Source organism: Hevea brasiliensis, chromosome 1 (assembly GCF_030052815.1).
Source record: "Hevea brasiliensis isolate MT/VB/25A 57/8 chromosome 1, ASM3005281v1, whole genome shotgun sequence".
Taxonomy (NCBI): Eukaryota; Viridiplantae; Streptophyta; class Magnoliopsida; order Malpighiales; family Euphorbiaceae; genus Hevea; species Hevea brasiliensis.
In genome coordinates this window covers 44,816,919-44,889,007 of record NC_079493.1, presented here as the reverse complement: position 1 = coordinate 44,889,007, position 72,089 = coordinate 44,816,919, and the positions used below count along the sequence as shown (strand labels likewise).

General features: G+C 36.5%; 1 protein-coding gene across 1 annotated transcript; it reads left to right on the top strand.

Annotated features, from left to right (window-relative positions):
* Positions 1-14,701: 14,701 nt before the first annotated feature.
* Positions 14,702-50,554, top strand: LOC110656515 (E3 ubiquitin ligase BIG BROTHER-related). The gene is made up of 7 exons (XM_021813345.2): positions 14,702-15,112; positions 15,377-15,722; positions 15,844-15,884; positions 48,424-48,465; positions 48,547-48,668; positions 48,740-48,848; positions 50,118-50,554. The coding sequence occupies exons 1-7, from the start codon at positions 14,879-14,881 to the stop codon at positions 50,163-50,165; spliced, it is 942 nt and encodes a 313-aa protein (XP_021669037.1). The 5' UTR covers positions 14,702-14,878; the 3' UTR covers positions 50,166-50,554.
* Positions 50,555-72,089: the final 21,535 nt, after the last annotated feature.

Sequence of the window (72,089 nt, the reverse complement as noted above, 5' to 3'; positions counted from 1 at the left end):
AATCTCATTTAACCAAAAGTCACACTTGGATAACTTAGCATACAGCTTCTTTTCCCTCAGGGTTTACAGAACGATCCTCAAATGTTCATCATGTTCTTCCCTGGTCTTGGAATACACCAAAATATCATCAATAAAGACCACTACGAATCGATCTAAGTGTGGATGGAAGATACGGTTCATAAGGTCCATGAATGCCGCTGGTGCATTTGTTAGGCCAAAGGGCATCACTAGAAACTCAAAATGCCCATATCGAGTCCTGAATGCAGTCTTTGGCACATCTGCATCCTTCACCCTCAACTGATGATACCCTGATCTGAGATCAATTTTAGAAAATACTCCTGCTCCCTTCAACTGATCAAACAGATCATCAATTCTAGGCAACGGATATTTGTTCTTCACAGTCACTTTATTCAACTGCCGGTAATCGATGCATAGCCTCAAAGTCCCATCCTTTTTCTTTACAAACAGCACTGGAGCTCCCCATGGTGACACACTGGGGCGTATGAACCCCTTATCAAGCAACTCTTGCAACTGAGTTTTCAACTCCCTCAATTCCATGGGTGCCATCCTATAAGGAGCAATGGAAATGGGTGCTATACCCGGTAGTGTCTCAATAACAAAATTCAACTTCCCTTTCTGGTGGCAAACCAGGCAATTCTTCAGGAAACACCTCTGGGAAGTCTCTTACTGTGGGTATATCACTCAGGTTTGGCTTAGCCTGCCTAGTATCCACCACATGTGCTAGGTAGGCTTCACAGCCTTTCCTCATCATTCTTCTTGCAACTGTAGCTGAGATAACATTGGACAAGAAATCTGTCCTTTCCCCCACAACTGTGATCTCATTACCCCCAGGAGTTTTCAAAGAGATTCTCTTCAGTTTGCAATCAACTATTGCTTGATGACGTGACAACCAGTCCATTCCCAAAATCACGTCAAACTCGTGGAAGGGCAACTCAATCAGGTCTGCCAAGAATTCATACCCCTGAATCCTTAATGGGCAACCCTTGTACACTTTGTTCACTACTACACTGTGGCCCAATGGATTAGTGACCAGAATGTCTTGGTCACTCTCCCCTACTAGTATCCCCCTTTCTACGGGTAGGTTGATGCAGATGTATGAATGAGTGGATCCTGGATCCACCAATGCATGCACAGATGTATTGTAGAGGGAGAACGTACCCCTGATGACATCCGGGGCATCTTGCTCCTCCTGAGCTCTCATGGCATAAGCTCTGGCAGGTGGTCTGTTATTTGGCCTCTCTGCTGGCTCAGATGCAGGCCTCTGTGATGGTCCCACTGCGTCAGATTTGCCAGATTTCCTACCCCTCTGTGGTGCAGGAGCAGGTCTGTCTGCTTGTGTTGGAGCAGCTGTAGTAGTTCTGCGTGGACAGTTCTTCAACTGATGCTCTATTGACCCACACCTTAAGCAGGCACTAGTCACTCTCCAACACTCCCCCTTATGCCATTTCAAATAGTGTGGACATGCAGAAGATGCTGGGGCTGGTCCCCTGAACCCCATCCCTGGAGAGCTGCCCACTGATGGTGTGGACTGACCTCTCCTAGGGGTAAAGCGTGGCTGGGCCCCGAGGTGACCACGACCTTTTGGTTGACCTGAACTCTGTGCAGGTGGACCCTTGAACTTCTTCCCAAATGCAGGAGATGAACTAGACTGACCCGGGCCCCTCTTCTGTTGTCTCTCTCTTCTGGTCTGCTCACTTATTCTAACCTTTTCAACCTTTATTGTAGCTTCCACTAACTTGGTAAATTCTGTGATTCCCAGGGCAGTGAGCTGGATCTTTATGTTGTCATTTAGTCCCTCTTCAAATCTCTTACACCTTTCGGCCTCATTAGGGACTATCTCCCTTCCATAGCGGCTCAATCTGACAAATTCCTTCTCATACTCTGCCACTGACAGCTGCCTCTGCCTCAGGTTAATGAACTCTCTTCTTCTCTCTTCCAGGTATACACTACCCACATATTTCTTCTTAAATTCGGAGAGAAAGAAGTCTCAAGTTACTATTTCTGACTGTACTTCACTGGACACAGTATCCCACCATTCATATGCATCATCTTGTAATAGGGATATGGCAGCTTCCAAGTTTTGCTCTGGAGTGCAGTGGAGTTGTTTTAAAACTCTGCCTGTTCTGTTCAACCAATTCTTGGCTGCAACAGAATCATCTTCTCTCTTGTCAAAGAAGTCCACTGCTCCAAACTTTCTCAAATTTTCAAGGTGTGATTTTGGTTGTGGAGGTGGTGGTAGTGGTGCTGGCATTAGCCCGGCCATTTGTCTGAAGAATTCGGCCATTTGCTGAAACATGGCCTGTGGAGGCCGAAAGGTGCTCGCTTGAGTAGTGAGCGAGTTCTCCCATACCCCAGTCTCGATTCTGCAGTGGAGCATGACTCTCCACTTTCTCTTCAACTGCCCTCTGAGATGTAGGGTCCATATCCTATTCAAAATAAGAAAGACAAACAGATCTGCATTAGTGTCACCTCGACTCTTACAAATGCAATGCATGGTATGGACTCAATCTAGGCCCAGAAACGCCTAAACCAGGCTCTGATACCACTAAATGTGACACCCATTTCCCGTGTACAGTATACCCGAGTAAGCAATGTCACACGGTGTACCGGCACACTCTAATATACCTTAATTAATTTTTATCATGCTTTTGAATATAACTTGTGAAATATAATGTATTTGGGCCATTTATCGAAATTATAATTTATTTGAGGTTCCGAAAATTTTAAAGAAAATCCGGCAGAGTACCGGCTAAAAATGGAGAAAACAGTTCTTTAGAACCTGTGAAAAACACTTCCAATAACCATATTCAATCATCTCAAACTCCAATATCATTACAAACTCAATATTTTTCAATTTCAGTTCTCAATCATCATTTCTCAGGGTACTCATATATAAACAACAATTAAATACTCAAATTACTTCCATACATAACCATAAATCTTCATTATTTACATGAACCTCAAAATACATTACATAAGTTCATTTACATATGAGAAAATAGAAATTTAGTTACAAAATACCAAAATGACACCTAGTGTCCTACCAATGCACTGCAGAAGTTGAGGTGACACGGACACTATGCAGAGTTGCAGGATGGACTCACCCAGCCTGTGGTCTACTGGGCTCTCGATCAGTATCTCCAGAACCTACGCGTGGCAAAAGCAACGCGCTAAGCAATAATGCTTAGTGGTGCAATAATAAAATAAAAGGAAATAACAAAAAATAAATATGCATTGAATGTATAAGTCTTATTTGTTTTGTATTTGTATATCCATTTATTTCGTTAACTTTGTCCACTTTCATTCATTTGGTTGCCCAAGTAACCTATACTAAATGACTGGACTGGATAAACGTAACCGCACCGGGTATCTAGTACTCGGCCGTCACACCACCATCGGTCACATATGCATCTCCGGCAGGCAATGTAATAATAAGCTGTAATAACAATAGGCACAAGGCCAAATATCAATACAAGGTCAGAATGGCTAAAAGCCATAAAATCACAGAATGGCATAATGCCATGTGCAGTACTACTAACTGAACCCTATTGGCATGCCAAACTATCCAAACCAATCATGTTAGGTATACTAGGGCATTTGATACTTTTTAATTCTTCAATTTTTGAATTTCAAGTTTTGGTGTCACTATTCACCTCATTGGTCAACAAAAATGTTGACTTTTGGATAGAAAATAGGTACATTGGTTTTAACACCCCCAATGTACCACATTTTGCATTCAAAACTTGTTGGAATTAATCACCAATACCATTTTTAAGCTTAGAACTAAGGGAGCAGAATTTTCAGTTTTTGTACCCCAATTTTACTGTTCCATTTGTGACTGTTACAGTGGGAATTTGAGGAAATGGTAAACATGAAAGTTGTTCCTTATTTTGTCTAGTTGAATTTCTTTTTTTGAATCACTCCATTTGGAGTTTTGTAGCTCCAGATATGGTCCAAAAACCATAGCTGGCCGAATTGCAAAACTGCAGAATTGACCATATCTACAGTGCAGTGAACAGTGACTGTCACTACCTTGTTGGATAGGTTCTGGTCATAATTTAGGGTAGGGTTCTTCATGAAAGTTGTTTGTCTATATCTTATCTTGTTGCTGTAAATATTTCAGGTCAATTGGGCCATTCTACAGTGAGTTATACTATTCATTTGGTCATTCTGCAGAATCTGATTTCAGGGTATCCGGATTGGGGCCAATTTTTGGTCCACTTGCTTTGGTCTTTTGGGCATGGTTTCTTCAGCAAAATTGTGCCATTTTATGTCTAGTTTCATGTCCAATTGGACAAATGCCAATTGAACCTACACAGCCAAAGTTATGGCTATCCAAGTGGGCTGGAATCACAGCCTCACCTGCTGCCCTCACTAGGCAGCCAAATCAACCTCAAATCCCACAACCCAATTCACTTCATTTCTGATTCAAACCAAACCAAATGGTCATTAATTGACCATTAAAACCTACTTCCATCATCACAAGATCAAATCTCATTCTTCAACCCAAACCCTAACTCAACAATTCAAAACCATGCATAATCATTTCATTTATCAATTCACTTATAAGTTACACTTTAAGGGCAGCCATACTTGCATATTAGATTCCCAAAAATTATCACCATATCACCTTAACCTTGGCTGCCCAAAATTTAGGGTTAGCATACCAATGTCTTTTATCAAAATTTCTTTGTCATTTAATCACTTACCTCTTAAACATGAAATTGAAGTGAGATTTAAAGTTTAGGGCACTAACCTTATTAAAGCTCCCACTTGAGCTTGTCAATCTTTAAAATTTCTCCCTCTAATGGCTGTCTAAATATGATTTAGGGTGTGAGGATAAATTTTAGTGAAGTGAGGATGAGGTTTTATGGTGTAAAGGGTGAGGTTTTAGCAAGAAAAAGAGAAAGTTTTAATGGAGATTGTGAGGGAAATAGGGGCTGCCGGAAATGGAAGAAGATGTGCAGAAAAATTTTTCAAGTTTTAACTCCTCTTTGACCTTTTTAATTGGTTTAAGAGTGCTTGTTAAAATGTGATTGGTGGAGGCCTTTTTGATGACATCATTATGATGTCATAATTCAAGTTTTCATTCAATTTCTTTTCTTTTCTTTCCTATCCATTTTCAATTCAATTTTTAATAATATTTATTCATATTTTAGATTATAATAATTATTTACTTAACTGGACAAGTCGGCCAAAAATCGCCTCTAAAGGCGAAATGACCAAAATGCCCTCCGTTTGGCTTAACGGGTCAGAATTGTCTGTACCGATTGAAAAATTTTTCTAAATATTTTCTTGGCATTCTAATGCCATAGGAACCTCAATGACCCTTCTCTGGAGTCCCAAAAATTATTTTATGAATTTTTTCCCCGGGTCTAGGGCTCCTACTTGCGAGAACAGCAACTTCTCTCTGGGTTACCCATCGCTTGGGCACCGGCTCATTTAACTTGGTTGTATTTTATTTCTAAAATTTTTACTAAATTTTTCTTATTAATATTTGAGTTAATTATGGTTCCTGACTTTAGTTTAAATATTTTTCCGGACGTTCTAGCTGTCCGGACCGACACCGGTCACCGGAACAGTAGAATGTACGGAGTTGCTACAGGGAGGGTGTTACACGGACAGACATTGGTTACCGGAACAGTAGAACGCACTACCGAATATAGGGGTATTACAGAAGAGATCACTAATATGAATTTAATAAGACTTAATATGAGATAAATGACCAGAAAAGATCCTGATAAGTTTAATTGCTCCCAAAGTCAATAACATGTAAATGATTAAAAATTTACAGAACTTACATTTCCTTATAAAATTATACATAGAATAATTTTCTTTAATTATTTAGTTTATTTCTCTTTTAATTTATGCACCACTAAGCGTTATGTTTAGCGCGTTGATTTTTCCATTGCGTAGATATTGGTGAGCAGGACCAATCCAGATAGTGAGTGGAGCAGGTTTGCAGTAGCGGGACATGTCACCTCAGCAGTCCATTTTTTTTTTATAGGGCCCATGTATATTTAGCTTTTGTATTTTGATCATTGTACATGAATGGGATGTAATTCATTTTGGGATAGTAAATAAATTGTAAATTATTGTATATGAATTTTATATGAATAAAATAAAGTATTTATTTTATTTGAAATAATTATGAATAATGATGTGACGAGAATTATGATGACATGATATGACAAATGGAAATGTGAAATGGATATGAATTATTTTAACAGGTAAATAATGGAACTCGCCATACGCTAATATAACAGAGGAAACTCTGTCTGGGTTTCCATAAAAATAAGATGTGATAAAAAATCTTTTTTTTTTCAACATATGGGATAATACAAATACATGGAATTTAAATTAATACTGTATAAGACGAGACAAGATAGGGTGCTCCGGTACTGAATGTGGTACACTATACTTGGCTACACTGTATACGGGTAAGGGACGTCACATTGTGAGTTCTTATAGCAGTTATATATGCATGGATGTGATTTTCTAATTGTCTCACTAGTCCTAAAATAGGTCTTTTAAACTTGTCGAGGTAAAATCCTAACATACACTTAATAAATAGATGATTTAGGTATTCTTTGATTTAAGCCTTATTATAGCCTTAGCCACCCATAGTTAAAATTATCACTTGCAGCGAACTTAAGTCTATGAACAATCAAATGCCAACACTTTCATAACATTCCTTCTATTAAAAACTTTTGAGACACATTTTTCTTTCTCTTTATTTAGTTTCATCAAATCCAACTCCTTCCTTATGTTTCATAAAAATTTTCCCTGCCCTTTGCATCTTCTGTAGCTCCATGTTTTTAATCTCCACCAAAATTTTCTCCTTCAAAAGTTCAATTATCAGTTCCTTAGTCCATTTAGGAGACTCATAATCAAGCCATTAAAAGAACCCATAATTCTTATTATTCACATAAGGCAATAACGAAATGGAAACAAAAATTCACTTTCGAAAAAGTCCAACTTAAGGCCTTTATCCAAAATAGGTTATGAAAAATTACTCTTACACTATAATTAGCAAAACTATAAATTCTCCGGCTTATATTTGATTCTTTCCAAGATGTCCCAATCCTTACTTTAATTTGGCAATAATAGTACATAACACCTATATTTTTAATCATTTATCTCTTATGATAGAATTAAGTTGTGCAGCTATTGTCAATCATGTCAATGATGTAGTCATATCCCTAATTAATGCAAAACTTCTTCACACTACCATAGGTTCAAAGCTTCAAAATACATAAAAAAGAGTGAGAAAGTAGAGAGTTTAGCTTTTAGGTTATTGTGACACCCCTTACCCGTGTCCAATATACCCGAGTAAGTAATGTCACACGGTGTACTGGCACACTCTAATATACCTTACTTAATTTGTATCATGCTTTTAAAGCTAATTTATGAAATATGATTTATTTAAGCCATTTATCGAAATTATTATTTATTTGAGGTTCCGAAAATTTTAAAGAAAATCCAGTGGAGTACCGGCTAAAAATGGAGAAAACAGTTCTTCGGAACCTGTTAAAAACACTTCCAAATAATTACCAAACATTCCCAACTTCAATTTATCAGCAAAATCTCAATATTAAGATCTCAACAACATTTCAATTCCAGTTCTCAATCATCCATCACATGTGATGATCACATATAAATCACAAGTAAACATTTACTTTTCCATTCACAAGTACAATTTTCATAATTTACATAAACATCAATATACATTACACAAGTTTAATTACATAGGAGAAAAACAAAGTTAAGTTACAAAATGTCAAAATGACACCTAATGTCCTACCAATGCACCGCAAGTTGAGGTGACACGGACATTGTGCGAGTGCGAGGATGGACTCACCCGATCAGTGGTCTCACGGGTTCACGATCTATATCTCCAGTACCTACGCGTGGCAAAAGCAACGCGCTAAGCAATAATGCTTAGTGGTGCAATAATATAATAAAAGAAAATAGCAAGAAATTAAATGTGTAGTGAATGTGTACGTTTTATTTGTTTGGTATTTGTATATCATTTACTTTGTCCACTTTTATTCATTTGGTTGCCCCAAGTAACCTACACTAGACGACTGGACTGGATAATGGGTAAACTGGCACTGGGTATCTAGTACCTCGGGCCATCACACCATCGGTCACATATGCATCTCCCGGTGTGCAATGTAGCGACTAATAAGTCAGAATAATATTAGGCACGAGGCCAAGTCTCAATATAATGTCAAAATGGCTAAAAGCCATAAAATCACGGAATGGCATATTGCCATGTGCGATCGCTAATCGAACCCTATTGTCATGCCAAACTATCCAAACCAATCTTGTTAGGTATACTAGGGCATTCGATACTTTAAAATTCTTCAATCTTTGAATTTCAAGTTTCGGTGTTACTATTCACCTCTATGGTCAACTAAAATGTTGACTTTTAGGTAGAAATTAGGTACATTACATACCACATTTTGTATTTAAAACTTGTTGGCATTGAGCGTTAATACCATTTCTAAGCATTAAACAAAAGGAGCAGATTTTTCAGATTTTGTACCATAACTTTACTGTTCCATTTGGAATCTATTCTGATGGAAATTTGAAGAAATGGCAAACATGAAAGTTGTTCCTTATTTTGTCTAGTTGAATTTCCTTTTTGAATCACTCCATTTGGAGTTTTGTAGCTCAGATATGGTTCAAAAACCACAGTGGATTTCCATTCTCTGAAATTGCCATATCTCTGATAACATGAGCAGTGGATCACACTGCCATTTAGGTTAGGTTCTGGCCATAATTTGGGGTAGGTTTCTTCATGAAAGTTGTTTGTCTATGTCTTAACTTGTTTCTGTAAAAATTTCAGGTCAATTTACCAAATCTACACTGTTCATTTGGTCAATTCTGCAGGGGCTGTTGCAGTGTGTACGGATTGGGGCCAAGTTTTGGTCCTCTTGATTTGGTCTTTTGGGCATGGTTTCTTCAGCAAAAATGTGCCATTATAAGCCTAGTTTCATGTCCAATTGGCCAAACACCAATTGAACCAACACAGCCCAAGTTATGACAGTGCAAGTGGACTGAATTTTCAGTCCCTCTACTGCTGTCCTAGGGTAGCCCGCAACTTCACTTTGCAATCCTATTTTTCAGTCCATTTTATGGTCAACTTATCTAAAATGGTCACTAATTGACCATTAAAATGTTCTCTAATAATTTCCTAAACCAAGTTTACATTTTGCTCACAAAACCCTAATTCAAATTCATGTTTTATACAATTTACCTTAGTTAGCTTTTAATTCATTATTCTTGTGTTTATAAACTTCCAATATGATTCTAGTTCACTTCAAGCTCATCAAAAACACTCTCTCCCATTCCATAGCTAGGGCAGCTGAAATTTATATACTCATACACGTGAGTTTTTGTTCATTCAAATTACAATTCCTACTAAGTTTCAAGTCACAAATCATGAAATTAATGAGTTTTATGTATATAGTTGCACTAACCTTGAATAGGACAGATTTTTCCCTTCCTCAAAGTCTTGGTTTCCTTTTCTTTTTGCTCCCACAATAATCACCAAGATGATAGAATGAATTTTTGTGTTGGTAGTTAGGGTTTTTAGTGGAAGAAAGCTAAGAAAGATGAAGGATGAAAGGTTGTTAATGGTGGAATGGGTAAGGGTGAGTGGACGGCATGAAGAAGAAGAGAGGGAGCTGATTTTGGGTTTTTAGAATTTTGCTTCATTTAACCATTTTTATTTCATTTTAATGGACTTGCTAAAATTTGATTGGCCAATACACTTTTAATTACCTAAGCATGACATCATAATTCCCAATTTAGATCCTTTTTCTTTCTTTTCTTTTCTATCAAATTTCCATTTAATTTCTAGTAATGTTTATTCATATTTTATGTCATATTAATTATTTACTCAACTGGACAAGTCGGCCAAAAATCACCTCTGAAGGCGAAATGACCAAAATGCCCTCCGTTTGGCTTAACGGGTCAAAATTGTCTGTACCGATTGAAAAATTTTTCTAAATATTTTCTTGGCATTCTAATGCCATAGGAACCCCAATGACCCTTCTCTGGAGTCCCAAAAATTATTTTATAATTTTTCCCCCGGGTCTAGGGCTCCTCGTTGCGAGAACCGCAACTTCCCTCTGGGTTACCCCTCGCTAGGGCACCGGCTCGTTTAACTTGGTTGTATTTTATTTCTAAAATTTTTACTACATTTTTCTTATTAATATTTGAGTTAATTATGGTTCCTTACTTTAGTTTAAATATTTTTAGGACGTTCTAGGTATGGGACCGACACCGATCACCGGAACAGTAGAATGTACGGAGTTACTACCGGGAGGGTGTTACAACTCTTCCCCTCTAATTTAAATTTCGTCCTCAAAATTTACCTGATGCAAACAGTTGAGGAAACTGTTGCCTCATCATCTCTTCACTTTCCCAAGTTGCCTCCTCGGTGTTGTGGTGCCTCCAAAGCACTTTCACCAGTGGAATCTGCTTGTTCCTCAACTCTTTTACTTCCCGAGCCAGGATCCGTAGAGGTTCTTCTTCATATGTCAAATCCGGTTGTATTTCAATTTCTTCTCTGGAGATGACACGTGAAGGATCTGAGCGGTATCTTCTGAGTATAGACACGTGGAACACATTGTGGATCTTGTCCAGCTCTGGTGGTAAAGCTAGCCTATAGGCCACTGGACCCACACGTTCAATGACTTCATATGGGCCAATGAACCTAGGGCTTAACTTACCTTTCCTTCCAAACCTCAATACTTTCTTCCATGGTGACACCTTGAGGAACACTTTGTCGCCAACCACATATTCTATTTCTTTTCTCTTCAGGTCGGCATAAGATTTACATGCATGCGAGGCAACTTTTAAGTTGGCTTTGATTGATTTTACCTTCTCCTCACTGTTTCACAGTGCAGCCCTACCATTTGTCTTCGCCCAATTCGATCCGGCCTGCTGAGTTCTACATTTTCTCCCATACGATTGCTTCATATGGGGCCATTTGGATGCTAGCTTGGTAGCTATTGTTGTATGCAAATTACGCGATTGGGAGGTATCTATCCCAACTTCCCTCAAACTCAATGACACAACTCCTCAGCATATCCTCAAGGACCTGACAAGTATTTCACGTTATTGTTATCATTTTAATTCAATATTTGTATCAATTTCATTGGTTTCAATTGTTTTCCTGGATTACTCTTTCTGATTGCCCATCCGTCTAAGGATGGAAAGCTGTACTGAAATGAAGTTGTGTACCCAAGGACTCATGCAACTTCTTCCAAAATCTCGATGTAAACCTTGGGTCTCGATAAGATATGATGGAAAGTGGAATCCCATGCAGTCTAACTATCTCACTGATATACAATTCTGCTAACTTCTCCAGTGAGTAGTCAGTCCTAACTGGCAGAAAATGAGCTGACTTTGTCAATCTATCAACTATCACCCATGCTGCATCATGTTTCTTCCGGGTGAGAGGTAGCCCACTTACAAAATCTATGGTGACCCGATCCCACTTCCATTCAGGTATGCGTATAGGCTGTAGCAAACCCGATGGAACTTGATGTTCTGCCTTGACTTGCTGACATGTCAAGCATTTAGTCACATAGTCAGCTATGTCCCTCTTCATACCAGGCCACCAATACTGAAGCTTCAGGTCATGATACATCTTTGTACTTCCTGGGTGCATAGCATATACACTGGTATGTGCCTCTTTCAGAATACTGGCAGATGTATGAGTGAGTGGATCCTGGATCCACCAAGGCATGCACAGGAGTATTGTAGAGAGAAAACGTACCCCTGATGACGTTCGGGGCATTTTGCTCCTCCTGAGCTCTCAGGGCATAATTTACGGCGGTGGTCCATTATCCGCCTCTCTGGCGGCTCAGATGCAGCCTCTGTGATGGTCCAACGACCTCGATTTGCAGTTTTCTACCTCTTTGTGGTGCGAGGCAGTGCATGCGCTTGTGTTGGAGCAAATTGTAGTAGTTCTGCGTGGACAGTTTCTTAGCTGATGCTCTGTCGACCCACATCTTAAGCAGGCACCAGTTACTCTCCAACATTCCCCCTTGTGCCATTTCAGGCAATGCGGACATGCAGAAGATGTTGGGGCTGGTCCCCTGAACCCCATCCCTGGAGAGCTGCCCACTGATGGTATGGACTGACCTCTCCTAGGGGTGAACTGTGGCCTTGGCCCCTGAGACTGACCCTGACCTTGTGGCTGAGCTGAACTCTATGCAGGAGGACCCTTGAACTTCTTCCCAAATGCAAGAGCTGAACTAGACTGACCCGGGCCCCTCTTCTGCTGTCTATCCCTTCTGGTCTGCTCACTGATTCTTACTTTTTCTACCTTTATTGCAGCTTCCAATAACTTGGTAAATTCTGTGATTCCCAGGGCAGTGAGCTGGATCTTGATGTTGTCATTTAGTCCCTCTTCAAATCTCTTACATCTTTTAGCTTCATTAGGGACTATCTCCCTTCCATAGCGGCTTAATCGGACGAATTCCTTCTCATACTCAGCCACTGACAGCTGTCTCTGTCTCAGGTTAATGAATTCCCTTCTTCTCTCTTCTAGGTATACAGTACCCACATATTCCTTCTTGAATTCGGAGAGAAAGAAGTCCCAAGTTATAGCTTCTGGCTGCACTTCACTGGACACCGTGTCCCACCACTCATAAGCATCATCTTGCAACAGAGATATGGCAGCCTCTAAATTTTGCTCTGGGGTGCAGTGGAGTTGTTTTAGAACTCTGCCTGTTCTGTTCAACCAATTCTCGGCTGCCACAGAATCATCTTCTCTCTTGCCATAGAAATCCACTACCCCAAACTTTCTTAACCTTTTCAGGTGTGATTTCTGCTGTGGAGCTGGTGGTGGTGGTGGTGCTGGCATTACCCCGGCCATTTGTCTAAAGAAGTCGGCCATTTGCTGAAACATGGCCTGTGGAGGTGGCGAGCTCTGCACGAGCTGGTGGAGCGAGTTCTCCCATGCCCCAGTCTCACCGCTGCAGTGGAGCATGACTCTCCACTTCCTCCTCAACAGCTCTCTGAGATGAAGGGTCCATATCCTATTCAAAATAACAAAGACAAACAGATCTGCATTAGTGTCAGCTCGACTCTTACAAATACAATGCATGGTATGGACTCAATCTAGGCCCAGAAATGCTTAAACCGTGCTCTGATACCACTAAATGTGACACCCCTTACCCGTGTACAGTATACCCGAGTAAGTAATGCCACACGGTGTACTGACACACTCTAATATACCTTACTTAATTTGTATCATGCTTTTGAAGCTAATTTATGAAATATGATTTATTTAAGCCATTTATCGAAATTATTATTTATTTGAGGTTCCGAAAATTTTAAAGAAAATCCGGCGGAGTACCGGCTAAAAATGGAGAAAACAGTTCTTCGGAACCTGTTAAAAACACTTCCAAATAATTACCAAACATTCCCAACTTCAATTTATCAGCAAAATCTCAATATTAAGATCTCAACAACATTTCAATTCCAGTTCTCAATCATCCATCACATGTGATGATCACATATAAATCACAAGTAAACATTTACTTTTCCATTCACAAGTACAATTTTCATAATTTACATAAACATCAATATACATTACACAAGTTTAATTACATAGGAGAAAAACAAAGTTAAGTTACAAAATATCAAAATGACACCTAATGTCCTACCAATGCAATCGCAGAAGTTGAGGTGACACGGACATCGTGCGGAGTCTGCAGGATGGACTCACCCGATCTGTGGTCTACGGGCTCACGATCTGTATCTCCGCATCACGCATGGCAAAAGTAACGCGCTAAGCAATAATGCTTAGTGGTGCAATAATATAATAAAAGAAAATAGCAAGAAATTAAATGTGTAGTGAATGTGTACGTTTTATTTGTTTGGTATTTGTATATCATTTACTTTGTCCACTTTTATTCATTTGGTTGCCCCAAGTAACCTACACTAGACGCATCGGATGGATAACGGGTAACCGCACTGGGTATCTAGTACTCGGCCACACCATCGGTCACATATGCATCTCGGTTCCAGGCAAATGCAATGTAACAAGTGTAAATAATATTAGGCACGAGGCCAAGTCTCAATATAATGTCAAAATGGCTAAAAGCCATAAAATCACTAATGGCATATTGCCATGTGCGATCGTTAACTGAACCCTATTGGCATGCCAAACTATCCAAACCAATCTTGTTAGGTATACTAGGGCATTCGATACTTTAAAATTCTTCAATCTTTGAATTTCAAGTTTCGGTGTTACTATTCACCTCTATGGTCAACTAAAATATTGACTTTTAGGTAGAAATTAGGTACATTGGTTTTGGCACTCTCAACATACCACATTTTGTATTTAAAACTTGTTAGCATTGAGCGTTAATACCATTTCTAAGCATTAAAAAAAGGAGCAGATTTTTCAGATTTTGTATCATAATTTTACTGTTCCATTTGGAACTGTTACAGTTATATAATAGAAAACTAAATGTACTAGATCATGTGTGAATTCCGTAATAGAGATTAGGCTTCTTTGATCTAAATTTTTGAAGCTTTGAAGTTATTAAATAGTTCTTAAATCATTGGGGTAAATGGGTTAATTGAATTGATAAGTACTTATTTGAGCTAAAAGTAACTATGAGGGCTTAAAAAGCACTTTTTCCCTAAAATTTACAAATCTGTCATTTTAAGTCGAAATTTTCCTCCCTCTTTCTCTCTAACATCTTTTTGATTCCTGAATCATTCTGTATTCCATCAAACGCGAAAGAAAAATCGATCCATTTCAAAAGCTTGTAAACCCAAGAGCGTCTTCGAATCACCACCAAAACCCACACAATACTATATGGAGAACAATGTCAAATTGGGTTCAGGAGAAGCAAAGAGTATCGCTAACAACAATGGCAGCAGCAGGGAACAAGAACAAGAGCGGGAACACAACCTTAATTTAGGTTTTGCAAATGATAATGGAGACCAAGAGGAACCCCAGCCTCCTCGTCACTCTTCCAGAAGAACTCCCTTCACTAATCTCAGTCAGGTCGATGCTGACCTTGCTCTTGCCCGAACCCTTCAAGAACAGGTCTCTCTCTCTCTTTCTCTCTCTCTTTCTCTCTCTCTCGACACTATTTTTGTAGGTGATTGATTGTTTAGTTCTCTGTTATTTTTATGGCCTGTTGAATCTTAATTTCATTTATGTTTTTATGAACCTCAATTTTAATTTTTCATTTTTTTAATGTTTTACTTAGTTTGTTGACACCCAATGTTGGGTTAAACGATCTTCTCCTAGTTTTCGATTTAGTTATTTTTAGCTTTTTAATTGACGTGCTTTTAAATTATGGAGCAGGAAAGAGCATACATGATGTTGAGACTGAACAATGACGGAAGTGATTATGGAAGTTGGGAAGCTGGAAGCTACTTGCATGATGATGAGGATGATTTTGGTGATCCTACTGATGACAATGAAGGAGTGGAGGAAGATGAGGATGAGGATGATGATGGCACGGATGCAGATGATGGCATGGATGCATTTGATGTACATGCTCATGCTGATGCTGGAGCTGATAATGTTCCTGGCGTTGATCTTGACCCTTCTATGTTTTCTAGTGATGAGGCCTATGCTAGAGCATTACAGGATGCTGAAGAAAGAGAAATGGCGGCTAGACTGTTAGCTCTTGCTGGAATAGATGACCGTGAGTGTTAATAACTAATAAGGGACCTTTGTTTTCTCCCTTGCCTCTTGTGCATCTGCATTTGTGTTTGTGTTTTTGTCTTTGTAAGAGAGCTATCAAACTTACTGGTTTCTTTTTACAGGAGAAGTTGAGGACACTGAGGATCATGGTGGTAACTCTCAGGTACCAAATCTTGTATCTCTGTATTGGATTCTCCCTTTTCCTTTACTCTTGTTGAGGGATGATCTTAATTTGACAATTTGTCTTATCATATGGCATTTTATAAGAATCTTCAACTGTTGTATGCCGCATTTTTTTATATTGATTGTCAACATTTTAATTTTGGTGATAAAAGGTATAGATGATAAAAATGTTCAACTGTTGTATGCCTGCGGTTCCATGATTCTAGCATTAGTGAGTTGACAACACAGTCAAAAAGTGAACTTAAGTAGATGTTAGTGTCATAAACATCACACTTTAACCTTTGTGCTTTTATCATCATGTCTAGATTAGAAAAGAAGGTTTTTTTTTTTTCCCCCCCTCTCCCCCTTTTAAAAAAAAAGGAGGGTTGAAAAGGGAGAGAGAGAGAGAGAGAGAGAGAGAGAAAGAAAGAAAGGGATAATTAGTTAATGTTAGGACTTGTTTCTTGTAAGTTAGAAGTATTAATCAAGAGGTTGATTGAAGCCTTGTGGTACTTTCAGAATGGGTGTCAGTGTATTAATTAATTAGTAGAGGAACAGTTGTCTTCTTTCGGTAGATGCTACATGCTAGTGTTGTGACCCTTTTTGATGAGTGGTTAATTACAGCTTCTTATGAAATTCTATGCTGAGGCAGCTAGGTGAGATTTTATTCACTATTTGAATCCCAAACTTTTTGTTTGCTTCTAGATGCTACATCACATATATGTGGTTGGAATTTATTTCGTAGTTATTAACTGCCTAACCCTTGCTACAATTTCTCCAACAACCTCTAACAGAAAGCTACAACAATTTCAACTACCATCACAACTAATTAGTCAATTCACTTATTCTTATACTTCCTTCTTCTATATGTGACACACACTTGTCTATTTTTTTGGAGATTGTAGTGGTAGTCTAATCAGTAAATAGATGGATGTAACTGATATTTTGGTTGACATATATGAGCAGCCAACCTAGGTTTGTTACTCATTATTTTGGGTAACAACAATCTTTACAATGCTTCAATCTAGATATTGACTTCAGAACTTTTACAAATTTCAGGTGTTAAGACCATATTTGTAAAGAAAATCAAAAGTACCTGTTCTCTTGTTTTGCAAAACTGTCCGTAATGGTAATCTCTTAATGGTTAATTAAGATTTCATTGCACTACTTGTGGAAGTGGTTATTTTAGGACTTTTCCCCCTTTTAGGAAATGGTCAGAATGCATGTATTGAGTACTTAGCAAATTTGAAGTAAATCGAAATGGATAGTAGATCTATTTGCAACTTAGGTAGCCTGTAGAAAAGAAATGTGAATTCTGCTTAGATAGTCATAGATAGTTTTGACACTTGATTGATGCAGTACTTCATGCATAATGGGCATTGGAAGGATATTTTATAGTGGCATGAAGGATGGTTCCTATGAGGAATGACGCTATAGAAGCAAGTAGAAATACAATAAATTTCTAGTAACTTTCCAGCAATTGTGTTTGTTTGGGTTTTGTGATATAATTTAACCCTAGAACTGATCCCTAATCATTCTCTTTTTGCAAACCCTAATTTTCATATAACACCACTTTTTCTAGCTATAAAGCCAACCTTAAAAGAGCTTTAACCAGTAATTTGTAAGTTCTGCATCAGCTTATCACAAAATCCTTGAGTTATTTTTGCTCCAAGAGTGAAGAAGAAAGGAGATGAAATAATAGAAGAAACTGGAATGAGAAATAGAGAGAGAATAGATGAGGAATATTTTCTTTATTGATCATAACTGCCTCTTTTTGCAGATTACATTTCTATTTATGGACAACCTCTCAACTGTTACAACTAAGTCTGACTTCCCTAACAACTTCAGTTATTTCCTTCCATTTACAACTGCCCATAATAGCTCACACCCTACTTATACAATATATTCTCATATACATTCTCACAACTCCTATTCTTCTTATTATCATAATATTCCCCACTCCGTGAAAATCATTCTTGTCCTCAAGAATGAAGGAAATGCTGGAAATTAAAATAAATTATAGGTGCTTCCTTCTCATCAGCTGAAAGAATGGGAGAATCCCACATAGCATCTTCTGCTGGCCAGTTAACGCTCTCAATTTTGGAATATTAAATGTTAACTTCCATCATATGCTTCAATGATATTGTTAGGATTGAAACCCTAACAGAGAAGAATTAGAAGAATTTAGGAAGGAAGAGGAAGAAGTAGGGAGAGAGAAATAGAATCAGAAAAGAGAGAGAATTGTTATATTTTGAGGAAACATTAGAATGCCTTTACAATGAGCTACAACAGAGTTTATAACTATTTGACCGCAATTTGACAACCATTCTCCTGCCAATTACAACTCATACAACTAGCTACTTGACAACTATTTTCCTGCCAATTACAACTCATATAACTAGCCCTTATTCTGCCTTAGTCTTTTCCTCTGGTATGTAACAATACCTCCCCCATTAGGACTTTCTTGTCTCCAAGAAAGTTCAGCTTCTGGAGCTGGTTCACAATAAAAGAATAGCCTTCCCAAGTTGCATCTTTTATAGGAAGGTTCAACCACTTGATTAACCCCAGAAAACATGCTGTTGATAATGATTCTGATTTGAAGAACCTTTTCTGGAAGCTACTGTCACAATATCTTCATGCACTATGGGTAACTTAGAAAGGGGAACAATATTGCTGCCTATCTTCTTCTTTAACATGGATATATGAAATACAGGATGGATCATGGTTTCAAATTGCGGTTGTGGTCGCGGGTAACGGAAACAAGACTATAACGGTCGTAATGTAACGGCAACGGCCTAGTGCTACGCAAAATTTTTTAAAAATTTTGCAAAGTTCATAAAATGGCTCTACATTATGCACATGTGAAAAAATGATAGGAATCTTCAAAGTGATGGCCATTACTGTTATTTAACGGTCGGTAACGGTCTGTAACGGTCGTTACCATTACACTTGCAAGTACCCATTTTACTGTAAATAATGGTCTCACACGTAATGACCCCCTTCAAAACCGGTAAATAACAGCCTTTGCATTACGTAACGGCCTTTATTTGAAACCGTGGGATGGATTGAAGAAGAAGGAGGTAGGTTAAGCTTATAGGCTACTGTCCCAATCTTAACTAGGATTTGGAAAGGCCCATAATACTTAGGAGAAAGCTTGAAATTGTGTCTTAGTGCCGCAGAAGTTTGCCTATAAGGTTGTAACTTTAAATTGTGTCTTAGTGCCACAGAAGTTTGCCTATGAAGTTAATTCCATCATATGCTTCAATGATATTGTTAGAATTTATAACAAGAATTCATACATTCCTTAAGCATATGTATGTAACAATGATATTGTGGAAGAATTTATGAAGCTTAGGAAAGAAAATTCCTTAGAAGAATATCAAGATATCTTTGAGGATTTGAGGAAAGGATGGAAAGGGTTATGCCAGATTTAGGAGAGGCTTATTTTCTTTTTGCCTTTTTTTGGAGGGCTTAAGGATGAAATTCAATTAATGATGAGAATGATGAAGCCAACTACTTTAGCTGATGCAATAGAGATTGCTAGGCTACAAGAACAGTTATAAGATATCAAAAAGAATATAACCTTCAATTCCCACCCTAGATTTGTAACTTTCAATTTCACTCCTTATAATTCATACACCAAACCTACTCAATTGTTTCCTTACCCTCCTAAACCACCAAATCCAAATTTGACTTGTAAAACCCTAAATTTTGCTCTTACTACCAGTAAAGCAACTTCTATTAACCAAAATTCTAATACTAACCTTACAAAACCTACTGTTCAGAACATGTCAAATTCTAGATTCCAATCCAAACTCTATTATAAATGTGGGGACAAGTACTTCCCTAGCCATCAACGTAAAACTAAGGCATTAGTAGCTTTGCAAGTTGGAGAGCAGGAAGATGGGAATGGAGAGGAGGTTTGGCATGAGGTGGCAAAGGAAATGGAAGATGTGGGTGATCAAGGAGAACTTATGGTTTCTATTCATGTAGTGGAAGGGAGTGAAGGGGCAACAACTATTAGAATTTTAGGGATTAATAAAAATAGAGAAATGTTGATTTTAATTGATAGTGGTAGCAATAGTAGTTTCATTGACAAGAAAGTGGCTGAGGAACATAAGTTTGAGTTGGTGGATATACCTGTTACCACAATAGCAGTAGCTGATGGGAGGAAATTGAAGTGCAATCATCAGTGTTAGCCGTTCATGTGGAAAATTTAGTCCTATAAGTTTTGATTTGACTTTAGAATATTAGCATTGGGGAGTTTTGATATGATTTTGGTAGTAGATTGGTTTAGGAGCTTTAATCCAATGCTTTTTGATTTTAGAGCCTCTAGGATATCCTTTACGAAAAAAGGAAAGGAAGTAATTTTACAAGGGCTGAAATTGCATAGGGAAGGGAAGGCTGTTGTGTTATGTCATTCTAATGACTTATTTGGAAGGAATGGAGTGGATTTTCAATCTCCCTTATTGTGTGTAGTGAAGTCTCAAGTTGGATCCTCTTCAGCACCTCAAAAGAGGACAATTGGGAAGCTGCAGTAACAGATTTGGGACTGTAGTCTATGTTAAAGAAATATCATGAGGTTTTTAAAGAACCTCAGTAGCTGCCACTGTTCGGAAGTCACAACCATGCTATCCATTTGCAGCTTAATACACAACCAATTAATATTAGGCCATATAGGTATCCCTATTATCAAAAGGCTGAAATTGAGAAGCTTGTTTCAGAGATATTAACTTCCTCAGTAATCCAACCAAGTACAAGTCCTTTTTCATCATCAATACTTTTGGTTAAAAAAAAAATGGTACCTGGAGGTTTATAGACTACAAAGAGTTGAATGAGAAGATTATCAAGGACACATTTCCTATCCCCATTATAGATGACTTGCTGGATGAATTAAATAGGTTTAAGTATTTTTCAAAGATTGATTCTAGGGCTGGTTATCATTAGATTAGAATGGAGCCTTAAGATGTCCCTAAGACAATATTTAGGACTCACCATGGTCACTTTGAATTCAATGTCATGCCATTTGGGTTCACAAATGTACTAGCCGCATTCCAAGCCTTAATGAACCATAACTTCTGGCCTCATTTTAAGGAAATTTTTGTTGGTATTTTTTGATGGCATTCTGATTTACAACAAGGATTGGGAATCTCATTTGTAGCATTTAGAGGAGGTTTTTAAGATCTTGAAAGAGTAGCAACTTTATGCTAAATAGTCCAAATGTTCCTTTGGGTAAACAAAAGTAGAGTATTTGGGGCACATTATAACTGTTGAAGAGTGTCATTACTGATCCTCAAAAAGTTCAAGCTATAGTGTAGTGGCCAACTCCAATTTCTATTAAAGAATTGATGAGTTTTTTGGGGTTGACGGGGTACTACAGGAAGTTTGTGAAAAACTATGGCATAATTAGCAAACCTTTTACTGATTTTCTCAAGAAAGACTCATTTCAATGGTCTGAGAAAGCTCAAGAGGCATTTGATTCTCGTAGAAGGGCTATGATAGAAGCACCAGTACTTGCCTTGCCAGATTTTAATCTTCTTTTCATTGTTGAAATTGATGCAAGTAATTATGGTATACGGGCTGTTCTCCAGCAAAATGGCCATCCTCTAGTTTATATTTTCAAAGCTTTTGGCCCTAGAAGTCGTTCCCTATCTGTGTATGAAAAGTAATTATTGGCAATTACTTTTGCCATTTCTAAGTGGAGGCATTATCTTGAGCAAGGTCAGTTCTTTATTAAAACTGACCATGAGATGAGAGCATCAAATACTTGTTGGAGTAGAGGTTACATACTAATCAACAACAGAGGGGGATTTCTAAGTTGCTGGGCTTTGATTATAAAATTTTATATAGAAGAGGAGTTGAAAATAAGGCAGCTGATGCCCTATTTAGTAGACTAGCGAGGCAGGAGTTGTTTTGTGGTGCTATACACTCTTATATTACACCTAAATGGATGGATAATCTGATTCAGAGTTATGATAAGGATTACAAAGTTAACTCAATTAGTGCAATAGCTATCTATAGAAAGTAATGCTTATCTAGGGTTTAACTTGAGGAATGGTGTTCTTTATTTATAGGATAGGTTGTATGTGGGTTCCACTACAACTTTGAGGAAGTAGTTGATTGAGTTATACCATAACAGTGCTTTGGGAGACATTCAGGAGTAAATGTGACATAGTTGAGGCTCAAAAAGCATTTTTTCTTTTTTACTTCTCTAAATTTCCCATGCTTGTTCCTTCAAGATCACAATACCGTTTGATGGATGAACTTTCTTCCTTTCCCTTCTTGATATTTCCCATTCATCTTCTATGAGACTTATAGGATTACAACAGCTCCTAAAATTATGCCACTTGTTTACAGCACTGACATTTTTGGTAGCTCCTTTATCTTTCTTGTTTTCAAAAACATCCCCAAAAATTTCTATGGTAAGAATTTCAAATTTAGCTTCTGCATTCCCCATTTTAAACTCTAGTTTCCTATCATCACCTGTCAGCTAGAAACCCTAACAGAAGATATTCTAGTAGAAAAAGACTGAAGATAGAATAAAGAAGGAAAAAGAGAAAAGATAGAAAGATCAAGAAGAGAGAAGTAGTATTATTTATCCAAAATTCAGAATGCCAATACAAGTAAGCTAAATCGTTTTTATACACTGTTCCCTCCAATTCCTATAACTGCTCTAACCTGCTCCAATAACTGCAAATGCTACAATTTCCCTCTAATTACTAATAACTACTTCAATAGATTCTCAACAACTAACAAACTTTCCGTCTTAAATAACTACTTACGTGCCCATATGCCTATTATTATCCTTATTTCTATATCTTCTTCTCCTATGTGTAACAATACCCCCTCCATGAGAGCATTCTTGACCCAAGAATATTGGAAGTTAGGGAACTGTGCTTGTAGAAAGCTTCTATCTTCCTAAGTGGCTTCTTCATCAAACAAATTAGTTCATTTAACCAAATCTCGGACTACTTGTTGACCCGCTCTTCACAATTTTGGTGCTAAGAATACCAGCTGGAGCCACAATAAATTCATTCTCATGCGTAGCGGGCAGCTGTGTTTGAGGCACCATATTATCTCCTAACTTCTTTTTAAGGAGAGAGACATGAAGTACAGGGTGGATGGCAGCTTTTTCAGTCAACTGCAGCTTATAGGCAACCTACCCCACTCTCTTTAAAACTTGAAAAGGTCCAGAAAATTTAGCTGCCAACATCAAAGTTTTTCCTTAATGCCAGAGAGCTCTGTCTATATGGCTGAAGCTTTAAATAAACTCAATCACCTTCCTAAAATTCTCTTTTACTTCTTTTCTTATCTGCTTGTTGCTCCATCCTGTTTCTAGCTTGCTCCAAATTGGTTTTCAAAATATCATGAATTTACTGTCTTTGAACATAGAAGTCAACTACAACTTGGATTGGACTTTCAATAGGTAATGCAGCAGGAAGAGCAAAGGGATAACACCCATATAAGGCCTTAAAAGGGGTCATTTTTATGGAGCTATGGTTGGTAGAATTATACCACTATTCAGCTAGAGGCAACCAAATGCTAAAGATTGAGGTTGGTGATGACACATACACCTCAAATAGGCTTTTAAGCACTGATTCAAACGCTCTGTTTGTCCATCCGTTTGAGGATGATAGGCAATACTGTAAGAGAAAGTAGTTTCCAACTGTTTAAAGAATTCTTTCCAGAATAAGCTAGTGAATAGCTTATCTCTATCAGAAACAATAGAGATAGGGGACCCATGCAACTTGTAAATATTGTCCAAGAAAATCTGAGCTACTGTAGATGCTATAAAGGGGTGAGACAAAGCTAGAAAATGGGCATACTTGGTATACCTGCAAACTACAACCAAGATAGTGTCGTTGCCTTTTGATTTAGGAGGCTTCTCAATGAAATCCATAGTGAGATGCTGCCAAGCTTGACAAGGCAATGGATGGGGCAGGCTGCAACAACCCTGGATAAGCAGAATTATCTCCCTTGCACTGAGCACAATCAGTACATTGTTGCACCCACTAAAACACATTTGAGTGCATACCAAGCCAGTAAAAATGCTTTTGCAACCTCGAATAAGTGTTGTGAATGAGAGAATGGCCCCTATCGCACTTATGATATTGAGCAATCAATTTCTTCCTTAAATCCCCACTAGTGCCTGCATACAATTTTCCTTCATGATACAACAACCCTTGCTTTAATTGATACTTAGAATGACCAATGGCATCTACTAAAAGTTGAGCCACTAAAGTATTAGCTTTATCATCTTGCTCATAGCTAGCAAAAAAGTGATTTTTCCAAATTGGCACAATTATAGAATGAAGTGCATAAACCCCTTGAGTAGCAAATGTGGCCTCTTGGAGAGAGCATATGCAGCCTTATTATCACTCCCCCTCATGGTTTCTAGTCTAACGACCTGGCGCTATCAAATTCTTTTGAAAAATTTTCCAAGTTCATAAAATGACTAGATAAAAGTAGATACGACTAAAACGAAGATATACAACTATATAATAAGCACAAATACATAAAATAAAGACATTGAATCTATCATTTTTAATATCATTAACATAAAATATTTTGTAGCCAAAATAATTTTGTAGATGTAGTAAAACAATTAACCTTATTATCACAAAAATAGCACATAATGAAAAGAAATAGCAAAAAACAACAAATAACTCACCTTTTTGTAAGAAGTAGCTTTGGAGAACAGAGATATTTAATGATGGTCTTAGCTTAGAAAACAATAAGGGAGAGATTTATAGAAAGGAGAAATTTGGGCGAAAATTTTGAGTGAATAGGAAAGAAACCGCAGCTGTAGAAGAGAAAAGCACAGAGATAATGAAAAGAGAAGAAAAAAAAATTGTTTCCATGTGATTTATAGTAGATGCATAATGTTAGAATCCCTTAATTAGTGTAAATTAGCTGTAAATTAGAATATAATTAGGAATCATTGTATTTATTAGTTTTCTATTTAGTTCTAGCATTTGTGTATAAATTAGAATTCTTGTAAATCATTTTTGTATGAAGAAATATAAAAGAAATTCTCTAAATTCTCTGTCTTCTACATGGTATCAGAGCTGCACCAAAATTTTTTTGCGTGAACAGTGTAGTTCTGGGTAGTTTTTTGTGGATCAAGCTTCTACGTCGTTCTAAGAAGAGAGGTGGCTATCACCACCGGCCTGAGGAGGAAGGACACTAGCCGATCGGCCTACGCTCGGAGTCCCACCGCCCTTTGGTGAAGCACGTGAGCTCACGCGCCTATAGAATCCTTGTGTTGTTATGGAAAGTCAATCACTATATTATTTTTCTGTATATTCTGTATTCCTATTTAGGATTTCTTATTTAGGATTTTTTCCTAATTAGTAGAACACAATTATAAGAATCAATTTTATATATATACCCATGTACAGATTAATTGAAATTAAGGAGAATCATCTCTTTCTACATGGTATCAAAGCAGATTCATCAAGGAATCTAAATCTGGAATTTCTTTCCCCTTTGTTTCTGGACTGAAATCCACTGTTACTCTAGGTCATCTATCTAGGGTGACTATTTGTTCTCACCACCCAGCACAGGAGAGACCTTGCCTGCCGACCGGCCGTCCCCTCTGATCCGGTCGTCGAAATCCAAGCGCGTGAGGCTCACGAACCCAACTTAGGTTCTCGCCGTTTCTTCACTTGCCGGCATGTGGAGGCGCGTTTGCTGGCCGTTTCGACTCCGATCAGCATTGCCGGCGTTGCCTCAACCCCCTCATTCCACCACTGTGTTGTTGCCTGATCCAGTACACTATTAAAGGACTTCTGAGGTTTGGTTCATAGATTCTATTTCAGTATTTGTTTGATTTGTGATTTTGGGTTATTTTGTGGCTGTAAGCACTTTGGATTAGCATTTCGATTAGTTTTCTTTGTCTCAACAAATGGTAGACAATATGAATGTTATTTCTGATGTGATTCCGGTGATGACTAAGATCACGGAGCACAAACTTAATGGTTCGAATTCCTTGGAGTGGAGTAAGACTGTTAGGGTCTATTTGCGTAGTATTGATAAGGATGATCACCTTACTAAAGACTCACTCAATGATGATACACGACAAACTTGGCTAAGGTAGGATGCTCGGTTGTTTTTGCAGCTTCGAAACTCGATTCACAGTGAGGTAATTAGTTTAATTAATCATTGTGAATTTGTTAAGGAATTGATGGATTACTTAGATTTTCTGTATTCTGGTAAAGGGAATATCTCTCCTATTTATGATGTTTGTAAGGCATTCTACCATACTGAGAAAGAGGATAAGTCTCTCACGGTTTATTTCATGGATTTTAAACGAGTATATGAGGAACTTAATGTATTGTTGCCTTTTAGTCCTGATGTGAAAGTTCAGCAGGCCCAACGGGAGCAACTAGCTGTTATGAGTTTTCTTGTAGGCCTTCCTTCAGAATATGAGACTGGTAAATCTCAGATTCTCTCCAGTTTTGAGATTTCCTCTTTGCATGAAATGTTCACACGGGTCCTTCGTACAGAGAGTACCCAATCTTCAGCCTGCCAGTAGTGCTCTTATTAGCCGTAATCCAAATAGACAACAGGGTAATAGAAGAGGAAGTAGAGGAGGAATTACAGGCAACATAGGTAATTAGCGTAATGGGAAGGCTAGTTCAAATCAGGACTCAAGAGAAGTCATTTGTTATTATTGCCATAAGCCTGGCCATACAAAATATAATTGTCCGCTACAGTATGGCAAATATGGAAGCAGAGGATTCTACAGTATTTTCCTTTGAGAAAATTGTTTTGGTATCTGTATAGGATTTTGCACAGTTTTTCTAGTATCAGGCATCTATAAAGCCTACCTGTTTCCCTGTCACTGCAATCGCTGAGTCAGGTGAATCTACTACATGCCTTGTGTCTTCCTCATCCAAATGGGTTATTGATTCTGGTGCGACAGATCACATGATAGGTAATTCTAGTCTTCTATCTGCTTTTCAGTCTAATCTCACTTCCTCTACTGTTACTTTAGCTGATGGTTTTACTTCTTGTGTCATGGGTTCTGGAACTGCGAACCCGACTTCGTTAATTTCTTTGTCATCTGTTTTGTATCTACCAAAATTCTCTTTTAATCTACTTTCTGTTAGTAAACTTACTCGTACCTTAAATTGTTCTGTTTCCCTTTTTCCTGACCATTGTTTATTTCAGGATCTTACAACGAAGCAGATTATTGGTAGAGAATGTGAGTCAGGTGATCTCTACATTCTGAAAAATCATGTACTGTGGTCGCTTGTTTGCTCTAGTACCTTAACACCTCTTGAAGCTCATTGTAGATTGGGCCATCCTTCTTTGTATACCATGAAGAAGTTGTGCTATCAGTTTCAGTCTTTATCAGTACTAGAATGTGAATCGTGTCAGTTTGCAAAATATTATCATTTGCCTTCTGTGTTTAGAGTCAATAAACGGGCTTCATCCCTTTTGAGTTAGTTCATTCTGATATTTGGGTTCCTTGTTCTGTTACTTCTAAAACTGGATTTCATTATTTTGTTACTTTTGTTGATGATTACTCTCGTGTTACATTGTTATATTTAATGAAGAATCATTTTGAGTTTTCTATCTTTTGTGCCTTTTGTAATGAAATCAAAACTCAATTTAATATTTTTGTGCACATATTAAGAAGTGACAATGCCAAAGAATATTTTTCAGCACAATTTCAATCTTATATGACACAAAATGACATTCTTCATCAGCCTTCCTGTGTTGATATCCCATCTCAAAATGGCGTGGCCAAAAGAAAAAATTGGCATCTTTTTGAGGTAACTTGTGCTCTTCTTTTTCATATGAAAGTTCTTAAACACTTTTGGGTAGATCCAGTTTGTACGGTATGTTTTTTAATCAATCGTATGTCGTCTTCTGTTCTTAATGGGGATATTTCTTATACTGCTTTGTTTACTACAAAATCTTTATTCCCTGTTGAACCTCATATTTTTGGTTGTACCTGTTTTGTGCATGATGTTCGTCCACAGGTTACTAAATTAGATCCGAAGTCTCTCAAGTGTGTCTTCCTTGGGTACTCCCGGCTCCAAAAAGGGTACCGCTATTTATCTCCTACTCGTAATTGTTATCTTGTTTCTGCAGATCTCACATTTTTTGAGTCTACTTCATTCTTTCCTCAATCATCTGTGTATGAGAGTCAGGGGGAGGAGGATGATCTCTTAATATATACTGTCTAACCAATGTCTAGTCCTCTCCTACAGCCTGTTCTTTCTGTCTCTAGACCTACTCTACCTCCAGTTTTTCATATTTATTTCAGGAGATTGGAGATTCCTGACTCAGATCCTCCACCAGCTATTTTGTTGGGAGATCCTGTACCTCATACTGATCATGATTTTGACCTAGACTTATCCATTGCTCTTCATAAAGTTAAGTGTTTATGTACTTGCCCTATCTCTTCTTTTATTTCTTATAATCAATTGTCTTCTTGTTTTCGGTGTTTTGTTACTTCTTTAGACTCTGTTTCTATTCTTAATACTGTTGGTGAGGCACTGTCTTATCCTGGCTGGTGTGCTGCTATGAAAGAGGAAATGGAGGCTTTAGATGCTAATGGTTCATGGGAACTATTGTCTTTGCCTACTGGTAAGAAAGCTATTTGTTGTAAATAGGTATTTACTGTAAAAGTAAATCCTGGTGGTTCTGTGGCTAGGTTAAAAGTACACCTTGTGGCAAAAGGGCATGCTCAGACATATGGGTTTGATTAGACACTTTTTCTCCTGTAGCTAAACTTACTTCTGTTCGCTTGTTTATTTCTTTAGCAGCTACATATGATTGGCCCCTGTACCAATTGGATATCAAGAATGCTTTCTTTCATGGTGATCTTTAGGAGGAGGTGTATATGGAGCAACTATCTGTGTTTGTTGCCCAGGGGGAGTTGGGTAAAGTTTGTAGGCTTCGGAAGTCTTTTTATGGCTTGAAACAAAGTCCTAGGGCCTGGTTTGGGAGATTCAGTGAAGCTGTACAGGAATTTAGTATGCAAAAGAGTAAGTGTGATCACTCAGTATTTTATAGACAATCTGAGGCAGGTTTAATTCTCCTGGTAGTCTATGTGGACGACATTGTCATCACTGGGAGTAACTCTGCAGGTATTTCATCTCTTAAAACCTTTCTCCAAACTCAGTTTCAGACCAAAGACTTGGGATTGTTAAAGTATTTCTTGGGTATTAAAGTTATGAGAAGTAAGAAGGGTATTTTCTTGTCTCAAAGAAAATATGTCATCGATCTAATGGCAGAGACAGGAAAATCAGGTGTTAAGCCTTGCAGTGCACCAATGACTCCAAATTTACATCTGTTAGCAGGGGATAGTGAGTTGTTTGAAGATCAAGAGAGATACAGGAGATTGGTAGGAAAATTGAACTATCTTACAGTCACTCGTCCTGACATTGCTTATACCGTTAGTGTGGAAAGTCAGTTTATATCTTCTCCAACTGTTGCTCATTGGGAAGCCTTGGGACGAATCCTGTGTTATCTGAAGGGCGCTCCAGGAAGAGATTTGTTATATGGTAATCATGGGCATTTGAATTTTGAATGTTTTCCAGATGTAGACTGGGCTGGATCTAAGGTTGACAGGAGGTCAACTACTGGATATTGCGTTTTTGTTGGAGGAAATTTGGTGTCTTAGAGAAGCAAAAAGCAGAGTGTAGTTTCTCGATCTAGTGCTGAATTGGAATACAGAGCCATGGCACAATCAGTATGTGAGATAATGTGGATACTTCAATTACTAGATGAGACAGATTTTAAGACCTCCCTGCCTGCAAAATTGTAGTGTGATAATCAAGCTGCTCTCTATATTGCTTTTAATCCGGTGTTTCATGAGTGAACCAAACATGTTGAGATTGATTATCACTTTGTTTGTGAAAAGATTCAATAACAGATTATCTCAACAGGACATATCAAAACTGGAGAGCAGTTAGGAGATATTTTCACAAAAGCTCTGAATGGAGCTAGGATTGACTGCATTTGTAACAAGTTGGACATGATTAACATTTATACTTTAAAATTGAGGGGGAGTGTTATGGAAAGTCAATCACTATATTATTTTTCTGTATATTCTGTATTCCTATTTAGGATTTCTTATTTAGGATTTCTTTCTAATAAGTAGAACACAATTATAGGAATTAATTGTATATATATATATATATATATATATATATATATATATATAGATTAATTGAAATTAAGGAGAATCATCTCTTTTTGCATGTGTCATTCTTCACGCACCGACGCGTGCATCCTTTTTCTGGTGATTTCTCCGGTCGACAACCTTCCCTGTTTGGCGTGCCTTTGATCAATGTGTTTCCACACCTGGTTTGCACATTTATTTATTTATTTTTTTGGTACCTTCCGTTGTCCAGTTTCTTGCTTTCTGCCTCAGTATCTATTCCTTTAATTGAAAAATGACTGATGGAAAGAAGGAAGCCTCTGAAACAAAGACTGGATTTGTCAGTGATAATCCCTCTTTACAAATTAGTTCTATAAAGTTGGATGAAACTACTTATTTGGCATGGTCTAGATCCTGTCTACTGTTTATTCAGGTTAGAGGACTGCAGGGGTATATCAGTGGAGATAAGAAAAAGCCAGAAAGTGCTAGTTCTACCTACAATCAGTAGGAGTCGGAGAACTCTCTTGTTATATCATGGCTCATTAATTCTATGTAACCTCATGTAGTTCGTGGGTATTTACTGTTGGACAGTGCAGCTACCATTTGGAGTGCTGTTTTTCAGACTTATTTTCAAGTGGAGAATTAAGTTTATGAACTTGGGAACAATGTTCATGGAGTGAAACAAGGTGAGTTGACTGTTGCTCAGTATTATCCGGAATTGAGTGGTCTATGGCAAGAGTTGGATTTTTATTAGGACTTTCAGGCTTCATATTCGGCTGATGCAGTTAATCCAAAAATTGATTGAGAAGGAGCGCATATATGATTTTCTTGCTGGGCTAAATGTGGAGTATGATCAGACTCGGATCCAATTACTTGGTAAGGATCCTTTGCCCACCTTAAGGCAGACATATTCTTATGTTTAGTAGGAGGAGAGTAGGAGTGTCATGATCAATTCTACAGCTGTTGATAAGGTTGGGCTGACTGCTAACTCTTTACGAGAACAGTCACATGGTCCATCAGATAAGGATCACTTGCATTGTGACTACTGTGGGAAATCCCGGCACACCAAAGAACAATGTTAGAAGCTGCATGGCCACCCAACTAAAAGGCGTGGAGAAAAAAGGATAGGCTCTGCTAAACCACAAGCAAATGTATCTGAGGCTGTGAGTATTTCTGAAGATACTGATATCACTGGGATGTTTCCAATGAAGAGGTACAGACTCTGAGGCGATTCTTGTCACAGCTTGAATCACAATCCACTGCAGTTGTCTCTTCTAACTTCGTCAACTCAGGTAATGCTTTTCTTGCCAATCATAATAATTCATTTTGGGTTATAGATTCTGGAGCAAACAAACATATGACAGGCTTTTCGAATAAATTCATATCCTATTCTTCATGTTCAGGCAAAGAAAAAGTCTGCACTGCGGATGGATCATTATCTAATGTTTCTGGAACAGGTTCTATTAAATGCACTCCTAATATAAGTCATAGTTTTGTCTTAGATGTGTCTAGCTTTCCTATTAATCTTCTATATATCAGTTTTATCACAAAAGCTTTCAAACTGTAAAATTGAATTTTTTTCCACTCACTGTGTATTTCAGGAATTGATAACAGAGAGAACGATTGACAGTGGTAGACTGCAAGATGGGGTATATTTATTGAATGATTGTGTTGATCAGGCCATGTTGGGACAATCTATGGGTGCTGAGAAAGAAATTATCTAGTGGCATAAGAGACTTGGACATCCTTCATTTACTGTTTTAGAGAAACTTTATCCTCTTTTATTTAAGCAATGCAAAACTGAATTATTAGTATGTGATGCTTGTGAGTTTGCCAAACATACTAGGCAATCTTATCCTTCAATAAATAATAAGGCTTTAGTTTCTTTTATGACTATCCATTCTGATGTGTGGGGGCCTACTTAAACTGTGTCTTTATAGGATTATAGATGGTTTGTGACTTTTATTGATTGCTGTAGTAGGTTAACTTGGGTATATCTGATGAAAGAGAAAAATGAAGTATTTTCATGTTTTCAGCAGTTTTACAAAATGATAAGCACCCAGTTTGATGCTCATGTTAAAATACTGAGAACTAATAATGGCACAGAGTATATGAATGGAGTTTTTCAGGAATATTTGAAGTCACATGGAATTTTGCATCAGACTAGTTGTGTTAACACTAGTGCTCAAAATGGAGTGTCTGAGAGAAAAAATAGACACTTAGTTGAGGTTACTAGGTCTCTTATTTTACGATGAATATTTCCAAACCTTACTGGGGGGATGCTATTCTTTCTGTTGCATATCTTATTAACAGGATGCCACTCTGGACTTTAGAGTTTAAGAGTCTTTTAGAGGTTTTGCAAGGTAAAAATTCATATACTATTCCTTCAAAGGTCTTTGGTTGTGTTTGTTTTGTTCATCAGCCTAATAAGGGGAAATTAGAACCTTGAGCCATCAAGTGTGTCTTTGTTGGTTATTCCAGTACTCAGAAGGGGTATAGGTGTTACCACTCTCCTACACGGAAATATTTTGTGAGCATGGATGTTACTTTTAGGGAATCTGAATTTTATTTCCATCCATCTCTTCAGGGGAAGCATAGGAAGGAAGAAGAGGCGTCTTTCCCTTCTTCTTTGTCTTTCCCTTCTTTCTCTTTCCCTTCTTCTTTGTCTTCTCCCAACTTTCAACTTCAAAGGAAAAATCTGAGTTTAAAGTCTATACCTAATAATGATACTCAGAGGGAGTCACCTAAATTTCGAGGGAGACTAAATAGATCAGATTTGAGAATCTATACTCGGCGGAACAAGACAGATATAGCCATCGAGCAGGAGATTGCTGATCAATTGGAATCTCTAGATTCAATTCCTGAACATCCTGAGGTATGTGATGAGTCTCCTTTGGTTCGTGAAGAGTCTAATTTTAATTCTCAGTCTACTTTTCCTTCTTCTGATAATGATTTTGATATTCCTATTTCTCTTAGAAAAGGTATTAGAACCTGTACTAAACATCTCATTTCTAATTTCATTTCCTATGATTCTGTCTCCATCCTATAGAGCCTTTCTATTGTCTGTTTCCTTTGTTTTTATCTTACAGGATTGGAAGAAAGCATGTCTTGATTCAAAATGGAAGGCAGCCATGGCGGAGGAGATGAAAGCTCTGGCAAAGAATAAGACATGGGAACTTGTTACTCTTTCACTGAGAAAAAAAACCAGTTGGATGCAAGTGGGTGTTCACTGTGAAACATAGAGCAGATGGTTCAATTGAAAGGTATAAGGCTAGGCTGGTAACGAAAGGCTTCACATAGACGTATGGGGTAGATTACCAGAAAACCTTTGCTCCTGTTACTAAAATGAATACCATCAGAATTTTATTATCATATGCAGTAAATCTTGAGTGGGATTTGCAACAGTTTGATGTAAAAAATGCCTTTCTACATGATGATTTGGAAGAAGAAGTGTATATGAAAATTTCTCTAGGATTTGAGGATGAGAAGACCAGGGGAAAAGTTTATAGATTGAAGAAAGCACTGTACGGCTTAAAACAGTCACCTAGGGCATAGTTTGACAGGTTCAGTAAGGTTATGGTTTCCTTTGGATACTGCCAAAGCAATGTTGATCACACCTTATTTGTAAAACACTATAAGAGTAAGATCACTCTGCTTATTGTCTATGTGGTTGATATTGTGGTGACTGGTGATGATGGGGAAGAAATGGCTCATCTAAAGGAGCGACTAGCACAGGAGTTTGAAATAAAAGATTTGGGAAGGCTAAAGTACTTTCTTGGAATAGAGGTTGCCAAATCAGATAAAGGAATCTTTATTTCTCAAAGGAAGTAGATACTGGATCTGTTGGAGGAAACGGGAATGCTAGATTGTAAACCAGTAGAGTCTCCTATTGAGGCAAATCACAAATTGCAAGCTGGAGTTGGGGAATCAGTGGACATAGGGAGATATCAGAGGTTGGTTGGCAGATTGATTTATCTTTCGCATACCAGACCAGATATAGCATATACAGTGGGTCTAGTGAGTCAGTATATGCATGATCCTCGTGAACCTTATTTGGAGGCTGTTTTTCACATCTTGCGATACTTAAAATTTACACCTGGGAAATGACTTTATTTCTCAAAGCATGGCCATCTTCAAATTAAGGTCTTTACAGATGCAGATTGGGCTGGATCTCTTGATGATAGGAGATCGACATCTGATTACTGTACTTTTGTTGGTGGTAATCTAGTCACTTGAATAAGTAAAAAGCAAAATATGACAGCTAGATCTAGTGCAGAGGCTGAGTTTAGAGCAATGACTCAAGGTATTTGTGAATTATTGTGGTTACGAAAGTTGATGGAGGAATTAAAATTGCTGGAAGCTAGTGGTTTGTCCTTGTTCTGTGATAACAAAGCTGCTATCAGTGTAGTTCATAATCCAATTCAGCATGATCGGACCAAGCATATAGAGATTGACAGACACTTCATAAAAGAAAAAGTTGTCAATGGTTCCTTAAGTATCTCTTACGTAGGGTCGAAAGATCAGTTAGCTGATGTGTTCACTAAGGGATTAAGTTGTAAGGGGTTTCATACCCTAGTTTGCAAGTTAGACATGTGTAATACACATGAACCAACTTGAGGAGGAGTGTTAGAATCCCTTAATTAGTGTAAATCCCTTCATTAGTGTAAATTAGCTATAAATTAGAATATAATTAGAAATCATTGTATTTATTAGTTTTCTATTTAGTCCTAACCTTTGTGTATAAATTAGAATTCTTGTAAATCATTTTTGTATGAAGAAATATAAAAGAAATTCTCTAAATTCTCTATCTTCTACACATAATTGAAGTAATGGCCATTAACATTACACATCGGTAAATAACAATCGTTACCGTTATGTAATGGTCGTAACGGCTGTTACACATGCAACTCAGGATTCGCCTATAAATAGCAGGATAATGCGTAACGGACCCTTTAAAAACCTATAAATAATGGCTGTTATTTGGAGCCATGCTCCTCCTTCTATAAAGAATTTTATAGTCTAACCTCAACAACTTAGAAATTCCTCTTTGTTGCAAATTTGTGTGAAGTCACTACTCCAATAGATACTTGATACTTTCATGATCAGTTTTGATATAAAAGGTGCCCTGTTTAACATAATGTCTCCATTTAGAGACGACGTATGTAATGGCCAATAGCTCTTTTTCATAGACTAAAAGAGCTTGATTCCTCACTCCAAAAGCTTTTGAAATATAAGCTATAGGATGGCCATGTTGTTGCAGAACAACACCGATACCCATACTGCCTGCATCAGTCTCCACTACAAAGGGTTGTGTAAAATCTGGAAGGGACAGTACTGGTGCTGAAGACATAGTTGCCCTGTAGTGAATATTTTCTGTGTATTTTGTTGAATGAGATGCAAGGTATTTATATATAAAGGATCCTATAATTAAGTATTTTGAATCTTATAATTAAGTATTCTAATTAGGGTGATATCCCACTAATTATGCTAACTAATTAAAAAATAATATTATTTACATAATTATAGGATTTGACTTCCTATAACACTTATCCTCAAGTTGGAGCATAGATATTAATCACGCCCAACTTGTTACAAATGTAGTCAACCCGAGCCCTATTCAAAACTGTTATGGAAAATCAATCACTATATTATTTCTCTGTATATTCTATATTCTGTATTCCTATTTAGGATTTCTTCCTAACTAGTAGAACACAATTATAGGAATCAATTGTATATATATACCCATGTACAGATTAATTGAAATTAAGGAGAATCATCTCATTCTACATGGTATTAGAGCAGGTCATCTATATAGGGTGACTATTTGTTCTCAGCACCCAGCTCAGGAGAGACCTTGGCCACCGATCGGCCGTTTCGACCCGCATCAACATCGCCGGCGTCGCCTCAACCCCTTCATTCCACCATTCTATATAGGGTGACTACTAGATGTTGTTGGGCCTGTCAATGAAAAACAGGACACATAGTAGAACTCACTATTGTTTTGCCATCAGCACTCTCACTACTGAGGGGGGAATCTGCACCAGAAGGATCTTTAATTCCTTAGCAACTCTTTCATCCAAAAATGTACTAGTAATGCCACTATCTACAAGAATCACCAACTACCTATCTTTGTTTATCCGAAGAAGTTTGGTAGTGTCTATACCCTGACTACCCTCAATTGCATGGATTGAAAGGGTCATTTCAGGTTGTTCCTTGTGTAATTCTTCATTTGCCATAAGCACTATTCCTTCCTCCAATCTCTACTGATCATGCTTCTCCAATTGCATAAGACTATATTCTAGTAGAAGAAGATAGAAGGAAAGATAGGATAGAGAAGAAAAGAGAGAGAAGATAGAAAGATCATGAAGTGAGAAGAGTAGTATTATTGATCCAGAATTCAGAATGCAAATACAAGTAAGCTAAGTCCTTTTAATACACATTTCCCTCCAATTCCTATAATTGCTCTAACCTCCTCCAACAGCTACAACTGCTTACAATTTCCCTCCACTTACTAATAACTACTTCAATAGATTCTCAACAACTAACAAACTTTCCCTCTTAAACAACTACTCACGTACCTATATGCCTATTATTATCCTTATTTTTATATCTTCTTCTCTTATATGTAACATCACCATTCTCGTCCTTCTCCTCCTCGTAGTCCTTTCTTGCACTAGACAAAGCAGAAATAAGATCTTGCTGCTCCATCTCAGTGCACTTGTATTTTTCTTATTGGAAGTTTTGTCAGGGCCATCTTGTTTTTCACTTGAATTGTCAAGAAGTGGATCATTGACTGCAGCATTCTCCTTTGCCACTTGAATTGCTTCCACCACGTTGACTAGTTTCTCTTGAAATGACTTCTCATATTTCTTTAATTTTTGTAACAGCAATTCTCCCTGCCTTTTTAATCATCTTTTGACAATTTTCATAATCCTATCAAGTAACTTCTGTTCTCAAGGATGGTCTTCCATGATTATCATGTAGAAGGTTGTGTAGGATGTTGGAAAATTTTATTTCTTAGAGAATAAAAATTATAGGGACAGGGAAGAAGAGCTAAGGCAAAAATAAGGATTTCAAGAATTTCAAGAAACATATTTCTAGAAATGTAGGAGGTGAAAAATTGAAGAAGAAAAATAGAAGAAAGGACTAGAAATTAATAGAAGAAGAAAGAAATTTGATTCAAGAATTTTAAGAATGAAATAGAGGTGAGAAAGGGAAGAAATTTCAGGGAGACAAGGAAGAAGAAATTTCAAGGAAAGAAGAAATAGAGAGAGAAGATAGAACAGAAGAAGAAAAAGAAGAAGAATAGAGGTAAAGAAGGAAGAAATTTTAGGAAGGAGAAAGAAGAATTTAGAGGGAGAGAGAGAGAGAGAGAGAGAGAGAGAGAGAGAGAGAGAGATAGAAAAGCAGAAAGAAACCTGGAATTCTAGAATACTCCCATTGAACTGTTCAAGCTTGCTACTCCTGCAAGAAGGATTGGAAGCAAACTCAGCTTAGAATAAGTTTGATACCAATTTGTCACAAAATCGCTAAGTTAGGGTTTTTGCTCCAAGAATGAAGAGGAAAGGAGATGAGATACTAGAAGAAATAGGAATGAGAAATAGAGAGAATTGTTGAACTAAGTATTTGGGAGAGAAAAATTCTGTGTTTTCTATATGAAAAAAAAAACTTTGTACACTTTCTCCTATTTATATGCAATGATTCTAGATCTAAAAGGAAACCTAGATAGATTAGAAGACTATTATAGAAGAAAGAAAGTAATTACAATTACATACAAATTCTACAGTGAATGAAACACTCCTATAGGAGGAATGAAACACGGGATTCCAACACTCTCCCTCAAGTTGGTTCATGTATGTTACACATGTCCAACTTGCAGACCAAACTATGGAATGATTTGCTATTTAATCCTTTAGTAAACACATCGGTCACTTGCTCTTTTGAAGTCACATAAGAGACACTTAAAGATTCATCCACTATTTCTCCTTTATGAAGTGTCGATCAATCTCTATATGCTTGGTCCGATCATGTTGAATTGGATTATGAACTATACTGATAGCAGCTTTGTTGTCACAAAACGAGGACAAACTATTTGTTTCTATTAGTCTCATTTCCTCCATCAATTTCTGCAACCACATTAACTTACAAATACCCTGTGCCATAACTCTGTATTCTGCCTTTGCATTGGATCTTGCTATTACATTCTACTTCTTACTTCTCTAAGTGACCAAATTGCCACCAACAAAGGTACAATAACTTGATGTTGAACTCCTATCATCAAGAGATCTAGCCCATTCTGCATCTATAAAAGTTTTTATTTGGAGGTGGCTGTGCTTTGAAAAAAAGAAATCCCTTTCCCGATGCAGATTTTAAGTACCTTAAGATGCGGAAGACAACTTATAAGTGAGGTTCTCAAGGATTGTGCTTGTACTAGCTCATTAGATTTACAACATAGGCTATGTCTGGTTTAGTATGAGAGAGATAAATTAATCTCCCAACTAACCTCTAACATCTCCCTATGTCAACTGACTCCCCAACTCCTGCTTGCAACTTGTGATTAGCTTCAATAGGAGATTCTGCTGGTTTATATCTCAACATGCCAGTCTCATCTAAGAGATCCAATATGTACTTCCTTTGAGAAATAAGAATCTCTCTGTCTGATATGACAACTTCTATTCCCAGGAAGTACCTTAATTTACCCAAGTGTTTAATTTCAAATTCTTGGGCCAAGCGTTCCTTCAGATGGACAATTTCTTCCTTATCATCTCCTGTTATAACTTGATCGTCAACATGACAATAAGCAGTGTGATCTTCTCTCTACAATGTTTCATAAATAGGGTATGATCAACATTGCTTTGATGATACCTAAAGGAAATCGTGGCCTTACTAAACTTATCAAACCGTGCTCTTGGTGACTGCTACAAGCCATATAATACCTTCTTCAATTTATAGGCTTTTCCTTAGGTCTTTTCATCCTCAAATCCTAGAGGCATCTCCTTGTATATCTCCTCTTCTAAATCTCCATGCAAAAAAGCATTTTTAACATCAAATTGCCGTACGTCTTATTCAAGGTTTACAGCACATGACAGCAAGATCCTGACAGTATTCATCTGTGCAGCAGGTGCAAAAGTCTCTTAATAATTTACCTCATATGTTTGAGTAATTTGCCACTAACCTGGCCTTTTATCTTTTAATAGATCATTTGCTTTATGTTTCACAGTAAATATCCATTTGCATTCAACCAGTTTCTTTTCCAGTGGAAGACTAACAGGATCTCATGTCTCATTATTTGTCAAAGCCTTCATCTCTTCTACCATAGCAGCCTTTCATTTTGGATCAAGGTATGCTTTCTTTCAATCATGTGGGATAGAAACAGAAGAAATAGATAAGACAAAGACTTTATAGGAAGGAGATGAATCATAAGAAACAAACTTGGATATAGGATATTTGCTGCAAGTGCTAACTCCTTTTCTGTGAGTAATGGGTATATCAAGATCATCAACAGAAGAATTATAATTAAATTGAGTATCAGGAGTCTTTTCACATAATTTTGCAGGCTCAGGATGTGTAGAAGTTGAATCTAGGGATTCTGAGTGATTAGGTGTATCATGCTTAATGACTGTATCTGTCTCATCATGATAAGTGTAAGTTCTTAAATCCATTCTATTAAGTTTCTCTGTGGGTTGAGGAGCAATTGGCTTATCTTCACTACTCAGATTAGGTTCAAGTCTAAGAATCTCCCCCTGAAAAGGAGTATGAAAAGTAACCTCTTCCTTTATTATTCTCTTCCTGAAGAAGTAATTGGAAATAGGGTTCAAGTTCCCTAAAGGTGACATCCAACTCAACTCAACTCAACTCAACTAAGCCTATATCCCAAAAGTTTGGGTTCGGCTATATGGATTCGCTTTCTCCACTCTAAACGATTTTGGGTTAAATCCTCAGAAATGTGTAATGCTTCTAGGTCATGGTGTACTACTCTACTCTAGGTCGATTTAGGTCTACCCATTTTTTTCTTTCAATCCTCTAACCTAATGTGCTCTACTTGTCTAACTGAAGCCTCCGTATGTCTACGCTTCACATGACCAAACCACCTTAATGTCCCTTCTCTCAACTTATCCTCAATTGGCACCACTCCTACCTTTTCTCTAATACTCTCATTACGGACTTTATCTAGTCTAGTATGGCCACTCATCCACTTTAACATTCTCATATTTGCAACTCTTATCTTAGACTCATAAAGGTGACATCCATGATCAAAAAATTATTTCCTTGAAGGATGATGATAACACTTATACCCTTTTTGTGTTATAGAATAATCCACAAACACTTTTGGAGGAATAATATAAGAACTCTTACCTTTAAGAACTTCCAAAGGACTCTTAAAGTTTAGTGTGTGAAAGGGGCATTCGATTAATAAGATATGCTGCAGAAAGAATAGCTTTCCCCTAGTAAGACTTGAAAAGATTCATTGTGAACATAAGAGATCTAGCCACTTCAAGTAAATGCCTATTTTTCCTTTCAGACACTCCATTTTGTGCACTAGTATTCACACAATTAGTTTGATGTAGGATACCATGTGAATCTAAATTAAGACTAAAAAACTTTTTTCATATACTTTATCCCATTATCAGTTCTTAGAATTTTGACATATGCATCAAACTGGGTGCAAATCATTTTATGAAATTGTTGAAAACATGAAAATACTTCATTCTTAGCTCTTAACATATAAACCCAAGTTAATTTAGTACAACAATCAATGAAAGTAACAAACTATCTATAACAAGTCAATTTACACTAATTAAGGGATTCTAACACTCCTCCTCAAGTTGGTTCATGTATGTTGCACATGCCTAACTTGCAAACTAGGGTGTGAAACCCCTTACAACTTAGTCCCTTAGTGAACATATCAGCTAACTGGTTTTTCGACCCTATGTAAGAGATACTTAAGGAACCATTGACAACTTTTTCTTTTATAAAGTGTCTGTCAATCTCTATATGCTTGGTTCGATAATGCTGAATTGGATTGTGAACTATACTGATGGCAGCATTGTTATCATAGAACAAGGACAAACCACTAGCTTCCAGCAATTTTAATTCCTCCATCAACTTTCGTAATCACAATAGTTTACAAATGCGTTGAGCTATTGCTCTAAACTCAGCCTCTGCACTAGATCTAGCTGTCACATTTTGCTTCTTACTTCTCTAGGCAACTAAATTACCACCAACAAAAGTACAGTAACTAGATGTCGATTTCCTATCATCAAGAAATCCAGCCCAATCTGCATCTGTAAAGGCCTTAATCTGAAGATGGCCATGCATTGAGAAAAGAAGTCTTTTCCCAGGTGCAGATTTTAAGTATCACAAGATGCGAAAAAAACCTCCAAATGAGGTTCACGAGGATCATGCATATACTGACTCATTAGACCCACTGTATATGCTATATCTGGTTTGGTATGCGAAAGATAAATCAGTTTGCCAACCAACCTCTGATATCTCCTTATATCCACTGATTCCCCAACTTCAGCTTGCAATTTGTGATTTGCTTCAATGGGAGATTCTACTGGTTTACAATCTAGCATTCCTGTTTCCTCCAACAGATCCAGTATGTACTTCCTTTGAGAAATAAAGATTCCTTTATCTGATCTGGCAACCTCTATTCCAAGAAAGTACTTTAGCCTTCTCAAATCTTTGATTTCAAACTCCTGTGCTAGTCGCTCCTTTAGATGAGCCATTTCTTCCCTATCATCACTAGTTACCACAATATCATCCACATAGACAATAAGCAGAGTGATCTTACCCTTGTAGTGTTTTATAAATGATGTGTGATCAACATTGCTTTGGTAGTATCCAAAGGAAACCATAGCCTTACTGAACGTGTCAAACCATGCCTTAAGTGACTATTTTAAGCCATACAGTGCTTTCTTCAATTTACAAACTTTTTCTCTGGTCTTCTCATCCTCAAATTATGGAGGAATTTTCATATACACTTCTTCTTTCAAATCACCATGTAGAAAGGCATTTTTTACATCAAACAGTTGCAAATCCCACTCAAGATTTACTACACATGATAGTAAAATTCTGATGGTTTTCATTTTAGCAAAAGAAGCAAAGGTTTTCTAGTAATCTACCTCATACGTCTGTGTGAAGCCTTTAACTACTAACCTAGCCTTGTACCTTTCAATTGAATCATCTGCTCTATGTTTCACAGTGAACACCCACTTGCATCCAACTGGTTTTTTTCCCGGTGGAAGAGTAACAAGTTCCCATGTCTCATTATTTGCCAGAGCTTTCATCTCCTTTTTCATTTTGGATCAAGACATGCTTTCTTCCAATCTTGTGGGATATAAACAGAGGAAACAGACAACAGAAATGCTCTATAAGATGGAGACAAAGAATCATAGGAAATGAAGCTAGAAATGGGATGTTTAGTACAGGTTCTAACACCTTTTCTGAGAGCAATAGGAATATTAATATCATTATCAAAAGAAGGAAAAGTAGACTGAGAATTAAAATTAGATTCTTCAAGATCCAAAGGAGACTCATTACATACCTCAGAATGTTCAGGAATTGAATCTAGAGATTCTGATTGATCAGTAGTCTCCTGCTCGATGGCTATATCTGTCTTGTTCCGCCGAGTATAGATTCTCAAATTTGATCTATTTAGTCTCCCTTGAGATTTAGGTGACCACCCCCCCGAGTATTATTATTCGGTATAGGCTTTAAACCCAGATTTTCTCTTTGAACTTGAAAGTTAGGAGAAGACAAAGAAGAAGGGAAAGACACATCTTCTTCCTTCCTATGCTCCCCTTAAAGAGGTGGATGGAAATAAGATTCAGATTCCCTAAAGGTAACATCCATGCTCGCAAAATATTTTCGTGTAGGAGGGTGATAACACCTATACCCCTTATGAGTACTGAAATAACCAACAAATACACACTTGAGGGCTCGAAGTTCTAACTTCCCCCTATTAGGCCGATGAATAAAGCAAACACAACCAAAGACTTTTGGAGGAACAATATATGAATTTTTACTTTGCAAAATCTCTAAAAGACTCTTAAACTCTAAAGTCCGGAGTGACATTCTGTTAATAAGATATGCAGCAGAAAGAATAGCATCCCCCTAGTAAGGTTTGGGAATATTCATTGTAAACATAAGAGACCTAGCAACCTCAAGTAAGTGTCTATTTTTTTCTTTCAGACACTGCATTTTGAGCACTAGTTTAAACACAACAAGTCTGATGCAAAATTCCATGTGACGTAAAATATACCTGAAAAACTACATTCATATACTCTGTGCCACTATTAGTTCTCAGTATTTTAATATGAGCATCAAACTGGGTGCTAATCATTTTGTGAAATTGCTGAAAACATGAAAATACTTCATTTTTTCCTTTCATCAAATATACCCAAGTTAACCTACTGCAATAATCAATCAAGGTCACAAACCATCTATAACCCGATAAAGGCACAGTTTGAATAGGCCCCTACACATCAGAATGGATAGTCATAAAAGGAACTGAAGCCTTATTATTTATTGTAGGATATGATTATCTAGTATGTTTGGCAAATTCACAAGCATCACATACTAACAATTCAGTTTTGCATTGCTTAAACAAAAGAGGATAAAGTTTCTCTAAAACAGTAAATGAATGATGTCCAAGTCTCCTATGCCACTGGATAATTTCTTCCTCAGCATCCATAGACTGTCCGAACATGGCCTGATCAACACAATCATTCAATAAATATAGCCCATCTTGCAGTCTACCACTGCCAATCATTTTCCCTGTTATCAATTCCTGAAATACACAGTGAGTGGGAAAAAAATTTAATTTTGCAGTTGAGAGCTTTTGTGATAGAACTGACAGACAGAAGATTAATAAAAATGCTATGCACATGTAAGACAGAACTAAGACTTATAGTAGGAATGCATTTAACAGAACGTGTTTTAGAAACGTTAGATAAGGATCCATCTACAGTGCAGACTTTTTCTTTGCCTGAACATTAATAATAGGATATGAATTTATTCGAAGAGCCTGTCATATGTTTGTTTGCTCCAGAATTTATAACCCAAAATGAATTATTATGATTGGCAAGAAAAGCATTACCTAAGTTGACGAAGTTAGAAGAGGCAATTGTAGTGGATTGTGATTCAAGCTGTGACAGGAATCGCTTTAGAGTCTGTACCTCTTCATTGGAAACAATCCCAGTAATAGCAGTATCTTCAGAAACACTGACAGCCTCAGATACATTTGCTTGTGGTCTAGCAGAGCCCATCCTTTTTACTCCACACCCTTTAGTTAGGCGGCCATGCAGTTTCCAACATTGTTCTTTGGTGTGCCAGGATTTTCCACAGTAGTCACAATGCAAGTGATCCTTATCTGATGGATCACGTGACTGTTCTTGTAAGGAGTTAGCAGTTAGCCCAGCTTTATCAACAACTGTAGAATTGATCATGACACTCTTTCTGCTCTCCTTCTGCTGAACATAAGAATATGTCTGCCTTAAGGTGGGCAAAGGATCCTTACCAAGTACGTGGACCCGAATCTGATCATACTCCACATTTAGCCTAGCTAGAAAATCATATATGCGCTCCTTCTCAATCAATTTCTGGAACTTAACTGCATTAGCCGGATATGAAGCTTGAAAGTCCTGATAAAAATCCAACTTTTGCCATAGACCACTCAATTTCGCATAATACTGAGCAACAGTCAACTCACCTTGTTTTATTTCATGAACCTTGTTCCTAAGCTCATAAACTTGTGCATCATTCCCAACTTGAGAATAAGTCTGAGAAATAGTACTCCAAATGGTAGTTGCACTGTCTAACAGTAAATATCCACGAGCTATATGAGGTTGCATAGAATTGATGAGCCATGACATAACAAGAGAGTTCTCCGACTCCCACTGATTGTAAGTAGAACTAGCACTTTTTGGCTTTTTCTTATCTCCAGTGATATACCCCTGCTGTCCTCTAGCCTGAATGAACAGTAGACAGGATCTAGACTATGCCAAATAATTAGTTTAATCCAACTTTACAGGACTAATTTGTAAAGAGGGATTATCATCGACAAATCTAGCCTTTGTTTCAGAGGTTTCCTTCTTTTCATCAGTCATTTTTCAATTAAAGGAATAGGTACTGATGCAGAAAGCAAGAAACTGGGCAACGAAAGTTATAAAAAAAAAAAAAAATAAATGCGCAAACCAAGTGTGGAAACACGTTGGTCAGGGGCGCGCCAGACAAGGGAAGTCGTCGGCTGGAGAAATCATCGAAAAAAGGGTGCACGCGCCGGTGCGTGAAGAATGACGCGAGGCTTTTGGAAGCGCGTGAGCTCACATGCTTCACAGGACAGCGGCGGGACTTCCGGCGTAGGTCGATCGGCTGGTGTCCTTCCTCCTCATGTGGGTGGTGATAGCCACCTCCCTCCTTAGAATGGCGTAGAAGCTTGACCCACAAAAAACTACCTAGAACTACACTGTTGACGCCAAAAAATTTTGGCATAGCTCTGATACCATGTAGAAGATTTAGAGAATTACTTTTATATTTCTTTGTACAAAAATGATTTATAAGAATTCTAATTTATACACAAAGGCTAGGACTAAATAGGAAACTAATAAATATAATGATTCCTAATTATATTCTAATTTACAGCTAATTTACACTAATTAAGAAATTCTAATTGATAAGAATTTTTTATGTGTTTAGCAAATTTACAAGCATCACAAACTAATAATTCTGATTTGCAGTGTCTGAACAAAATGGGATATAACCTTTCTAAGGTTGAAAAATAAGGATGTCTTAATCTCCTATGCCACTAAATGATCTCCTGATCAGCTCCTATTGAATTTCCTAGCAAAGCTTTAGGATTTGAGAAACCAATAGTGTCGTCCAGCAAATACAAGACATCTTGCATTTTACCACTGCCAATCATTCTTCTTATTTTCAATTTCTGAAATTTGCAATAGGGAGGAAAAATTTAATTTTGCAATTAAGGGCTTTAGTAATAAAGCTAACAAATAAAAGATTAATAGGAAAACTGGACACATGTAAAATTGAAGTGAGATTTATAGTGGGAGTACATTCAAAAGAACCTGTCATGTGCTTGTTTACTCCAAAATCTATAACCTAAAGAGATTTTTTAAAATTGGCAAGAAAAGCATTACCTGATTTAACAAAATTAGAAGAGGTTCCAGCTGTGACAGCAAATGCCTTAGGGATTGTACTTCTTCACTGGAGAGGATTCTAGTGGTGGCAGTAGGAGCAAGGTCTTCAGAAAATCTTACTGTTTCAGATACATTTGCTTGTGGTCTTGTTGAGCCTGTCCGATTCCTCCACGCCCTTTGGATGGGCAACCATGTAACTTCTAGCAATGTTCCTTTGTATACCGGGATTCCCCACAATAATCACAATGTAGATGATTCTTATTTGATGGATCATTATGTGACTGTTCATGGGAGGAAGCAGCTACAAACCATTACTTCTCAGTAGATATAGAGTGAATCATGACTCTCCTTCAGCTTTCCTTCTGTTACACATACGAATAAGTCGGCCTTGGGGAAGGCATGGGTATCTAGCACTTGGACCCGAATCTGATCATATTCTATATTCGGTCCTGTAAGAAAGTCATAGATTCGTTCTTTTTCAATCAACTTCTGGAATTTAACAACATCAGCAGTACAGATGGCCTCAAAACCTTGGTAATAGTCCAGTTCTTGACACAAACCACTCAATTCAGCCAAAACCTGAGCAATGGTCATCTCTCCTCCTTTTGTATTATGAACCTTGTTTTGTATCTCATAGATCTGTGCGTCATTGCTCATTTGGGAATAAGCTTGGGACACAACACTCCAGATTGCAGCAACACTATTTAAAAGCAAATATCCATGGGCTATTTGTAGTTGCATTGAATTACTTAGCCAAGACATTATAAGGGAATTCTCTAATTCCCATTGACTATGAGTATAACTACCAGATTTTGGTTTTGTTTTTTTCCCAGTAACATATCTTTGTAGTCCTCCAGTTTGAATAAATAACAAGCAAGATCTCGACCATGCAAGATAGTTAGTACCATCAAGTTTTACGGGACTAATTTGTAGAGAAGGATTGTCACCTATTGGGCTCATCCTTGTTTCAGTTAAGTCTTTTCCCTCGGCCATTTGTTAAACAATAAGCCAAAAAGAAACGGCAAAAAATTGTGCCCCCCCCCCCCCCCAAAAAAAAAAAAAAAAGCAATGGCAGTGAAAGAGAAAAGAGATCGAGAGATCAAAGGTGCAAACCAAGGGGTGGAAATAGTTGGGTAGAGGCAAAAAAACCTTGGGAAGACAGCCGGAGGAGGATTCAGCCAAAAAAGGAGCCCAAAAATAGGTCCACTGGCTGGCGCGTGTGAACGGCAGCGAGACTTGAAACGGCGCATATGATGTTGGTTTGCCAGGGACAAACCGATTGATGGCTGTCCTTCCTCCTAGGATGGGTGGTGACAACCAACTCCCTCTGTGATTGTGCCTAGAAGCTTACCCTAGCAAAGCCCTAACTTTGGGTGAACAGTGTGTCACGCCAAAAATAAATGGCTCAGCTCTGATACTATGTTGAACTAGGTATTTTGGAGAGAAAAATTCTATATTTTCTATATATAAAAACATTGTACGCTTCCTCCTATTTATATACAATGATTTTAGATCTAATAGGAAATCTAGATAGACTAGAAGACTATCATAAAAGAAAGAAAGTAATTACAATTACATACAAATTCTATAGTGAATGAAACACTCCTATGGGGAATGAAACACGGGATTCCTACAAGAACAAGAATAGATGAGGAAAGAACGACAATTTCTTTATTGATCAGAACTGCCTCCTTTCTCAGATTACATTTCTATTTATAGACAGCCTCTCAACTGTTACAATTAAGTCTGACTTCCCTAACAACTTCAGTTATTTCCCCCTATTGACAACTGCCCATAACAGATCACATCTTACTTATACAATATATTCTCTTATACATTCCTACAGCTCCTATTCTTATTATTATAATAACAGGATCCTGTCACATCCGTAAGTTTCTTCGTATGGGGGTGCATGCACTATTCTTTTGTTTTTTTTTTTTCTGGTGCCACTGTAATTTCCACGGGAAAAAAATGTCTACCTGTCCAATGGCCATACTTAGGATTTAATCCTTCAATTTCTAAGATTATTAGTGTTGCATGTGAGTCAGAAGCATTTTATTGGTATAACACCATCTTATCGCCTTTTATCCAAAGTGGTTGCTGCTTAAGGGTGCCCATGGCTTTTATTTGAGAAGTGTGTATGTGTATGAAAATGTACACAAACAGGCCCTTGTCCAGAATATGTGAAATCATTTGTTTCCCCTGCTTAATTCTGTTGTCTTCATATGACCCTCTTTTATTTCCTCTTGAATGTGCAGGATGCATGGGAGGAGGTTGATCCAGATGAACTTTCATATGAGGTAAGCTGGGCTTCAGTCTGTTGCTTTTAGTCCAGCTTCTTGTTTGATTTATTTCTCATGTTATGTTTCCAATGATTCCAGGAGTTGCTTGCATTGGGTGAAGTTGTTGGAACTGAGAGTAGAGGGCTTTCAGCTGATACAATTGCCTCTTTGCCTTCAGTAAACTATGAGGCTGGAAGCATTCAGAATGGAAGCAATGATTCGTAAGTTCAAATGCCTAATTTTATCTTAATAATAGTTATGTGATTAATAAATTTTTGTGGTTGTCTTTCAGCTGTGTCATATGTCGTTTAGATTACGATGATGGTGACACCCTGACTGTGCTTTCTTGCAAACATTCCTACCATTCAGAGTGCCTAAATGATTGGTTGAAAATAAACAAGGTATGCGTCCTTTGTAATATAATAGTACCTGCTTATCTTTCAGGTTTCTTTCTTCCTAGTCTTCTCTTAGAAAGCATAGTTGGTAGCTTCTATTTTGCTAATCTTGAGTCCTTGCTGATGGACTGAAATTCTGGGACCCTATTAACTTAGCTGCACCTAGTAATCTGTAGTCCACCCGCCACCCCCCAAAGTCAGGCTTTTGGATATTTTTCATCATTCGATAATATAAACAGGTGAGATTTGCTCTGGGACATGAATGCTCGCAATTGCCTTTTCTCAGCTACCAGAGAATATGCTACTCAACTAAAGCTTTTAATCCCAATTTATTGGTGGTTGGTTATATGGATACCTTAGTGATTGAAAATTTAAATGGTTTGACAATCACGTATAACAATCTCAATGTCTTGTTAATACAATTTAAACCCTTTTTTTTTTTGAAATAATACAATTTAAACTGTTAATTAAAATTCAGAGTTGTGATTCTTTTTTTGCACAGTATAAAGTACCCAGCCATTGTTGTGAAAACAAATGCAAAATTAGTTTGTTGTGAAATTCTAACCTTTTTTTTGAGTTCAAGCACTTGGGTTAAATTAAAGTGTTATTACTAGCTTGAAAAAATCCAAGTTTGGGAAGTGAGTGCTTCCCTTGAGAATTCGCAGTTCCACTTTTACAGGTTTACCTACTGCGGCAACCTATTTCTTTCATTCTGAGCTTCTTGGTTGTCTACAAATCTAACAGTGTCATTTCATTTCTTAATCATGTGTTTTTTGCCTAGAATAAAATTTCTTAATCACTTTGCATGGTTGAATCTGCAGTAAAATTGGTTGGTGCCGTAGCCTACCAATGCGCGGTAGTTAAGTAGTAGGATGATGGAAATCAACCATTTATTGGGTGGTTTTATTTGCTTTCATTATTGGATGTTTGTAGTGGATTAAACAACAAACTTTTTTGTCATTGAACATTGTCACTCAAGTATATATAGGTTGCTGAAAAGATACTGCAAATCATTGTAAAAATAATTTATATATAGACCTCAGATTTTCCTAATTGCTTGTGATCAGACCAACTTCCTGGGTTTGGCAGTAGGAATGAAAATGTTATTGTCATTTTGTATATGTGATATTTTCTTTATTTCTTCTGGATTTGCATTACGTATCTATGTGTTCCAATTATATGTTTAAATTGCTTTGCCAATCTTGTTCCAAAATCATATCCTACTAATTTATGATGTGAAAAATGTATATGAACGTTCTTGCTCTGCAACTGCAGGTTTGCCCCGTCTGCAGCACAGAGGTCTCCACTTCTGGACACAGCTAGTGTTTGTTGGACCATCTTCTTGCTTTGCAGATCACAAGTTTCATGATGCACATGGAAAAATCAATGTGCGCATGCTGTAATCTTCTATCCCCGCCCTTATAATTGGTATATTGACATTTTATGTAGTGCAAAAGCAGGAACCGAGTGCATTTTCCGTTTATTTCACTCAACCTACCGATTTAGCTTTGCAAATGAAGATGTTATATTTTTTACAATTGAAGATCCTTTCATGCTCTTCCTTGAATTGACTGTAACCCCTTCCCTTTGTTTGGATTATTTGGATTGAATGCAGCTTGGTTTATCAATGTATTATACATATCGCATTGTATGGTATGATTTTTATTGTTAACTTGTTTGAAAAGATATTATAATACCTGATAGTTTAATAATCTCTTCTTGTTTGGTTGAATGGTATGACATGGTAAAATAAATATAAAAATTATTAAAATACATTTTTGTTGATTGGTTGAATGGTATGATATGGTAAAATAAATATGAAAATTATTAAAATACTCTTTATTACGGTTGGATGTATATAAATAATTTAAAGATTTTAAATAAAATATTAATTTATAAATATATTTTTTTAATTAATTATTAAATTTATCTTATAAATTTATTTAATATTTCTAATTTTCTGAAAATGAATTTTGTAAGGAGAATATGAGAATACAAAGATTTTAAATCATTTAACATCATCAATTTCGTGGTTTTAATTGGTGCTTCAAAAAATTGTGGTAAAATGATAGGAAATCATTTGACAATTAAAAACATCATTTTTCAGGGATAATTTTTATGTAAAGTAATCTAAACATAAAAAAGTGTGAAGGTGGAATATATATATATATATATGCTTTTACAGTGAGATTCATGAGTTTTTATTTTCTATATATGGTTAACTTAGGTATAATTTAGTTATGTAGAAAATCACGTATTAAATTTTCTATTTTAATCGAGTAATAATTTAGCTACTGAAGTTTGTTTCTATCTATAAAAGGATTTGAGTGTCTTGGACTTTAAATGATGAAGTAACTTTATTTCCAATCAAATTTTTTAATGAAAGTCTATTTAAATTTCATAAAGAATATTTAAATATTATCTTTAATAAATAGTTGTTTATATATATATATATATATATATTAAATTTAATGATATTAGTTTAACATACCGTTAATTAAGTTTTGTTGAATTTTCACTGATAGGTTGCTGTTTCTTGTTATCAGAGGCATAGTTGGTATGCATCTGTTTCATGAGGCATACAGTAGGCGAAATGGTCAACTTGGCTCTTAATTTTTCGTGATTGTTCAATTTAAAGTAGGCGAAATGGCTCCATGAGAATACAAGACAGAAAATGAATGTAAGTGTGTATATATATATATATATATATACCAAGGATCCACGGGGATCGAAAGGGGATGAGCTAACGAGGAAGAAACTACAATCTAAATCTTAAACAATATATAAATAACTAAAGAAATAAACAAAATGTACAAGAAAAGAAAATCTTCAGAAATGAAAATTAAAAAATTAATATATATTTCATTTTTAATTTTCATTTCTGAAGATTTTCTTTTCTTATACATTTTGTTTATTTCTTTAGTTATTTATATATTGTTCAAGATTTAGATTGTAGTTTCTTTCCTATTAGCTTATTCCCTTTTCGATCCCTTTGTGTCCTTGGTATCAGAGCCTGGGGGGGAAATGTTCTATTTAAGATTTGGATTCACATTTAAACATTTTTGAGAGGTTGGTAAGATGATCTTAAGGTGATAAAACAGCTTTTTTAGAGGTGTAAACAGGCCTGGGTTGTAAATCTCATCTTTGTTAGCCGAGTGAAGGCGTTTGTTTAGGGCAGTGATTCCTTTGGCGATTACCTCACTTAACTCAAAAGATCAACCTAGAAAAATTCTTTAAATATGAATCCTATTTTCTGTAGGACTGTTTCTTCTTCAAACTCTTCTACCTCGTCCTTTGAGTCGAGAAAGATAGTTAATAGTGAAGAAATTATAATTGAAAATTTTGAAAAATGTATAGATAATTAGGAAATTCCAAAAGTACAAAAGGATCAAATCTATCAAACTACAAAATTTAATTTTTTCAAAACTGATTTCACAATCAAAATGGAAGAGAGAGATCTTCAGATTACAAAACCTTTTGAGACAATTTCTCTTCTATCTCAAAAATTCTTATAAAAACACCGTGAAAAATAATACAAATACATCTACATAGGTTTAGTTCAAGTTGAAATTAAACCGCTTACAAAAGAAGGATTGAACACCACAATCCTAGCAGTTCTTAAATATACTAGGGTTCATAAACTTTCAGGACTCATTACTCAGTTTAGTAGAGTCTAGCTTGTGTAATGGACCAATCTCTTTTGATTGCTATTCAAATTTTACTGTTTCGTTAAACGACAGTAATATTACAAAATCCCTTGTCTTACAAATCAAAACCCACAATTACAAAATGCTTGCTGGATCTATTCCTCTCGCACTGATTTACAAAATCCATTATAAAGCTATGGTTTTTGCTTTTGTTACAAAACATAAGTTTCAGAGTAAAAGAGGAGAAACTTTGCTTCTACAAACTGATCTTACAAAATCTAATACCGTAATCCCTAGATCTATCCAATGGAAGGACATAACCCTGCCAGAAGAATGGGTCTTAGAAGGTGCAGTAGAACCAGAATCTTCAAAAATAGTTAAGCCAAACATTCAACTAAGGCAAATAACTCAGTATGACGATGAAAGATTCAGCCTTAGCTTTAACAGAAGCCTTAGGTTTTCAAATGATTCCTCAACATCTAGTACTATAGACATAGAAAGAGTGTCTTGTATACCTTATGTCATTAATTTGCCTATTACAAAACTGATTGGAATACAAAATATTCAGCCTAGGTATTCTACCTCAGATTTACCTAGCTCTTCTAGGTTTTCTACTTCAGAAATACCTAGATTCACTTTATAAAACGTAGATTACTCGACAAATGTTCCATATCTAGTTTATAAAAATTTACAAAACGAGTCTGTTTAAGTTGAAACCCAAACAGAGTCAGAACCTATTTCACCTACCTTTTCAGCCATTACAGAAAATGTAAACCATGAACTTAATGTGCTTGAAAAAGAATTTGAAGTAGACAAATAATATTTGCATGATAATTTTTATTCTCCTAAAAATCATAAAAAGCAAATGTAGTTTTTCAAAAATTTCAATGATCAAAGGAAAGAAATTCAAAAGGAATATTATGACTTTATATATCAGCATAAAGTTTATATTCTTTTCTTTGACTGGTTTGAAATGTATGCTAAACAACATAACATTTCATATCCATTTTCCAAAATACCAAAAACTTTCAAAAAATCAAATCCAGTTTCAAAACCTTCTCAAATTACAAAATCAAATCAACAAGAGTCTCAAGACAACCGAGCTGAGTTTATATAAGCCCTAAAAGATTTGCAAGCTAGGTTAGAAGCCTCAACTTCTACTCCAGTTCCAAATAAAGAGCTTGATACTCCTCATGATAAGAATTCAAAACAATAGGTTCTAGAGGAACAGAACCCTCAAGAAACCTTTAAATTACAAAAAGAACCTCTTCCAAAAACAATCCCAGAATTACAAACAGAAAGTGAGTTCAAAATTTTTGAATTCACTAACAATGATGAACCATTACAAAAAGAAGAACTAGTAATTCAAAATTTGAGTATTAATTCTTCAAATAACTCTTCAAACTCCAACCAAGAGTCCGTAGAAAATATGCCTTTATAATGATGGATTAGTCACTAATTCATTCAATTTAGACTATGAAATTGAATCTGAAGAAAATACAAAAAATGTCAACATGCTTTTAAAAAATCAAGAATTAGTCTTAGATATTTTAAAACATGGAGAATATTCTAAAGTTCAGAAAGAATTACAAAACCCTTCTATTCTACCTTCTATGGAAAAACCCACGAATGGCCTTACAACCATAACATGTAGAAAGAAACCTCCAAAGCAATTCAAAACTCCAGTCCAATGCCTCCACAAAGAAATAAAAATCACTGAGAATGAGCTTAAATAGTTTAAAGAAAAACAGGCACAGGACTCAAAAGCAATCCAGCTTTTATTTCAAAACCCCAGAAAGAATCTAAGAAAAATAAAGAAAATAGTTTGGAAACTCAAAAACCTCCAGAAGATTTTCTTTTCATCATCAATTAGATCACCTCCAGAAAATATTTAATACAAATTATCATTATTTTTTCAAAACATTTCAAAATTAATACAATTGCCTTATTTAATACAGGGGTAGATTTGAACTGTATTAAAGAAGGAATTGTTCCAAAGAAATTTTATGAAAAAATCACTAAAAAACTTTCAGCAGCAAATAATTCGAAAATGGCTATTAGCTATAAGACAAAAGCCTCTATAGCTAATGGTGATTTTCTTTTCAAAACCTCATTCATAATTGTTCAAGATATTCATCATAGTGTAATCTTAGGGACTCCTTTCATTAACTTGATAACTCCCTACAAGGTTAACAATGATAATATCTCCTTCAAACCTATAAAACAAACTCTTGTTTTCCCTTTCATTACAAAACCATAAACAAGAAATCTCAATATTATAAAAGCTTATTCCATTTATAATAATGAGATTAATGCTTTAATAGATGGAAAAAAGCAACACTTGTTGTATTTACAGCAAGATGTTTCTTTAACAAGAATTGAAAAACAACTACAAAATGATTTGGTGAAAAGGAAAATTTCTGATTTCAAAACTCAAATTGAAAAATAAATTTGTTCTGATTTACCAAATGCCTTTTGGAATCGAAAACAATATATGGTAGATTTACCATATGAAAATGGTTTTGATGAAAAACAGATACCTACAAAAGCCATACCAATCCAGATGAATACTGAACTAGAGCAACACTGTCGTTCAGAAATTCTGCATTTAAAAAAAAAAAGGATTAATTACAGAATCTAGATCTCGTTAGAGTTGTGCAGTTTTTAATGTCAACAAAAATTTAGAAATAGAAAGAGGCACTCCTAGATTAGTAATTAATTACAAACCTCTGAATAAAGCTTTGAAATGGATCAGGTATCCAATTCAAAAAAAAAAAGATCTTTTACAAAAACTTCATTCTGCATTTGTATTTTCCAAATTTGATATAAACTCAAGATTTTGGTAAATACAAATTGATCCAAAAGATAGATACAAAACCGCATTCACAGTTCCCTTTGGACAGTGTGAGTGGAAAGTCATGCCTTTTGGCTTGAAAAATGCCCCATCAGAGTTCCAGAGAATTATGAATGAAATCTCTAATCCATATTCAAAGTTTTGCATAGTCTATATAGATGATGTTCTTGTGTTCTCAGAGTCAATTGAACAACACTTCAAACACTTAAGAACATTCTTCTCTATTACAAAACGAAATGGCCTTGCCGTTTCAAAATCAATGATTTCTCTCTTTCAAACCAGAGTTAGGTTTCTAGGCCATTACATATCCCAAGGAACCATTACTCCAATAGAGAAAAGTCTAGAATTTTCAAACAAATTTCCTGACAAGATCTTGGATAAAACCCAGCTACAGAGATTCTTAGGTAGCTTGAATTATGTCTTAGATTTTTATCCAAATATTAACCATCTAGCAAAACCCTGGCATGATAGGTTAAAGAAAAACCCTGTTCCATGGACAGATCATCACACTGAGGTGATCCATCACATTAAACAATAGGTCCAAACCATTCGTTGTTTACATTTAGCGGATCCATTAGCCCTTAAGGTAGTAGAAACAGACACCTCAGAATTAGTTTATGATGGAAATTTAAAACAGATTCAAAACGAAAAAGAACAAATAGTTCAATTCCATTATGCACATTGAAATGATTATCAAAAGAAATACTTTACCCTCAAAAAAGAGATTATGGCAATTGTCATGTGCATACAAAAATTTCAAAGTGATTTATTAATTCAAAAATTTTTGCTTAGAATTGATTGCAAATCAGCCAAAGAAGTTTTGCAAAAAGATGTTTAAAATCTTGCATCCAAACAGATTTTTGAACGATGGCAAGCAATTTTAAGTATTTTTTATTTTGAAATTGAATTTATAAAAGGAGATACAAATTCTATCCTAGACTTTCTAACCAGAGAGTTTCTTCAAAATAGGCCAATGCCCAGAAAGAAAAATACCAAGGCTGAAGCCTCATTCTCTACAAAAACCAAACCCTACAAAACCATTCATCTCTTCTGCAAAGCCTATACAAACTTGGGCAGACATAGCCGAAGTAGAAGAGGAAGAAGATCATACAAAATATATTGAGTCTCAGGCTCCAGAAACTGACAGCTGGATTCAAAAATGGATAGAATCACTATCCAAATCTCCTGAAGTTCTTCAGGCCTTACAAAATATTACCTAGAAAGGTAAATCTACAAAACCCATTTCCAAAACCCTTGAGAAAGGAGAATCTTCCTCCCAAAAAACCCTTTCTCAAAATATTTCTCAAGCAAATGAGATTTTACAAATCGAATTTCAAAACAGTCTTTCCCAATTGAATTCTTCTTAAATAATTTTGTCCCAGACAAAATTAAAAAATAAGTCTTCACAATGGATTACAAAAACGCTTTTCAAAATGTTTTGATTATAGAGGATGAATTTTTGCACCAAGACGTCTCTATAGCAATTTTAAAAGCTTTTCTAAAAGGATGGCATTACAAACCATGGATCTTACCAAGACCCAATCCTACTACCAGGAAATCATTGAATTCACTGGCTCAGCAAAGTTCAAACATTTTTACTTAAAAGAAAACCATGCTGATCCGGCTTATTCAACTTGCCACATCCAAAACGTCCTTAATCCTTCTGATTGGGGGCAAGAACTTGCAAAATAAAAAATCTTCCCTTATCATTTCAAAATAGGATTAACCATTGCCAACATTTCAATTACTTGGATTACCAACAGGCATGGTACAATACCTTTCTCATACAAAATCACAAGAATAATCATTCATGGCTATTCTATTTCCAAAAAACATTTGATCCTTCCAAAACCTCTTAGTGGTTTACTCAGTGGCGGAAGTATTTTAGTGCACTACCTGAAATTCTTACACCATAAATCTCAGAGAGTTTAAACCTTTTCAAAACCCATTACAAACCCTCACCCAAAGAGAAAAGGTTTCCCTCTCTTCTCTTGTTTTCTTCAAATTTTTTTTTATCTTGGGTTCTCATCTGACTTTTCGAATTTCGACCCCAAGATGGATTGAATTTTTGACACCCCTTACCCGTCTACAGTGTAGCCGAGCAAGATTTGCCACACAGTGTGCCGGAGCACCCTATCTTATTCCATAGCAATTTACCCTTCTTAATTAATTTTTTTATTTACCAAGTGCAAAATTTTACCAATTATATTATTTATTTATAAATTTGATTAATCTGAATTTTTCGTAAATCTTTTTTTTTTTATGAAAAATCCGATAGAGTGCCGGCTGTAAATTGGAAAAATAGTTCTTCTGAACCTGTTAAAAAAAAACACTTCCAATATGGTTTTCAGATCCAGAACTCCAATATACATACATCGGTCACATTGTCTCTCCCGGTGTGTGTTAGAACAACTAATAAGCTGTAATAATTATTAGGGATAAAACCCAAGTATAGTAAACTCAATCAAAATAGCCAAAGGCTATTATATCACAGAATGGCACGTAAGGCCATAAAACATAGAATGACATAAAACCATATGTTGTACTGCTAACAGAACCCTATTGGCATGCCAACCTATCAAAACCAATCTTACTAGGTGTACTAGGGCACATTACCGAGTTATTGATTGAATTTTCATGCTTTACATGTAAGGTTACAATTCAATTTACTATTTAGGTCAAATTATTGACTTTCCAATGCATAATAGCTATATAAATCCTAATCACATAAATTTACCACATTTTGATTCTCAAAAGTGTTGGCATTAGTTGCCAATCCATACTTCTAACCAATGGTGAATAAATAAGAAATTTCAGTTTTGGTGTTAGAGTTCACTGTTCCATTAGGCCATTCTACAGTGCGAATTTGATCAAATGTTCTTCATCAAAGTTGTTCCTTATTGTGTCTAGTTACATTTCATTTTTTGAATCACTCCATTTGGAGTTTTGTAGCTCAAGTTATGGCTTAAACACCATAATTGGCCAGATTGCAATTTTTCCAAAATTTTTGGGCAGAATCAATTCTGCAGTTTTTATACACTAACTGCAGGTCAGTTTTTGGATATGTTATGGTCAAAATTTGGGTTTTTTTTCTTCATGAAAGTTGTAGGGCTATGTCTCAGCTTTCTACTGGTAAACATTCAGGTCAATTGGACTTTTTTACACTGAGTTATGACCAAATGAATGAACATTGTTCATTTGGTTATTTTCCAAGGACTGCGTGTTGGTCACTGGGATTAGGGTAGTTTTTAGGTCAACTTGGTTTGGCTTTCTGGATAAGGTTTCTTAACCAAAGTTGTGCCATTATGGGTCTAGTTTTATTCCAATTAGCCTTGCACCGATTGCACCTACACCTTTCAAGTTACAACTGCCCAAACTTGCTAGACTCACACCCAGCCTTGCAGGTCACCAAGGGCAGCATGCCTAACCTCAATTCCATTGTCCTAAATCACTTCAATTCCTCCTCACAAATAGTAACATCCTCCCTGTACGTGTTCTGCACGTTTTGTTGCTCCAGTGGCCTAATGTCAGTACGGGCAAGTCAGGATGTTTGGAACTACACTTCAGTGATAGTGAACAGACATATAATGATGAAATAAATTAAAAAAAATACAAGAAAAATCAAAGAAAAATGAAAGAGAAAAAATGAAGCTAAGTTAAACGAGCCGGCACCGCAGTGATGAGTGACTGCACCGGGAAGGCCGTTGCCGACCCTAGGATTACGGGGAACCCTCGGAATGAAATTTTGAGACATAATTAAAGGTTTATTGAAATGTAATTGACACTAGAAATATCAAAGAAAAATTAATAAATTAGTACAAAGAAAAACGAAAAATCAAAAAATAGACAAAAATCGGTGTTATCGAAAAATCAGGAATACAACCCGAAGAGGGGCATTTTAGTCATTTGACACCTAGAGTTGCCTTTTGACCTCAAGGTCCATTAAAAATAAATGATATTACACTTTAGAAATGCCATGAAAAATTTAATTGTGATACATTAAGTAAATAGTGAAAGAAATGGGGGATAAAATCCAATTTATGAAACTTTAACTAATTAAATATTAAAATGGAGCTTAGTGCTCCACTAACTCAAGCCTTGGGACACTTTTCTAAGTCAATTGTGGATAGAAATCATCATCTTCAACCTCAAGCAAAAACCAGCCGAAATGAAATCCTCCATGGAAGCACCATTGTCGCCCCACATGCAAGCTCCATTGGTGCATGATCAAGCCATCCTTTCCACTTGGTTCCTTCAATAAAACTTGCCTACTCACCTTGGAGAAGGTATTGGCAACAAGAAAACAAGATTTGGTGAAGTTTGAAGAAAGCTCTCAAGTGGTAAGTGTCCAAATCCTCTCCCTTGCTTTAGTAAACCTTGTGTTTAGGTTGAGGTGAGTAATTTGGTGAAGAGAAATGAAAAAAATATTGACATATGAACTTGTCCATTTTCGGCAGCTATGAAGGTTTGTTGTATTTGAGTTTTTCTCACCTCTAATGGATGGGAATTAAGGTTGATTAACTCAAATAGAAGTTGTAGTAGGTTAATGTCTAAGTACGTGCATGTTAGTGCTTGAATTAAGGGTTTGAAAATGGGACTTTGATGCTTTGGCAAACTGCCATGTTTGGTAGCCTATAATATCATGAATTTGTGTGTGTGAATATGAAGTTTATTAATGAAATATAATGGTGTTGAATTGTGGGCAGTTTGTATAATTGCCATGAAAGTGTATGTGTAATACAAGTGTTGATGTACATTGAATTTGGGTGGATGTAAATGTTGAATTTTAATGGTGTATTATGTGCATTGAGTGTAATACCCCTATTTGTATAGCCTGGTATATTTCACTATTCTGGTGACCAGTGTCGGTCCGGACAATTAAAAGGATTAGAACCACACTTAAGACAACTAGATAAGCCCTAAACATAAATAATTAGTAATTGTCAATTAGTTAAGTATAAATAAGAAAAACAGAACATAAGAAGTTAAATAAGCCGAGAGTCACAGCGATGGGTGACCTTCTCAGGAAGGATTGCGAAGTCGATTTAAACTCAAATTTTGAACCATAAAATGTGACACCGTGGTCCTTAGGACTATTGTGAACATAGTGGAAAAGAGAAAATCATAAAAAAGAATTGTTAAGCCGGTCAAATAATTAGGTCAAGAATCCAGAAGAAATATTGAATTATTTGCAAACCGGGTTGAACCAGCGAGGGGTAATTTGGTCAATTAACCCCTAGAGCTGACTCCTGACCTGACTGTCAAATAAAATCGGAGAAAATAAAATTTCAGGATCAAGAATTAAATTAAAGAACTAATAGAAAAATAAATACAAAAGAAAAAGAAAAAAAAGAGAAAAAGTGTTATTACATCACTTGGATGACATCATGGGTGATGTCAAAATCCAATTTAATTTTCCCACAATATTTGACCAAGTTAATTAAAGTTAAATACACATAAAATACCTTAAAAAGAAAAGAACAAACTAATTCTTGTTTTCTCCCATCTAGTGTGCCGCCCCACCTCTCACTAAGTCACCATGGAAGAAACTCCATTGAAGCTTGAGTTTAAGCTTCAAAACTCCTACTAAACCTTACCTTGACCCCAAATTAATCCATTAGAACTTGATAACCTCACTTGAGAAGAGGATTGAGCAAGAAAGAAAGAAGGAAAGAGGAGTGGAATTGAAGATTGAACTTCAAAGTTTAATGTTAGTAAATTTAAATTGAAAATTTATGTTTAATATTTGTGTTCTTGGTGTAGGTAACTTAGATCTTAACTTAAAGTTAAAAGAAAACAATTATTGGGGGAGTAATATGGAATTTCGTCCATCTAGGGTTAGCGTTTGATATGAAAGAATTTGATGCATTTGAATGGTTGTTTAAGTTGAATTATGTGTGTAGATAATGGATAGATGTTTAGAATGCATTAGGTTTGAATTTTATGAAAATTAGGGTTTTGGCACCTAGGATTTGGGAGACAAAATTTAGAAAAATGGTTAAATGGTGTGTTTGACCTTGTTTGAGCTGAAAAATGGTCATATGTGACCAATTGTGGTGTGTAGGAAGTGTTGGAATTGAGTTTAAATTCGGATTGATTATAGACATTCTGCAGGCAGTAGGACCAAGGTCACTTTCAGGGGCCAAAACTGAAAATTTACCAACCTAATTGATGTTCGGCCAATTGAGAATGAAACTAGACACAAAATGGCACATTTTTCATTCAGGAATCATGCCCAAAAAGTGACCAAAACCTAGTGAACAAATTGACCAAATCCGGATTAGGCAATCTGACCTGTACAAAAATGACTAAATGAACAGTGTTTGTTCATTTGGCCATAACTTGGGCTAGACAGGTCTAAATGACTTGAAATTTTACCAATGGAAAGTTGAGATATAGATCTAAAACTTTTATGAAGAATACTAATCACAAATTATGCCCTTAACCAAGTCATTTAGCCACCCAAAGTTAGTGACCAAAAATTGCCAAAACCAGAATTTGCCCAGAAAATCTGGGTAAGTCTAATCCGGCAACCATGATTCAAATGGCTATAACTTGAGCTGCAAAACTCCAATTGGAGTGATTCAAAAATGCGAATAAAGTTAAGACAATAGGGAACATTTTCTATGAAGGAAATTTTGCCAAATTCTAACAGCAAAATGACCAATGGAACAGTGCAACATAAGACACCAAAACTGAAAAATTTGCAAATTTGCCTAAAAGACTTAGAATTTGGGAAAACAACCAAAACCAATAAAATTGGTGACCAAAATGTGGTATGTGAGTATAGTTGGAATTCCCATACCTATTAAGCCTTAGAAAGTCAACAAATTGACTTGAATAGTGTCATGAATAGTAACCCCAAAATACAAAATTTAAAGAACGCCAAGTTTAGCATATTAAAGCTAGGTATAAGTGAATTTGAATTTATTTTTGGATTTTTAATGAGTTATGATACTGATACACTGTGAAACTGTGTGTTTCAGTGGAAAAGAATATCGAGAAAGAACCCGAGGCATCGAGTCAAGGCCAAGAGGCGACTTGTATAAGGTTTGTGCACAACATCAATATGCTTTAAAATTCATTTACAAAGTGCATGAAATGTGTATTATGCTTTTGCTTTGAATTGTTGAAAGATTATCTGTGTATGTTTGAAATGGCAATAAATGTTTAGTAAATTGTTAAGATAAGTTTTGAAACCACAGTGTCATGACCATATATTTGAACACCTCATTAGCATGACTAGTGGGGGAAATCAGTTTCGAATTTTGATTCATTCTCTGGCTGAAGTGTTGAGGTGTGTGCCAGTAGAAGAAGAAAAAGAATGGGTTCCCATATATTTGAGTTAGCTAGCCTTGTGTTATGACTTCTCCTTAGCCTCCGGCTATTGAGATTATATTTGTTTCGAATGGCATGATATAACTATGTGTTTTTATGTAAATGGTTTTAAGACTTTTGAAATAAAATTGTTTGAACTAAAATCTTGTAAATGATATCGCATGTTCAGTTTAATTTTTGAATAAATATGTTTTAAATTCCGCATAAAGATTATTTTAGTATGTTGTGCACCACTGAGTCCTAGTACTGAGCAATGGCTGTTATTGCTATCGCAGATATAGGGACTAGAGGAGCAGTAAAGTGAGCTGCTAAGGATTGAGGAGCTGCCTACTCTGAAGTTATCGGGTATATTTTATATCTTGAATGTAAAAACTATTTTGATATATGTAAATGTATGTAACTGTATGGACATGTAAAATTAGTTATGATCAGTTGTATAAAGTTGTATAGAGTTGTATAAAGCTTGTAATAAATTTTGGTTTGGATTTTTCTTAATGTAAATCTTTGTAATGATGTATATAAATTATTTATCTTTAATGAAATATGAATGGAAGTATTTTGTATTAATTTGAATGAAATTGATTAATAGTATTTTGATGATTGTTGAAGTTTGGAAATTGATAAATGATGTTGAAATTGATTGGGATGGTTGTGAAATTGAAGAAGTTGTTGAGACAAATCATTGGAAGTGCTTTTTACAGGTGTTTGAAGAACTGTTTTCTCAAAATATAGACGGCACTCTGCTGAAATTTTTATAAAATTTATAGAAAAATAAGATGGAACAAAGATTTTTACTAGTATTAAATCTTCGAATAAATGATTTTAATACCTATTAGAAAATGCTCACCACTTATAAAAGTAAGAAAATTATTTTAAAATCCATTGTAGGGTACTTAATGAGTTATCGGTAGGTGAAGTTCGGTAGTTCATTAAGTATTCTACGGGATTATGTTATGCCTTACAGAGGGGTAAGGTGTTTTAACTTTTGAATTTGTGTCTTTTCTTTGCTAAGTACAACTGCTCAATGTCCTTATTTGTTACATACAGTGCATTATATCATAAATATGAACTAATGGAGGGAAATCTCCTTGTGTTATTTGTTCAGAAGATACCTTAATTTCAGACTGATATGGAAGAAGGGAATCACTCAGTTGAGTGATCTGTTGAAGTTGAGGCACAAGGGGAAGCCCCAGCTCTATAGAATGTCAGTGGGTCAGTTGCACCAGCCCCACAAATGCCTCAGTTTCCTGTACAATTTGCACAGTAGATGGTGGCAATATTTCAACAAATGGCTGGGGGTATACCTGCTCAAGTTCCACCCCAGACTTCTGTGGTGTAACCTCAAGCTCGAGTTAGACAGTATGATAAACTGTTGAAGTATGGGGCTACGGAATTTAAGGGTACAGTAGACCCTTTAGAGGCAGAGCAGTGGCTAGAAAGAATGGACAGAGTGTTTAAGAAGCTGCACTGCCAAGATGAACTAAAATTTGAATATTCTGTGTCACTACTGCAAGGGGATGCATATGATTGGTGGAAGACCATCCCCCACAGCTAGGCTGAACCACTAGTACTGACCTAGGATGACTTCATCAGAGAATTCAGAGAGAAATACGTCCTAGATGCATATGTGGATCAGAAGTTACAAGAATTTCTGAGTCTGAAGCAAGGCAATAGATCAGTGGCAGAGTATGAGAGGGAGTTCTCCCGCTTAAGCCACTATGCTGGGAGTCTCCTTTCTACCAGTATGGAAAGGTGCAAGAGATTTGAGATCGGTTTGAAGCCTAGTCTGAGAATGCAAGTAGTAAAATTCAGACACAGTAACCTCTCAGAGCTCATTTCTCAAGCACTTGAGTTGGAAAGAATTGAATCAGAAGCGACCCTAGCAAAAGAAAAATCAGAGAAAGCTAAGAAATCAAAGAAAGATAAGGGAGAAAAGTCAGTAGAGCCAAGTCCTAGTGGTACTTTTGGGAAAAGAAAGAAATTTGGTGGACCTAGCAGAGGTAGAGGTGGAAGGTTTGGAAGGGGCCGATTCTCAGGACAGAGACTCCCTAGGTCTGGTCAACAGTCGAGCACGGGTTCATAGCCTCCCCACCCCTATGAGACTTGTGGCAAGATTCATGGGGGAGAATGCTATTGGGCAACAGGAGCCTATTTTAACTGTAAAGGCAAGGGTCATATTGCAAAAGACTGCACTAGTACTCCTAGGTTCGGTCCAGCTCCTACGACTGTAGAAGGATCTATTTAGAGTTTTGCTCCCAGAGATTCACAATCGGTTGGCAGAGGAAGAGGCAGAGGTAGAGGCGCTACTTACAGCGATCGAGTCTTGTTGGTCGATCGGCCTGAGGAAGTGCTTCAGCTAGGGTTTACACGATGAGACAGCGAGAAGAGGCTGAGACTTCTAATGTGATGGCTGGTACATTCTCTATATCTGATCAAGAAGTATTTGTGTTGTTTGATCCGGGTTCAACCCACTCGTATGTTAGTGCTAGCATAGTCAGTTCACTTGCTATTCCGTGTGTCAAAATGGATTTTGAAGTGCTAGTAACTAGTCCATTAGGATAAGAGGTTCGGGTTAACAGAATCTATAGAGACTGTCCTTTAGTGATCCAAGGACATGTTTTTCTATCAGATTTGATTGAAATGCCCTATAGAGATTATGATATTATCTTGGGCATGGATTGGTTAGCCAGGCATCATGCCATGATTGACTGTAGACTGAAGATAGTCACTTTTGGTCTCCCTTTGTATGGTGATGTGGTAATACATGGGGAGAGGCAATTAGTGCCATCAAACATCATTTCGGCTGCACTAGCCAGAAGGATGATAAAAAACGGGTGTGAAGCATACTTGGCACATGTGATAGACACCCAAGTGGGGAGTCCAGCACTCAGGGACATCCCTACGGTATGTGACTTTTCGGATGTGTTTCCTGATGAATTTCCAGGATTACCTCCAGAAAGAGAGGTGCAGTTTGATATTGATGTTATGCCTGGTGTGGACCCAATCTCCATAACACCATATAGAATGGCACCTGCAGAATTGAAAGAGTTGAAAGTGCAGTTGCAAGAGTTGCTTGACAAGGGCTTTATTCGCCCTAGTGTGTCACCTTGGGGAGCGCTAGTGTTGTTTGTCAAGAAGAAGGATGGCACTCTCCGCTTATGTATTGACTATTTGCAGTTGAATAAGGTGACAATAAAGAATAGATATCCATTGGCCCGCATTGATGACTTGTTTGATCAGTTGAGGGGTACAGCTGTGTTCTCCAAAATTGACCTGAGATCAGGTTATTATCAGCTGAAAGTGCAAGAGCAGAGTATTCCTAAAACTGCCTTTAGAACCTGCTATGGCCATTATGAGTTCTTGGTCATACCATTTGGATTAATTAATGCTCTGGCTACTTTTATGGATCTGATGAACACTGTCTTCAGACCATACCTCGATCAATTTGTTGTGGTATTCATAGATGATATATTGGTTTATTCGAGGAGTGCAGAAGAGCATGATAGACATCTGCGAATTGTACTATAGACTTTGAGGGAGAAACAACTACACGCCAAATTATCGAAGTGTGACTATTGGCTAAAAGAAATATCTTTCTTGGGGCATGTAGTATCGATAGAGGGCATCAAGGTAGATCCAAGTAAGATAGAAGCTGTCTTTAATTGGAGGCCACCCAGAAATATCACAGAGATTCGCAGTTTTCTGGGTTTAGCTGGATACTACCATTGATTTGTGAAGGGATTCTTAATGTTATCATCTCCATTGACTAAGCTACTTCGAAAAGATGTAAAATTTTAGTGGACGGATAAACACCAACGTAGTTTTGATGAATTGAAGAGGTGTTTAACTGAGGCTCCAGTCCTGACTTTACCTACTCCGGGTAAAGAATACATAGTTTATAGTGATGCTTCTCACAATGGGTTAGGCTGTGTATTAATGCAAGATCAAAATTTCATTGCCTATGCATCACACCAGCTGAAACCGCATGAGACGAATTATCCAACACATGACTTAGAGCTTGCAGCTATTGTGTTCGCTCTTAAGATCTGGAGACACTATTTGTATGGGGAGAAGTGCTACATCTACACAGATCATAAGAGTTTGAAGTATTTGGGCACCCAGAAAGAGTTGAATTTGAGAAAGAGGAGATGGTTAGAGTTGATAAAAGACTATGATTATCTGATAGACTATCAGCTAGGGAAAGCTAATGTAGTGGCTGACGCCTTAAGTCACAAGACTATGGCAAGTCTACGGGTTACTCCTTTATCTATGGTACATGAGTTGAGATCATTACATGCTAGCTTAGAGATTAATGATGAGGGGCAGACAACAGTTGCATGGCATGTACAGCCAGTGTTGATTAATCAAATTAAAATGGCTGCTCAGAATGATCAGAAGTATCAGAAGCTGTTGGAAGAAGTCTGGCAGGGTAAGAAACTAGAATTCTCAATCAGAGATGATGGTCTATTGTTACACCAGGGCAGAATGTGTGTTCCTAATTATATTGATTTAAGGTAGATCATTTTGAAGGAAGCACATGAGTCTCCTTTTTCCATGCACCCTGGTGGCACAAAAATGTATAGAGGGCTAAAGGAGCATTACTGGTGGATGGGTATGAAAAGAGATGTGGCAAAATTTGTTTCCAAATGCCTAACTTGTCAACAAGTGAATGCAGAGCATCAAGTACCAGCTGGTTTGTTACATCCACTACCAGTACCAGAATGGAAATGGGAGAGAATAACGATGGATTTTGTGATGGGACTTCCGCGGACACAGAAGAGTCATGATGTAGTTTGGGTCATAGTTGACAGACTGACCAAGTCTGTGCATTTTCTGCCAGTACGGATGGACTATAGTTTAGAAAGATTGGCCAAGTTGTACATTGATGAGATAGTAAGACTGCATGGAGTGCCAGTATCCATTGTATTAGACAGAGATCCTAGGTTCACTTCTAGATTCTGGGGTAGCCTTCAGAGAGCCCTAGGAACTAGATTGAACTTTAGTACAACATTCCACCCACAGATAGATGGCCAGTCTAAGAGGGTAATTCAGATCTTGGAGTACATGCTACGGGCTTGTGTGATTGAATTTAAGGGCAGTTGGGACACACACTTGCCTTTGATTGAGTTTGCTTATAACAACAGTTACCAATCAAGCATTGGGATGCCTCCATATGAAGCTTTGTATGGCAGAAAGTGCAGAACTCCCCTATGTTGGGATGAAGTAGGTGAAAGAAAGTTGATTGGGCCAGAAATTATTCAACAGACCGAGGAGAAGATCAGGGTGATCAGAGATCGACTTAAGACTGCATCAGACTGTCAGAAGTCCTATATTGATTTAAAGAGAAGAGATATTGAGTATACAATGGGTGAGAAAGTATTCCTCAAGGTTTTCCCTTGGAAGTAATTATGAGATTCGGCAGAAAGGGGAAACTGAGTTCTTGCTTCATTGGGCCATATGAGATTCTAGAAAGAGTGGGTCCTTTGGCATATCGTTTGGCACTACCTCCAGAGTTGGAGAAGATACATAATGTCTTCCATGTGTCTATGTTGAGGAGGTATCGATCAGACCCATCTCATGTACTACCAGTAGAAGAAATTGAAGTAAATCTAGACTTCACATATGAAGAAGAACCCATAGAGATTCTGGCTTATGAGGTGAAACAGCTACGGAACAAGCAGATACCGCTGGTGAAAGTGCTGTGGAACCATCATTCGGTCTAGGAGGTTACTTGGGAACGAGAGGAGGACATGAAGAGACAGCACCCATAGCTGTTTAGAGACTGATTACCTGGTAAAATTTCGAGACGAAATTTATTTTAAGGGGGGGAGAATTGTAATACCCCTATTTGTATAGCCTGGTATATTTCACTATTCCAATGATCGGTGTCGGTCTGGACAATTAAGAGGATTAGAACCACACTTAAGACAACTAGATAAGCCCTAAACATAAATAATTAGTAATTGTCAATTAATTAAGTATAAATAAGAAAAACAGAACATAAGAAGTTAAATGAGCCAAGAGTCACAGCGGTGGGTGACCTTCTCGGGAAGGATTGCGAAGTCGATTTAAACTCAAATTTCGAATCATAAAATGTGACGACACTGTCCTTAGGACTATTGCGAACACAGTGGAAAAGAGAAAATTACAAAATAGAATTGTTAAGCCTGTCAAATAATTAGGTTAGGAATCCGAAAGAAATATTGAATTATTTGCAAACCGAGTCGAACAAGCGACGGGCAATTTGGTCAATTGACCCCTAGAGCTGACTCCTCACCTGACTGTCAAATAAAATCGGAGAAAAGAAAAATTCGAGATTAAGAATTAAATTAAAGAACTAATAGAAAAATAAATGCAAAAAAAAAAAGAGAAAAAGTGTTATTACATCACTTGGATGACATCATGGGTGATGTCAAAATCCAATTTAATTTTCCCACAATCTTTGACCAAGTTAATTAAAGTTAAATACACATAAAATACCTTAAAAAGAAAAGAAAAAACTAATTGTTGTCTTCTCCCATCTAGTGTGCTGCCCCACCTCTCACCAAGTCACCATGGAAGAAACTTCATTAAAGCTTGAGTTCAAGTTTCAAAACTCCTACTAAACCTTACCTTGACCCCAAATTAATCTGTTAGAACTTGATAACCTCACTTGAGAAGAGGATTGAGCAAGAAAGAAAGAAGGAAAGAGGAGTGGAATTGAAGATTGAACTTCAAAGTTTAAGGTTAGTGAATTTAAATTGAAAATTTATGTTTAATATTTGTGTTCTTGGTGTAGGTAACTTAGATCTTAACTTAAAATTAAAAGAAAAAAATTGTTGGGGGAGTAATATGGAATTTCATCCATCTAGGGTTAGGGTTTGATATGAAAGAATTTGATGCATTTGAATGGTTGTTTAAGTTGAATTATGTGTGTAGACAATGAATAGATGTTTAGAATGCATTAGGTTTGAATTTTATGAAAATTAGGGTTTTGGCACCTAGAGTTTGAGAGACAAAATTTGAAAAAATGGTTAAATGGTGTGTTTGACCTTGTTTGAGTTGAAAAATGGTCATATGTGACCAATTGTGGTGTGTAGGAAGTGTTGGAATTGAGTTTAAATTTGGATTGGTTATAGGCATTCTGCAGGCAGCAAGACCAAGGTCCCTTTCAGGGACCAAAACTGAAAATTTACTAACCTAATTGGTGTGAGACCAATTGATAATGAAACTAGATACAAAATGACACATTTTTCATTTAGGAATCATGCCTAAAAAGTGACCAAAACTTAGTGAACAAACTGACCAAATCCGGATTAGGCAATCTGACCTGTACAAAATGACTAAATGAATAGTGTTTGTTCATTTGGCCATAACTTGGGCTAGGCAGGTCTAAATGACCTGAAATTTTACTAGTGGAAAGCTGAGATATGGACGTAAAACTTTAATGAGGAACACCAACCCAAATTATTCCCTTAACCAAGTCATTTAGCCACCCGAAATTGGTGACCTAAAATTGCCAGAACCAGAATTTGCCTAGAAAATCTGGGTAAGTCCAATCCAGCAGCTATGATTCAAATGGCTATAACTTGAGCTACAAAACTCTAATTGGAGTGATTCAAAAAGGAGAATAAATTAAGAAAATAGGAAACATTTTCTATGAAGAAAATTTTGCCAAATTCTAACAGCAAAATGACCAATAGAACAGTGCAACATAAGATACCAAAACTTAAAAATTTACAAATTTACCTAAAAGACTTAGAATTTGAGAAAATAACCAAAACCAACAAATTTGGCGACCAAAATGTGGTATGTTAGTATAGTTGGAATTCCCATACCTATTAAGCCTTAGAAAGTCAACAAATTGACTTGAATAGTATTGTGAATAGTAACCCCAAAATACAAAATTTAAAGAACGCCAAGTTTAGCATATTAAAGCTAGGTATAAGTAAATTTGAATTTATTTTTGGATTTTTAATGAGTTATGATACTGAAACACTGTGAAACTGTGTGTTTCAGTGGAAAAGAATACCGAGAAAGAACCCGAGGCATCGAGTCAAGGCCAAGAGGTGACTCGTATAAGGTTTGTGCACAACATCAATATGCTTTAAAATTCATTTACAAAGTGCATGAAATGTGTATTATGCTTTTGCTTTGAATTATTGAAAGTTTATTTGTGTATGTTTGAAATGGCAATAAATGTTTAGTAAATTATTAAGATAAGTTTTGAAACCACAGTGTCATGACCATATATTTGAACACCTCACTAGCATGACTAGTGGGGGAAATCACTTTCGAATTTTGATTCATTATCTGGCTGAAGTGTTGAGGTGTGTGCCAGTAGAAGAAGAAAAAGAATGGGTTCACATATATTTGAGCTATCTAGCCTTGTGTTGTGACTTCTCCTTAGCCTTCGGCTATTGAGATTATATTTGTTTCGAATGGCATGATATAACTGTGTGTTTTTATGTAAATGGTTTTGAGACTTTTGAAATAAAATTGTTTGAACTAAAATCTTGTAAATCATGTTTTGTATTGATATCGCATGTTCAGTTTAATTTTTGAATAAATATGTTTTAAATTCTGCATAAAGATTAATTTAGTATGTTGTGCACCACTGAGTTCTAGTACTCAGCGATGGCTGTTATTGCTATCGCAGATATAAAGACTAGAGGAGTAGCAGAGTGAGCTGCTGAGGATTGAGGAGCTACCTACTCTGAAGTTGTCAGGTATATTTTATACTCTGAATGTAAAAACTATTTTGATATATGTAAATGTATGTAACTGTATGGACAAGTAAAATTAGTTATGAGCAGTTGTATAAAGTTGTATAGAGTTGTATTAAACTTGTAATAAATTTTGGTTTGGATTTTTCTTAATGTAAATCGTTGTAATAATGTATATAAATTGTTTTATCTTTAATGAAATATGAATAGAAGTATTTTGTATTAATTTGAATGAAATTGATTAATAGTATTTTGATGATTGTTGAATTTTGAAAATTTATAAATGATGTTGAAATTGATTGGGATAGTTGTCAAATTGATGAAGTTATCGAGACAAATCATTGGAAGTGCTTTTTACAAGTATTTGAAGAACTGTTTTCTTAAAATGCAGACGGCACTCTACCGAAATTTTTATAAAATTTACGGAAAAATAAAATGGGACAAAGATTTTTACTAGTTTTAAATCTTTGAATAAATGATTTTAATGCCTATAAGAAAATGCTCACCACTCATAAAAGTAAGAAAATTGTTTTAAAATCCCTTGTAGGGTACTTTATAAGTTATCGGTAGGTGAAGTTCGATAGTTCATTAGGTATTCTACGGGATCATGTTATGCCTTGCAGAGGGGTAAGGTGTGGCATTGAGCACTTGAGTGTTCTGCCCAAAATGCTTGCTGGAATTGTGCACAATATATATAGAAGCG

Coding starts and splice junctions, on each gene's coding strand:
- LOC110656515 (XM_021813345.2), top strand. CDS start 14,879: ATGGAGAACAATGTCAAATTGGGTTCAGGAGAAGCAAAGAGTATCGCT. Junction 15,723..15,843: donor TCTTGCTGGAATAGATGACC/GTGAGTGTTAAT, acceptor TTCTTTTTACAG/GAGAAGTTGAGGACACTGAG. Junction 48,849..50,117: donor ATTGGTTGAAAATAAACAAG/GTATGCGTCCTT, acceptor CTGCAACTGCAG/GTTTGCCCCGTCTGCAGCAC.